Source organism: Neovison vison, chromosome 13 (genome assembly GCF_020171115.1).
Source record: "Neovison vison isolate M4711 chromosome 13, ASM_NN_V1, whole genome shotgun sequence".
Taxonomy (NCBI): domain Eukaryota; kingdom Metazoa; phylum Chordata; class Mammalia; order Carnivora; family Mustelidae; genus Neogale; species Neogale vison.
Window position 1 is genome coordinate 42,260,005 of NC_058103.1, and position 72,089 is coordinate 42,332,093.

Below are 72,089 nucleotides of genomic sequence, written 5' to 3' on the forward strand. Positions count from 1 at the left end.
TTGCCTAGAGATGTCTAAGGCCTAGTGGAGCATCCCATGCCAATGGGTTTGAAAAGACCATGGCATGAGGTACCTGGGGAAAAGAAGAAAGCAATCCCAACCCATATTTACCTTCTCAGCCCTCAGAGGATAAATGAATACTTCTAGAGCATCCTTGGTTCCTTCTAAAGGCTTATGGAAGTTGGAAGAGAGTCAAGAAGCATGGGGTGCCCAGTGCCACTGGGGCAAGAGTTGGAGAAACCCAACCTGAAGGAGGACATGGCCGCTCCAGTAGTTGTGTGTCCTCAATGATCGCGGGAGCTTGGGTGCAGTTGAACACTGACCAAAGAAGATCGCATATACCACCTTGCAGAGACCATGTCTTCATTAGGGGCCACCATTATTCATCAGAAATATTCCAGATCCTGAGACCACAGGCACATGTAGCTCTGTGATGCAAGCAGAATCTCTTTCCTCTCCTGTCCTGTCCTCAGTGCTAAAGCAGAGCCCCTGAGGGCCCCAAAGTCTGAAGAGAGGAGTTAGGACTTTGAACTTGGCAGTGTACAAGTGCTCTTTCTAGAGCTACTTTCTAGGGATTGCACTGAATGCCATCAGAGAAATGGAAATGATGGGAGGGGAGAAATGAACTGTTCTAGGAGCATGGAGTAGGAAGGCCTAGGTAGCAATCTTACTTTCTCTACCCAAGTATCTGGGAAAAAATAATGGATTGCCTGGTTGTGAGGAAAACAAAATACACACACACAAACACACAAACACAATTTTTTTAAGGGCTTATTTTTAGAATCTCAGTGTTTGGATTCAGTGTTCCATATTGAGTTATTAAAAATTTAATGAAGGCCAAATTATATGCCTCAAACAACTGCCAATGTCCACATAAATGCTATGTGATATTTTCATTGTAAGCTTAGAATTTTTAATATATCTACCATCGTGTTTGAGAACTAACATCATTCTATTTTTATCCTATTCCTTGTAATGTTGTTCAGTTTTCTTCTTTGTATACAACCTCATTTTGCCTTCACCTACAAGGAGGCTAAATTAAATATTAACCAAAATAAAAACACAGTCCAAAACCTCTGGGCATTTATAACTTTAAGTGAAATGATTTTTTTGCTATTGACTTCTCTGAGATATTCAGCTCAGGTAAGTCTCCATTTATACAGTACAAGTAATGATTTTTAAAATAGCAGAGTGGGACATTTGTGGGTGGCAGTAACAAAAGGAAAAACACAATCTCTCAGAGAGTACTAGTCTGAAGTCCTCACTCTCACGAGAGCTTAATTGTCTTATTGCCAGGTGTCTGACTCTTAATGTACCTCAGTTTTTTCGTCTGAAAAATAGAGATATTTACTACTAACTACATGGAAATACTAATAATATTGAATATTTATTTGTCTAAAGTGGACAGAGGGTTTGAAGTCAGATCTTTGGCCTGCTTGTTATGAGCCATGTTACCCAGAGAGATAAACTTAGCCTTCTTAAGCCTTGGTTCCTTCTTATGAAAAATAGAGATCATTAAATGTGTTATGTAGTTTTTATGAGTTGGATGAGATAATTTGCATAAAGCCCTTCTGCCATGTCCGACACATGATTTTAGTCTATTACGGCCGTCTTACAGATGCTGCTGATGCTCTAAATCATGTATGTTAGGTAAAAAGAGACAGAGGAGAGCTGGCAGGTGAGGGATGCCAAATCCCAAATCGAGAGGTTCCTGGACTGATCACAAAAGCAGTGAATAGAGGAAGCAATAATAGCAACAGAAGAACCTACCCATAAATGATCATCACAGCTCCACTCCTGGTGCCACTGCAAGGCTTGGGCGAGGGGCCAGGGAGTGACTTCTGTACTCCGATTCCTCCTCTCCTCTTCTGAGTAAACACGTTGAGCACGGACACTCTGTGAAAAACATGTTTGTGTAGCTGGTGGGGTTACAGTGATGGCGGGCTGAGGAGACTGATAGTGTGTTACCAGGGGAGACAGGGTGGGCCCGAGGGGGCTCAGGCTACCTCAGAGGGGACGGGGACATCAGCTTATGGCCACCCTGCACAATGGGCAAACAGGAAGCAAGGCCCATCTCTTACATCTTTAACATTTTCAAATGCAAAACCCAGACTTTTCAAACATCCTGTAGGGAAGGACAACTTCTTTGTTCTCCATCATCACAAAGAAGTACGTGGTCCTGCCATATAGGACCAGCCTGGGCCTTGAGCCATACAGGATGCACCTTGCAAGTCTGGCATCCTGTCCTGGCCTATATTGCCTGCAAGGAGGTAAATCCACTGATCATTCAGTTGATGTCACAGCAACGTCAAATTGCTGTGAACATTTCTAAATGCTTACTCTCAGTTTCTGTACTCTGTCACAATCTGATAACAGATACTTTGAGTGGTGCTGCCTAGTCCTAGCATAATCTTACTTCCAAACAAAAATGGTAACAACAACAGCAGAAAATTTAGTGAAGATAACATGTCAAGCAAAAAATAGGAAATTTAGAGATTGTTCATATAAATATAACTCAGCGGCCTCTGTTTCATATCTAAATCCTTCTGGCATTGTGGAAAGGGTATGGATATTGATTGCAGACTTACCTGTATTTTAATCACTATGGAGCTGCTTACTATCTGTATATCTGACGGACAGCTTATTTCTCTGAGCCTCTGCTTGTTCCTCTGTAATACATGGACGCTTAGACCCCCAAAATAGAATTACAGTGAGCACAGAGTATCTTGTATTGGTAAAGTACCTGACCCAGTGCCCAGGGACTAGCAAAGAGGATTGTTTTATATCATACATTTGGGGATTTACAGTCTACACTTTGCAATTTCAGTTGACTTGAGATGTGGCCACGTAAACTATACACATTGCATTTCTCTCCAAAGTCCAAAATAGCCTTTCCATTTAAGCTTGGACTAGATTCATTATATTTAGATGCAACAATTCTATTTGCACCTTAATTTAAAAGTTCTGAATCTCCTCAGTCCTAGTTTTTGGTTAAATAGATACTAAGGCCAGAATACTGAAATATGACAAAGGCTCTCAAAACCTAGTACAAATAAACATTCCTTGGACAGCTCCTTAAGATGGAAATTCCTAGACCCAGCCTGCAACACCTCCAACTCAGCTGTTCCTAGTGAAGCCCTGGAATTTATTAGCAACAGCAGCCCTGTTCCCTCCTCTCCCACCCCCCACTGATTTTATGCAGGTGGTTTGTGAATCATACCTTTAAAAAAAGGGGTTAGGGGGTGCCTGGGTGGCTCAAAGGGTTAAAGCCTCTGCCTTCCGCTCAGGTCATGATCCCAGGGTCCTGGGATAGAGCCCCTTATCGGGCTCTCTGCTCAGCGGGGAGCCTGCTTCCTTCTCTCTCTGCCTGCCTCTCTGCCTAGTTGTGATTTCTCTCTGTCAAATAAATAAAATATTAAAAAAAAGGGGGGGGTTAGTATGAGAGATCATTGTAGTGGAATCGTCATGTAGCTTGACTGTGATGGTAGTCACACAAACCTGTACCTGGGATATAATTGCATAAAACTCTCTCTCTGTCTCTCTGTCTCTCTCTCTCTCTCTCTCTCTCTCTCACACACACACACACACACACACACACACACGTGATACAGGCTGCTCATGTACTGTAGAAGCAATCCCAATTTCATATTTGGGGTTTTAAGAGTTTATAGTCCTGTTTTCTTAACTTAGCAGTGAAAAACCCCATGTAGTTTTTCCTTAATAAACCAACAAGTTAGCCAACTGCTGGCTTGGTCAAGCCGGCTTCATTAGCTTTCTGTGATGTTTTCTTGATACAGAATTCTACAACTTGAGCCTAAAAATAACACACTTTCAATTTTCCATGTGCAGACACTCCATCACTTTGCGTTAAGTGGATGGATTAAATGCACTGTTGAAGTTTACTGGGGAAAGCAAATGCTCCTAAAAGTGGATCACTTTCTTCACTGAAGCAGACTTTTGTTCTTCAAGTTTATGCTAGACGCTCTTTGTCATCAATAATTGAAATCTAACGAAGGCTGTTCAGAGAGGCTGGGTCTCTATCTGCAGCAGCTGTCATTTTCATGTGAATGCGTCGACTTGTGGGTGATTATACAAAAGGTAGTTGGACATTTCAGGTCATCAAGGAATCACTGTAAATGTTTTTCAATAGTACAGCAGTATTGTGGTTAGGTATAAAAGTAGAATTCTACTCTTTTGATGACATATGCTGAAATATTTACAGACAAAGTGATATAATGAAGTAAGATTTGCTTGGGAATCATCCAGGGATAGGGGACCTAGCTAGGGGTACACATGGTGCAAGGTCAGCCATGGGTGGCTAATTGTTGAAGCTGAGTGATGGTCCTTGAAGTTTCATTATGCCATTTGCTTTGCTTTTGTATCCTATTTGAAATATTTCATATGAAATTGTTAAAGAAAAAGATAGTCGAAATAAAAGCATCCTTAGTATTGTATGCAAGACAAAGCCCAATCTTTTGGGCTGTTTATATTGTAAATGTGGGCTAAACCTGTAGGAAGCTCATATTTTCTTCCATGGTTGTAAAACACTCCTCAGAGTCTCACTGAGGAAGAATGCCCCAACTTTCTTTAGGGACATCTCTGATGCCATGGTGTCCCACATTTACGACAGCAGCGAGCATTTGCTTCTAATACTCTGGGCATGATGTCTTAAGATTTTGTATTTGAGTGTATCTTAACAGCAACTTTAGCTCTTAGATAACCTTCAAAAGAGCAAGATATTTTAGGGGGTGTTCCTGCTCACATGTTTATTTCCTTTTTGTTATATTATATTCCCTGGGACTTTGAATATCCTTATAGAATGGTTAATATCATAAAAAAAAAACTCAGCTATTTAGAAAAATGGATTATCTCAAAAGTTTACACACTTAGGATTTCTTTCAGGCCTCTTTCCCTGTGTGGGGCAGGAGATATAGCAAGTGGGCCACCAGACCACCCCGTCCTGAGCTATTATAGAGCCCTTGGAAACCACCTTGAACTCAGACATGGCCTACACACTCCAGACTGTACTTTTCACCCCCTTGTAATAACCCTCCTGTATTTTTAAAGCACATTTTCTCTCTTCTTGCATTTCAAGATGATAAATGGAGCTTGCATAATACCTATCCCTTGAGTCATTTTGGAATGCCACAGAGCTGTGGAAGACAAAAACACCCCCCCACACACAACCCACAAAACAAACAAAACACTAGAATCAGTAAACCTTATCATTCTTCCAGCAAGCATCCCTTGCGGACCTCCTGTGGATTGAGTTTAGGCAGCTTAAGGGTATCAGCATATTTGGAGACAAAATATGCATGCTATTGGAAAAACTAGAAAAACAACAATTAAGTAACTCATCCACAGTCCTGAAATAAATGGCCCAAATTCTGTCAGTAAGTACTTGGAAAATGCAATGTATGACTAGTAATCAAAATTTTTCTTAATCTCTTAAAAATAGAGCTCTGTGGCTTTTAATAAATTATCCCAAATAGCTATGGTAGTCTCACAGGAGTTGGGTGATCATTATCTTACATTTTAAATGAAAAATACTGACCGTTCCCATTTACTGGGAACGTGCCCTGTTCTAGCTGCCCTGCATCAATTACTTTCTTGTCAGGCCTAACTTGTCAGGTAGGAATTATGACCTCTGATTATAGATGAGGAAATTCAGTGAAGTTGAGGAATGTGTAACATATGGCATAGGCAGCTTCTGGCCAAGGCCTAGGCTGAGACCCCCACACTGCTGTCACTGAATCTCTCACCCATTCTGCAGCATACCCCACAGGGGGCAGTGTGAACCAGGAAGGGTCCCAGGATCTTTGGATTCTGACTTTTCACTTCCGGCATTGCAGAAACCATGGGCTTCCCAGTTAGACCTAGGAATCGTGTGGCTAACAACAAATAATTCCCCAAATCAGAGCTGCACTGTTTTACTCTCACTACACAAAGAAACCTTCAACAGTCAAAGGAAGGGAGAGAGAAAAGTCAGTAGCAAAATGCTAAGTCTTGTGCTGGGAGGGGTGGGAGGAGTGGCCTTCTGCTCCCTGGGTCCCCAAGAGCCCCGTTACGGAGATTCTCAAATGTAAGGTCTTCTGCTGGATGGTGGTGGGGTATCTCATGAAGATGTAGAACTCTAAATGACTGTGTTCCTCCTGGAGGCACCCAGAGAACTCTCTGTCCCAGGAAGTCTGTTTCCCAGTCCTATTCGCAGAAGCCCCATCTCCCAGCAGAGCTTATAAGCCCTGAGCCTTCTCAGGACAGTTTTTGTATAGGAAGTGATAGGCTGTCACATACACAAAGCCTGGCCACCATCAGTGACACGATTACCAAGAAACTTGAGCCGTTTTATTTTTACAAAGTGCGAAGTAAGAGTGAAAGTTGTTTCTTTGTTTCCACCCTGTTGAAAAGCTGTCCAAGACACAACTAGGTCTCTCCTCCATTCCAGCATCGACAGCAGCTTAAAAAACAAAAAAACAAAAACAAAAACAAAAAGCAAACCAAAAAAACCAAAAAAACACGAACATTGAAACATTTATGGAAGAAAGCCTGTAATGAATTTGGAACGGTAAATCTAGTGGAATTGGGTAGACTTCCAATGATTTTGAGAAATAAATAAAACAAAAGTGGATTGGTTGAAAAGCAGGTTAATTAGTATGTGGCAGGGCCCAGTTAGGGAGGCAACAAGGCCTGGGGCTGACCAAAGCCCACATATGATAGGGAGGTAGAATCAGATGGAGGCAGAAGTGGTTGGAGGCCAAGGTCATGGTACAGGAAGTCCATGAAATGGAGAGCCGGGTGGACTTGTTTGGAGGAAAGTCTGTCTTAGTGATGGTAGAACTGACAACATCTCTTCCCAGGACAGAGCCCTTTTGCTCCCTGAGATACTGAGATGGGTGTGGGCCATATAAATAGGAGGTCAACAAAATTTATGAAATCAATAAGTGAGTGCAGGTGAGGTGGTTCCTAGCCCTCAAGAGTCAAATAGGTGCTCAGATGCTCCAAGGTAGGGATGTACCAGCATTGCTGGAGTGGGAAATTAACTTCATAGATTACTGAGCCCTCCTTTGTAGACATAATTAGGGCACTTCTCAGAATGTTTTAAATGGAAATTACTTATATATTTTTTTCTCAAAATTTCAGCATGTGTAAATCTTTGCTCTAATATGCTTTCTTTTTTTTCCCCAGCTATGCTGAGTACTTGCTGATCCTTCCTCACTTATGAGTATTGTAATCTAATAAGCCTTATCTCTATTGACTTTGGAATTGAAGATCCAATTAGTTGCATTTGGAAAAGATTAATTCAACTGCTCTGCCCTCAGAGGCACCGGGTGCCAAGCTTCTACTCATCTGTGGCTTTGTTCTCATTGTTCTGCTACATTCTGTTAGCTGTTGGTATTTCATCATTCTTTGAGAAAGCCCAGTGTAGCATGGCTCACAGTCATAAAACGTGCATTATGATTCTAGAGGAGAGTCTAGAGGGAGCATAATGTATGTCAGAATCCGAGGCTCAAACTTGAGTATTTTAAAACTGGAAGCCTTCGGCAAGTATTGCTGTCCACAGTGGGTGCATTTAACCTCCGACAGCTACGTGGGTCATTTCACCCTTGCTACAACCTCACTGGTAACTCCTTTCCAGTTACGTGGCCACCGTTCTGGACATTGTACGTTCTTTAGATGACATAATTCACAGTCTAGAGTCAAAAGATGATAGCGGAGCTTGTATTCTTTCAAAGTAATAAAGTATCTGTGGCCAGTTAACTTTAGAAAGGGAGGAAGAAAATAAACTGAGGAATCTGAGGAGGTGCCGAATAAGTGAGTCAGTTGAAGGAAACAAGATCTCTAGCTGTGATATACCATCCCAGGTTTTCTTGTCACGGACACTAACTGATCTGGAAGACTGGCAGGCAGACAGTTAATAGAAACACATTCTGCTTTGGACGTTAGACGGAATTGTTTCTTTAGGGACACCTGATGTAGCAGAAATGAATGAGATCTCTGTGTGTGTCTCTCTGTTTGTGTGTCTCTCTCTCACACACATATACACACAGATGTCATTTTCCTGTATCTTCTATTAGAACAAACTGTGAATCAAATTCACAGACTAGCAAAAACACTAATCATTGATTCATAGGAAAGAAGGGCTCGCTCTAGTTTATTGCGATGACTATGGAGCTAAGTTTTGGCTCTCAAAGCCCAGTAATAACTTGATGATTATATTTTTTTTTGCATGAAATATTTTAAAACTTAGAACAAGTTCCTGTTTTCACTCTAGTCTCTTTAAATGTTCCACTGATTAGCAGTAGCCAGAATTAGGGGGAAAATCATACTCCGATAGTTTTTTCTTTTATATCCTCAGAGACATCTAAATTGCTTTCTGTGTATCCCGTGGGCAATTGCAATAATGCTATGCAGAGAGAGAGATACAGACATGAGAGTCAGGTTCATAGTCAAATAAAAACTAGCAATCAGAGAGGTTAGAGCTCCGGGTTTCTGAGTACTAGTCCAGGCATGATCCACAGCCATTCATTGCTGTTCAGTCACTTCTTGGGTTTTGTTGGGGCATGTTGAACACAGAGAGGCTGCTCTGTGCCCGCAGCCCCATGAGTGTCCTCATGGCCACTGTGCCATCCCAATTAAGTTCTCTGCCTGAGCATCTCAAAGATTTTGCTGCATGGCCTCTCCAAGCACGGCGTTTGCTTGTGTTCTAAGTGGCTGAACGGTTTTTTTTTTCCCCTACATTATTCTTCCCACTGGGAACAAAACATTGTGATCGTGAAAACACAAAAAGTCCAAAAAACTTTAATTTTCTTCCTCAGACTTCTACTTGCAGGTGGGGATGAGAAGACTATGAATGCAGCCAAAACACTGAGAGATGTGTTACAATTTTAAGCGAAAGTTTAGATTCTGATTCTTAGGAAATCACAGCAAGAGGCATTGTGCTATACTTGAGTTTTAGAGAGGACAAGCTTAGTTGTGAGAAAAGCAGTACACTTAATTTGATACCGTTGCTTAGAACCCTCTGTAGCTAATTACTTTCAGAGATGGCTGTAACATTTCCTCCCCAACTTTTCTGCAGTGTGACTTTGCCACATCTGCCATTGAGAACAGGAGTCTCTTCCTTCCTCCCTTTCTATTGATCTACTTACTGATCAATAGAATGCAAAGACAATAATGTCATACTGCACTTTCTGCTTTAGACTCTTTAGGACAAAGACACTGCCCTGAGATAGCCATGCAGAAAAGCCTGTCCAGCCTCCTGGAGGACGAGGGGCTAAGTGGGGAGGAGAACTGAGGCTGCCTGGACCGTGGCCAGCATCAGCTGTTGGACATAAGTGAGCCCATCTTGAACCTTCTGGCCCAACTCTCCAGCTGAATGCAGCTGCGTGGAATGAGCTCAGGCAAAACCAACAGAGGGACTGCTCAGTGAAACTGCAGTATCACGAGACAGAATAAAGCACCGTTGTTGTGAGCCGACAAGTTTTGGGTTGATTTGTTATGCATCATAGGCTAACTGAAACACTCTCAATAAATAATTGTAATATTTAGGCTTTAAAAATAGAGTCATCTTTACTTTGATGGCTGTGGGATATCTGTGAAAAGGACAGCAGAGCACAGTATTCAAGAAGAAAAATATCTGCAAAGAAATCACCAGAGCCCTACTCACCACAGAAGTCAAGTCCAGAAAGCTTCTTGGCTGGCCCAGCGTGTTATAGTGCATATGTCACAAATGCCAGTACTTGTCACATGGCAGATATTTCTAGAAAAGAGTCTTTTTTTTTTTTAAATTGGTTCCATATGGAATAATAATGATGTCTTATTACAGCTGACAGAAAATTTTCCACATTGGGAGTGAGTACTGGAAGGCAGAGAGAGCCAGTCACTCCTCAGAGAGATGCTGATTTTGGGCACAAGGCTACATGGGGACTGATTTTATACTGAAGGTTCGTAGGCAATGAAACCCCACCTGGGAGTCATTAATTTGAAATATTATACCACGGGAGCTGGGTCTTAAGATAGCGAGAAACAGGGTAATTAAGAATTTATCTGCTTTGAGTTTTTTTTTTTCCATTTCCTCTTAATATGGTTCTTTTCCTTTCTATGAAAGCTTTTCTTTTTCCAAATCAGATATTTTTGCTATAGCATAAGAATGTGACTGAAGGAAAAAAAAACTAATTTAGCTTTTATTGCTATAAATCTCTGGAGTGATTTGCTCTGTGTTGTTCCAGCTTAATATACTGATATGAAAGCACTCTATTCTCCATATATTTTTTACATGTGGACTGTCTCAGGAAGTCTAGCCCTGAGAAAAACTCTATCACTTTAATATTTCAGTTACTATTACCCCATAATAAAACAGTGACTGAAAAATTATACATGTATGTGACTTCATTTAGTAAAAGTCTTTTTAATATTTGCATGTTTTCTCTGTCATTAGGTGTAACTGATTTTGGAAGTAAAGGGAGATGAAAGAAAGGGATGTCTATTAAGTATCTCCCGTGTGCTAGACATTTTATTTCTGTTACCTCTTTGGATTCTAATAGCAACCCTGGGATGGAAGGATTGAGGTTCAGATGGGGAGACACAACTGCCAACTGGCAAAGTCAAGATTCAAACTCAGATGTGTTTTTCAAGCACACACTCTTACTGAATAGCATATTAGGTCTTTGCTTAGGGTTGTATCTCAACCTTTTCAGGGATAGGGTATCCGCAGCTTCGTAAGGCAGCTTTCCTGGATCTTTAATGATTCTTACTATTTCTGGACTTTCCTTACACTGTATGATAATCTTGGGTCAGGGGGTCTTCAACTGAGTGGGAAAATGGTTGATTAGATAATGATCTTTAAGTTTCCTTCAGCTTGGTTTTTGATTCTGCAAATAGCTATCTAGTTAAAAATACAGGTGATAGGCAGACAATCTCTCTTTTGCTGTCCTGCCTGGCCTCCCTTGTGGTGTATTCAGTAAACTTCTATCTCCTTTGTTCTGTCTTGGGTGAATCCTTTCACTACCCAGGCCACTGCTTCCACCCAGTTGGTATCCCACATGCATAGGCCCCAATCCTGTTCAGAGAGATACCACATTTGGTGGCCCCACATGGGGAAATTTTGTAGCCTTCACACTTAGGTGAACCTCACATGAGGAGCCTTTGCCTGTCCAGGCCTCTCCTCAGACTCTTCAGGAGTTTCTTGGCACTTTCCCTCAGTAGACCAGCTCTAGTAGTCCTTGGGGAACTGATGATCTCTGGCCAGTGGCACTTACTCCTCAGTGAGGATCCGAAGCCCCAAGAAGAACCAGTCCAACCACCATTGTCCAGAAGGATGAGGGATTTTTCTCTTTTTCCCTTCAGAGGGATCCTTTCCTCCCTCTCCTTTCTCTTTTTAACCCTTGTGTAGCCTAATCCTAGTACTTCCCAGACAACTGAAGGTTTCTGGCCAGGGAAGCTCCCTGGTGTGTTCTGGGGGTCTGGGGGCAAGGTCAGATTGCCCATTTCTGTAAGGATGAAGGCTCACTTTCCTCTGCTTTCTCACTCCATCCCCAAGGTCTCTTCCCAGTGTGTGAGGCAGTTGGCAATAGAAGCTCACCCAGGGGGAATCTGTCCACATTTTGGACTCTGTAGGACTGGGACCTTTTCCTGATACTGGTTGACTCTCAGCCTCCTCCTGCTTTTTGTCCTCCACCCCTTTACCTTTGTTCTTGGGGGTCCAACTGCCATCTTGATCTGCAGGAAAACATGCTCCTACACGTCTGAGTAAGTCTAACAATTCCCTGTAGGAGTGATGGTTCAACAGGGATTCCAGCCCATCCCATTGGAGGATTCCCTGCCCCAAATCCCATGGACCTGATCACCTAGGAATTTTACTCAAATCACCTGTCAGCAGGTTAATATAATACCATACTCTGGTCTCTAAGTACACAGAACCCCTCTGATGGACTGAGAAATTTAGGTAAAGACATCTCTACACCCCTCATTCAGCAAGAAGAAGCTATTGAAGATGAGACCTTCGCCCAAATGCAAAAGATTTGACATTGCTGATCTGTCGGGGTTGGGGGGGGTTGGATCATAGAGGGTGCTTTTATTTTTTTTAAAGATTTTATTTATTTATTTGACAGACAGAGATCACAAGTAGGCAGAGAGGCAGGCAGAGAAAGGGGGGAAGCAGGCTCCCTGCTGAGCAGAGAACCCAATGCAGGGCTTGATCCCAGGACCCTGAAATCATGACCTGAGCCGAAGGCAGAGGCTTAACCTCCTGAGCCACCCAGGTACCCCATAGAGGGTGCTTTTAGGCAGTAACCTTGAGCAATGGAATGTAGAAAGGCCCCACGGTGATCCCCTGGCTGAATACAGACAGACCCATCAGATGATCCACCTGGAAATATCCATAGGCTCTAACTAATCAATGGGATACTAACAATCAGGCATAGTTACTAAAAAAAAGAGAGAATTTTGTATGTCTTCATACCTCCTCACCTTTCCATTTTAAATACAGCCCCACCCACGGTCTCATTGCAGTCTTTCCTTTGCTGTCCCGCCTGCCACTCCCTTGTGGTATATTCAGTAAATTTCTATCTCCCTTTAAAAAATTAAATAAATAAATATTTTTTAAAGTACAGATGATAGCCATGGAAAAGAGTGAAGCAAACTGTTCTTTCTGAAAATAAATTAAGAGTATGTCTTTTATAACATACTGAGATTGTTTTCCATAGCCCGAGTTGTATCATGCCTAGGCCACCAATTGATAATCACTGAAACTGGCTGAAAGGTACTTGAAAGTAGATTATACTATCCTCTCTACTTTTGTATACATTTGAACTTTCCCATAATTACAAAGCTAAAAATGTTTAAAATTCACTGTTTACATTATAATATGAAAATTTCCCCCTTAATGTTATTATACATCAATGGGAAAAGTGTTCCAGGATTTTATACACATCACTCTTGTTTTTTCAACATATGTCTCTTAGTTCAGTCTCATTTTCTTTATGACTGCTGGACTGCTAAAAAAAAAAGTTTTCCTAGAGCTTTCTAAATTTATTTATTTGTTACTCTTATCTCTACTTATCTCTGGATAGATGAGCTGATATTAGTGATTATGACCAATTTTTTTTAAATGACACTCTCTTGTAGCAGAAATGTATTTTAAAAATCCATAGTCAGATTTCTGTCTTGACTTATAAATCTAAAACTTTCGTTTTCTGAGTGTATACTTCCCAAATCCCTGGGCCGAAGAGCTAGGGTTTCTGACATCACCCACACAAACCTGTAATATGGCAGTTGGACTGAGGCCCAAGCCAAACAGTAGCAAAGCCAAAGCCTTGCAGCTCTTAATGTTAGCAATTTCTGGTGATAAATTATCTATGTTCTAGGAATCTAGAGGCTGGGATTTTTTCCTTTATATTTGCATATTTAAACATGAATCAGTGCCCTTCCTGTCACCTTTGGTTCTGAAACTCACTTCGTATCCTTTTCTTAAAAATTTAGCACCTTTCCTACAAACAACAGATGGCTTGTTTTCAAAAGGCAATGTGAATTTTGAAATAAGTTTTTTTATTTTCCATGCAGTCTGTGAAAATGGTTTTTATGTGTTAGAAATTCATGTTGGCTTTTCTCTGCTTGCATGAATGTTCTGATGTATGATATTCTGGGTGATTCTTTTTGTGGATAGATTTTCCTTACAACTAAGATAAAAGGGTTCCTTATTGCATTCCCATAACCCAAATTAGCTCAGTTTGGGTTTTCTTCATTCCAACTTGTAAAACCTGTTTCTCTGACAGAAGCTCTTTAGCTCTATTTGTAGTGCCATCTGCCTGGTTACTACAACTGGAGGGCTCAAGTTCTAGTTTCCCAAGAGTTGTTGGCTCAACATATTGATTTATAAGTCTTAGGATGAAGAACATGACACACAGAGGAATATGATTGAATACTTAGCTTATCTTAATTACCATCAACCAGAACTTTTCACTCCCACAACACTTTGGAACTGAAAAGCTTTCCTATCCTATGCAATAAAATGTTTCTAATTTACATATAAATCATGACTTTACTGCCTTTGTTTTTATATGTTAGGTCATAAAGCCAGTCTTTCATGGGGTTAATCTTCAGAGAAATGGAGCCTACAATTAAAGTATATCACCACAAGGAGGCGATCATGCTTCAGTCATGGCCATAGTAAGGTCCAAGCATAGAGTGGTGATTTTTTTTTTTTTTTTTCTCCTGAGATAGATTTTTTTTTCTTCCTAATTTTACCATTTTGTCCACTCTAGGTTATTTTTCAAAAATTAAAGCTCAAGACATGAAAGTTTAATATTACAAAACTTCTAAAATCTGAGTTTAAATAAATATAAAGATTTAAAAATAAACATTTAGCTACAGATAATGTTTTCCACACTGATCTTCCTGTTATCTCTTAAATTTTAATTTAGTTCTTTTCTCAGTCTTAGATTTGTGTGTATTGGTTCTTTAGAACTCATTTAAGTTTTACCTTGGAGGGATGCCTGTGTGGCTCAGTTGGTTAAGTGTCTGCCTTTGGCTCAGGTCATGATCACAGGGTCCTGGGATTGAATCCCACATCGGCCTTCTTCCTCAGCAGAAAGTCTGCTTCTCCCTCTGCCTACCACTCTCCCTGCTTGTGTCCGTGTCTCTCTCTCTCTCTGACAAATAAGTAAATAAAATCTTTCAAAAAATTTTTTTTTACCTTGGAATCAAAACTTTATTCTTCCAAAAGGCTCTAGGTTCAATGGTTTTAACACTGAGATCATGCCAGCATGATATCCAAACTTCATCAGCTATGAATACCCAAATCTCAGCAGACTTGTGGCTTTTCTCTATTTAGCCACAAGTAGGAATCTTTAATTAAAGGAATGCCTTCCATGTATGTATCTAGTCTCAGAATTAGTTAGGGTGTCTCTATCCTCAGCCTTTTGCATTCTTTTCCTCCCAGAAGCTTTGGGTTGTAAGTAACGGAAATCAACTCTGACTCTAACTTAGAATCAATGAGATTTTGTTGCAGAAATGGAGGAAAATCCCTGGACTGAAGGAAATGCTCGAAACACAGACTTGGGAAATGCAGGTATGAAGTCTCAGGAACAGGAACTGACTGCTTCCCCTCTTGGCTGGGTCAGTTGCTAGAGTTGCTGAACCCATCAGTATGTTTGCCCTGGCTGCTGGAGGGTAGGAGAAAGACACTGGCAAAAGAGATTCCAGAGTCTGTTTTAGCTTGCACAGTGGAGGGGCAGGTACCTGATGGACCCTCCCTTCAGGACCTCTCCCAGGAGGAGACAGGTCATTCCAGAAAAGGAATCCTAAAGACAGTACTTTAGGAAATAGTGCTTGGTGGTCAAAAAATGACAGTTGTTCATGATGGCCATATGGTGTTTAGCGGAAACCCCTGCTGTGTTTTCTCCAAATGTGGAGTCATTAAATTAAAGAAGATTGATTTAATTCTGATTGATTTAACACTGATTAAAGAAGACGCCGTGCAGGGTAGAGCACTGACCCTTCCCCTGGCAGTTCTGATTTCAGGTTCTCACCTAGGCTCTATTGTGGCTCTTTGAATAGATCTAACATCCCGGGTTGTCATTCTTTCCTCAGTAAAATGAAGAGGTTGCTCTAAATGACCCCTTCCCTTCTTTGCATCTGCACCTTTACTTTCGGTATAATGCTCTCCCTTAGCAACTCCACTTGTGACTGTCACTGCCCCTCCCACACACTGCCTCCTGAAAAGCTTTGTATCTGTCTCCATGTGATATGATGCTTTGATCTGAAATTTGAAGTCCTTTTAAAAGGATGCTGCTCTCTTATTTGTATCTGTTGGATAAACTCACAGTTGCAGCTACAGTGTTTTCTGACAGACTTAGGAGATAAATATAGATGCCTACCGTAGCAGAAGTGGATCTAAATAATGAAACAGGGAGAAACAAAATAATGCATACCTATATTGCTACCATTTTTCAGAGATGTCCCTGGCTAAGACAGTGATATTTTTATTAAGTTTAGATTATTCACAACGAAGAGTTCCTTGTAAGAACAGACAAAAAAAAAGTCACCTCTCATACCGCTATACAGTTGGTGACCTCAGGTACAATCTTTCCATTATCTTGTTTGCTATTTAGACTGGGGTTGACCCAAAGAGAAATCAAGAAGGCATAGTAGACAGCAAGTGAGATGAGCTCTGGACTCCTTGGCCTGAGAACCACCATCCCAACTGGCACTTGAAAAGATGGAAGTACCTAGGTTACTACTGGATGGGCAGGACATTTTTAGTCAAGAGGCTTTTACCCTGTGCTCAAGGACATGGGTCTCAGGGCTCCCAGTAGCTGGGACAAGATGCCATGTCAGGGAGACACATAGGTCAAGAATTCTCTTATTGTTCGCTCTCTACCCCACCCCAAACTATGACTTACAGACAGCGGAACCCAGACATTATCAAATTGTTCTAAAAAGTTGAATTTGATGAAATCTTTTTAGTTGAATTAAAGCATTTTTGAGTTATGGCTTCTCTGTTGATAATAATTTAATTTGAAGTTTTAGAAGAGAATATTAGGGAATATTTTGTATGTCGTGTATTTTCAGGGACTCCAGAATGACTTGTGCATAGTTCTTTATTGAGATCTGCCTCTCTGCTCCACATAGACAGGAAGAGAAATGTTGGGACAAGCTCTAGTTCTGTCTCCAGAGTCTGAAGAAAAGATACATATATGGGAAGAGGAAATGATTCATTTATGAGCATCAGTCACTTTTACTAGTAATTAGTAAATAGTAACAGAAAATAGCCTAACTAAGTAAAGCTTTAGCTCAAGAAAGTTTAAGCAATGAATTATCTTTGTTCCATTGTACCGGCCTCCAAAGTATAGGTTAGGTTTATACATGGCAAGAGAAATAATACATAAGAAATTACCCACTACCCTTAAACTTCCTGTGCAGGTTGGAATTTGGTTTCTGGACATATTTTTGACCTCAGGAGGATTCACTTACAATGAGACAGAACCCATGGCCTTTCCCCTAACAGGACCTTTGCTGCCCCTGCAGCCCGTGTGGGAACCTCACAGTGGTGCCCACCATTCTCCTGGGGAGAACGCCTCTGACTGCTGTCTAATCATTATCTTTTCTCCCTCTTTGAAAGAGTTACCATTTATTTGAGAGAGAGAGTGTGTGTGTGTGTGTGTGTGTGTGTGCATGTGTGTGCTGGTAGGAGGTGAGGCAGAGGGAGAGAATCTTCAAGCAGAATCTCCACTGAGCAGGGAGCCCAATGCGGGGCTCGATTCCATAAGATCATGATCTGAGCTGAAATCAAGAGTAGGACGCTCAACTAACTGAGCCACCCAGGTGCCCCTCTTCCCTTCATCTTTCAAAGTACATTTTTTATATTGCATCTCAGGCAGGTATCTGTGCTGTCTTGCACCCTTCTTCACTTCTGTCTCCCTTCTTCTGACCAGCCCCCTATTGTCTGTCACATGGGGACCTGATTCATAGTCTCCCTTTCCCCTTCACTTCTTGCCATATCCTCAAACATGTATTGAATATCTGCTAAGTGCCTGAAGCTGATCTCAATGGCTGTGAGAACGACCCATCCAACCGGTTAATGTCATATTTCTGGGGCTACCTTAACCCTCAAGACTGCCATCTCTGTGTCATCTCAGCCACTCCCTCTCAGGATCACACAATTTATCTTCTTACTTTCAGGAAGTCCTCCTTATATCATAGCTCCTTCATTCCACTCTTTGACCACACTCTCCCTTTAACCTCCAAAGAACCCATTCTCTTATTATTTCTCCATATAATATAGGGGACCGTGTAATATATGGCCCAACAGAGATTCTTCGGCAAGCTGGTCCTGGGCAAATAGGAACATATGATCACACACACCAGTCAGCAGACCTTGCTGAGCCATCTTTTTATCCTATGCTGCCTGTGGGCTAACCATTTGAACGTGCTGCTTACCAGCACCCTCTCACTATTCTTCTTGTAATTTTCTGCCATATGGGTCTACAGAAGCCCAACCTGACCAGTGTTGCTCTTTGCCCTTTCTGGCTTATCTACAGATTCAGTCCCCCTAACTGAGCCTTCTGAGCCACCCATCAGTTGCTTTCTTATCTGCAGTACCTGTTCTCCTAGTCCTCTCAGAAATGATTCCACACTTCTACTACTCTTAGAAGAGCCCGCACCTCTACTACTCAATGCTCAACTACTCTTTCCCAGGACAGGAGCTAGAAAACTCCACTCTTCAGAGGACTGAGGTTAGTACCTGTAAACTCCCTCATCTGCCCATTCCTCACTTCTCACCTTGAACTTTCTTCTAACATGCTTTTTCTTGGTCCCTGAAGTCTCAAAGGTACATGTCTGTTCTTCTGTTCAGCCATCTGTGGCTTAGATATCCTCTTCTGGGCTTACACCAAACCTTGTGCATGTCTCTATCACTAACCTCCCACGTGGTTTTACAATTACTTCATTAGGTTTCATATTCCTAGTAGGCTGGGAGCCTCTTGAAGGAGAGTGCTGTGAATTATTCATCTCAGTAGCCCCAGGGCCTAGCAAGGGCTCCTCATAGATGTTTGCTGAAGGAGTGAATGCATGCAGGCAGGCAGTATCTTTTGTATTTTTTCTTGGTCGTCTTATTTATAAAGAGCAAGAAAAACAAACACTGCAGGGCAATTTATATCCTTGGTTAATTGAACTAAACAGAGGCTGTACGTTTTCTCTTGTAGGCAAAGCAGCACATAAAATGGCTTCATTCGGTAAAGAGCCTGGATTCACAGAGTTCCTAAGTTTAAAGTTTATTTTTAAGACTCTCAATGGGGAAACACATTTTAGCTACTCTGGCTGAACATCTTAAAAGAGTTAATAATAAAATTAAAGCATTACTCAGCCCCTGGGATTTTTATTTTTTTATTATTGCTTTTTGATGCAAAACCTTTTAAATTTCTTTAACTTGCAGGTGCATTATTGTCAGGTTTATGACATGAACAATTTGGGGGGAACTCCTTCTTTCAGGATAGTCAAAGGATAATAATATTTTTAAATAATCATGTAGTTTTAGCACAAATAAAGATAGTTAAATTTCTTCTAGACTGAGTAGACATTTCTCTTCTTGGAGGTGAAGTTAATATGTAAAAGTGTCATGTCTTACTTATAAAGATGCTGCTACCATCCATTTGTTAGATGTTTTGTGTGAAATTTTTTTTCTCCAGGTGATATGTTGTGCCTAGTCATCATTTGCAGAAATATGGGTATGATTAGGAGTCAGAGATTATCTGTAGCTCTTGAGCAGAGAGAAGCAGATCCCCTGGGGTAGGAGAAGTGGGGCTATCACAATTCAATGAAGACTGAACAAGAGTCTACAATTTATGTATTTGAAGGGATTTTCTATATAACCTTATAGCAAAATAATGTTCATTAATTTATTTTTTAAGACACTAAGCAGATGCCACATAACACCTCCTCCATCCATTCATAGAGCTTATGCCACAGGTCAGACACCATGCTAGGTAGAATGAATAAGAAAACTCCTTGACTTTCTTGTGGTCTACAAAGGAAGGCAGCCACAGAAATAGAATTATTGTATAGTGTGATAAATGCAAAAATAGGGATATCTGGCAGTTTTGTTCTGACACAAAAGAGGAAAATCTTAATTCGGCAGGGGAGATTCCTAAGTGAAGAGAATAAATATATGATGTATAAAGGTGTGAACCCATAATGCATCTTTAAAGAGCCTTCAAGTAGTTGGTCATGGCTGGTGCCTTGAGGGGGTGTAAGATGGGGAAAAGAGGATAAAACTGGAAAGTGGGAAAAGAGCCATGAGACAAGTGGCTTTGTGTATCATACTAAGGGCAATGAACTTTATTCTGTATGCAAGGGAAAGCCATTGAAGGGCTGTCATGAAGTGGCCAGATCTGTGTGTTCAGAAAGGTCATGCTGTATATGCTGTGGATTGTTGGAATGGGGAAAATAATTAAAAGCACGGAAAAGAGTGGGGAGCTCTGGTGGTTGTCCAGGTGACAGATGATAAGGCTTAACCCAAGTTGTAGCTTTGAAGATGGAGCAGAGCAGAGAGATTAGAAAGATACTTTCCAGGGAGAATAAACAGAGTTTGGTGACTTGACCAAATCTGGGAAGAAGATTGGATGAAAGAATGCAGGATAGTTTTTGGGTTTCTGGCTTAATTTATTCAAAGGTGGATCTGTGTCATCCCTGAGAAGGTGGAAGTGGTAGGAGACAGAAAGTCAAACACAGAACAGCACAGTTTTGAAAATCTCCAAAGGTGGAGAAGTACTGCCTCACCAGTTGCAACCAACTAGCCACAGACATGTCTGTAAAGGTTTTTAAATCATCCAATAGGTGGATTAAAATAACATCCTCTCTTTGATAGGCATTTAGAAACTCTTTAAAAATTATGACATATAAGTATGTAATGCTTTCTTAAGAAACTAATACGTGTCATAGAAATTAAAAATATTCCTTTTCTGGGGCACCTGGGTGGCTCAGTGGGTTAAAGCCTCTGCCTTCCGCTCGGGTTGTGGTCCCAGGGTCCTGGGATTGAGCCCCACATTGGGCACTCTGCTCGGCAGGGAGCCTGCTTCCTCCTCTCTCTCTCTGCCTGCCTTTCTGCCTACTTGTGATCTCTGTCTGTCAAACAAATAAATACAATCTTTAAAAAAAATACTCCTTTTCTACTTAAAAAAAAGAAAAACAAACACCCTTGTATTTGTTACAGCAGTTCAGAAATAACAAAAGCAAAGAAGATAATTAAATATGGGACAAACATCCTCTTTCCCTTCTTTCTCCCAGGGCTGGGGGAGGGGAAAATGAGGAAAGCAGCCAGGTGCCACTACAAGCCTGATAATGAGAAATCACATGGAACATACTGAGTGTAAGAGATCAACTTGTTAATATTAATACCTCGAAAAACTCTAAGCTAATATTAACTGGAGCTAGCAGCTAATACATTAGATTTGAGTCTTTTAATTGTGCAGTTTTACCTCTAACTAGCAGCATATTTCTCTGGACCTTACTTAATGATGAATAATGTACTAACACCAGACAGAAGCAAAGGAATGTGAATCCCTAATTTGAAGTGTGACCTTCAGGATAAAGCTGTGCTCAGTGAAAGCAATCTAATATTGTGTGGACAACTGATGCTGTCCCCTGTTAGAGCGGTGATTTTGCTTTAAGATAAATAGGCTCAGAACCTTGGAACTCAGTGGCAGAGGACACCACCTGAGAAGGAGGCAGATTCCTCTTAGAAAGTGCAAGGAGAAATGGTAGACCCTGATTGCTACCACTTACTGTGCTTTGTGGGGTTTTTGCATTCGAGATGAGAAGGAAGGGGGGCAGCCTTCCGCTCTGCAACAGGAGCCATCCAAGATCTGGGACAGGACCTCCGTATGCCGCGTTGTTACCTGTTTCTTTAAGTGAATTCCACAGTGAGAAACCAGGATTCTTGTTTAAAATTAGAAACAAACACGGTACCTTTCTGGCCTGCCTTCCCTGATATTATGGCAAATAAGTGCGAACCAGTTTTTAAACTCTGACTCCTCTGCAGGCTGTAAGTTAATTGGATAAGTGTTTTCCAATAGTCCCAGAATAGCTCTGGGGTACATTGGATTTATTTGATCTTATGGTAGTGATGCATACAGCTTGATTTTCTTCACTTGGGTTTGATGAATCTGTGCCTTTTCATGCCTTAATTTAGCCTGCTGGTGTATGTGTGCGCATGTATCCCTATGCCCCCTTTCTGTGGTTTCTTCTTGTTATTATGATTAGAATCAGAGTCCATAGTCCTGACCTAGTCTTGCCAAAAATAGTGTACCATAATCAAACAGTGCTTCCTTAAACATTGTGTGAATCCTAGAACAGAGGCTTTTGTACTGGTACCAAATTAAATTTCTGTTTTTGTACATCAAAATAGTGCAATATTGACAATTTCATGTGAATCAACCCTTAGTTAATTCAGCGGTTCTTACCCATTTTTTCTTTGTCTTGGCCAATACATGATGTTCTCATGTCCCAGGCCTGTCTCTGTTTTGTGCTCCCCTGTCTCAGAAATTGGTATCATCATCCATCCAACTACCCAAGCCTGATAACTGGGAGTTTTCAGAACTCTACCTTCTCCTTCGTTCTCCTATCCCACCAATTTCCAAGCCTTATGATTATTTTTCTCAATACCTTTGAATCCAACTACACATCCCCATCATCTCCTCTCTCTTGCTTCAAACGGGTGTCATCCTTGGCCTGGACTAAATGTACCAACCTCCAAACCAGTCTCGTCACATCTGTTCCTGTCCTCACTGATCCAGATAGATCTTTTCAAAGTCTGGGAGTGACTCTCCCCTTCTTAGAGCCCTTCAAAATCTTCCCATTAGCATTAAGATAAAATCCACTAGAAAAGACTAGAATTTAAGCTAGGATAGTGATATTTTTGACAAAGCTTGAATCCTTCTTTAATTTTTTATGTAGGTAGCCATAGAGGAGTTCCTGGGTGACTCAGTCCGCTAAGCGTCTGACTCTTGATCTCAGCTCAGGTCTCAATCTTGTAGTTGTGAGTTCCAGGCCTGCATTGGGCTCCATACTCGGGGTGAGGCCTACCTAAGGAAAAAAAAAATCTGTATCTATATCTAGATATAGACAGATAAATAGCCATAGACATACTGTCTATAACATATACATGTAGTTTTTATCAGTAACCAGTTACCAGTTATTGTGGTAGAGCTCACAGTAGATTCACCACTATGCTGATGATGACTTCGCAGCTGAAAACAGTTGGTGTAATCTTTCTAGAACAGCTCAGCTGTGAAGCATAAAGACTCATTGCAACAGGCACATCAAGTTTTAGAGATGATTTCCTTGGTTAAAGGTGATGCCACTGAGGGACACATAGAACTGAGTGGAACACTAGGCATGTCAGCCATATTTTTGTGGCCCCAGCACATTGCTCTTTGAGCCTGAGGTAGGAGATGGGGAGTGAGATGGAAGAGATGAAGCATGAAGAAGTTGGAGGCAACCCTGCTAATTTCTAGTTGGGAAGAAAAGACTAACTTCAAGGAAACATCTAGATAAGAACATAAGACAGTGTTTTAGTTAGTGTTACAGTAAGAAACAGATGCCACGGTCAAAAGGATTTAACTAAAGTTAAAGGATTTAAGTAAGTTAAGTATAACAGACTACTTTCAAAGGTGTTGGACGTTGTAAGGGGGACTGAAATATCCAGAGTCTAGTCTGTTGGCTTGAGGAAGCAAAAGGAGGGATGGCATTACCCAAACCCTGAGAGAGCTGGGGCCATGGGAGTGGCCCACTCAAGCAGGAGTAGTAGCCACAGAAGAGCATGGGTCTTTCCATCTCTTGCTGGAGCCTCTCATTGTCCAGACCAGTCAGGATTCAGGGAGGGAGGGATCAACAGGATAGAGTTCAGCTTTCTGGGATCCTTAGTTGAGTGGAGTAAGACAGAGAATGGATCTGGATGGGGCGGGGTCAAATAGAGAAACAGCACAGGTAGTATATAAGTGGTGCTAGACTTCATAATAACTGTATAAGCATTACAATTAGTATTTATTTTGGGGCCAAATAAATGAATTAAAGCTTTACCATATTTTCTATTTCCTGGTCTTTTTATCCAATGACTGAGTAAAAGAAAAATTGTTTTATCCCCTATGTATTCCCTATGTGCTGCTGGGTTGAATTCCAGTAGTGTTTTTTTCTTTGTAAATTAGTTTTTGGTACTAATAGCTGACATTCATCCATCCTATCTTACTGCCAGGCACTGCTCAAAGTCCTTTATGTACATCAATTCATTTAATTCTCAAAACAATTTTATGAGCTAACTATAATAGTCCCTAATTAGTAGACAATGCAGAACTATAACCTATTCTTTATTCTTATTCTTGTTGCTGATGACGTACTGCTAGGACCTTCTACTGTTGCTGCAGAGGCTGCTGCTGTTGCCCACCCTTATTGGAGGTACTGGCTGGCTCAGGAGTAATATCACATCCCCTCTGCAGCAAGAAGCCTTGCTGAGCAATTTGTATGCGGAGTGAGCTTCTGCTGGAGTATTTCTGGGTAGGGAATGACTGCAGGGCAGGCTCTCTCTCTCTCATGCATATAGCATCAGTAGTAAAGGACATTTTGGCTGACTTCCTATGTACATGCACACAAAGCCACAGAGTGAGCCCTCATCTTGCACAGAGGCTGAAGTTTTATGTAAGGGAGTCTATCTAGCTACTGATCTAGTCATCACATTTCACCTTGGCCCTTCCATGCTTCTTTCTCCTTCATTCTTTCTTCCTTGTCCCCTGCAACGAGAGCAACGAGACCCAGTGGAGATACTCCTTCTTGTCTGGGGAGTGAATCATATTGCATCTTGTCAGAGTAGCCATAGGGTCCTCGAGGAGGGAGGCCAGCTTTGTGGGCCGGGGCACCTCCTGATATTCTGTGCCAATCTTTGTAACTTTGATCCTTTTTCTGGAGTGAGAGTCCCCAGCTTTTGGGAGAATCACTGATCTTGCCATTGATTCTTATTATATAAATGGGAGAGGCTGAAGCCATAGAAATCGAGGTCACACGTAAATGTTATCAGAACTAGAATGACAACCAGGCCTCCCAACTCCTTGTTCAGAGGTTTGCATGCACTGGCCTGTCTTTCCACATAGGAAACCACAGAATGCTTGTTGAAATGCCAAACTTGCTACCAACCCCTCTGTAGTCCTAAGAAGTTAGAACACGTGTTCAAGGTCGTACAGTGACATTTTAGATTCCTGTATTTCTTCACATCAAAAAAGAAGAATTGTTTTGAACTCTGCTGTTCTAAGTCCTATGTGCTAGAGAAAAGGTGAGGAGAAATATTTCAGGATCAGGGCCCTATTGTTTAGGCCTTGGATGGTAGCAATGGAAAGTTCCAGCAGGGAACCCCAAGAATCTTTGGGAGTCTGTGGTTCATGCATCACACTCGTGGTCCATTTTCCACAGAAAAAGACACAGCCTGTCTTTTTGAAGAAAGACATGAGCCCTTTGAGGCACTTGTTTAAAAAAAAAAGAAAGAATATAAAAGTGATTTGAAAAGGTATCTTGATATTTTCAGCTTCTTAAAGCAGTTCTCTTCAAAATAGATAGCAAAGAGTTTCCTGAGTAGTTTTGGTTCTAATGCTTATAAGCAAAAAGGAGTATGAGAGTAGCTTGCCTATGCTAAGTTTAACATCTGTGGTAGAGTTTAAGGAAGAGAAGTGTTTAAGGAAGGCATTGTGCACTGATTCAATTCCCAATATTATGGGGAGTAATCATCTGGCATTGGGATCACCCTATCCGTGAAGGCTTACCTCTTCCACTGCACACCTTGGCAATGCCATCACCATTAGTTTTGGGAGAGAGTAGGTAATGAGAGGGACAAGGGGGATTACTCATACCTGTCTGGCCACTCGTGACTCATTTATCTGAGGATTGCTCTCCATGGACTTAGTTGTGCCCTGTGCTGCTTGCTGTTTGTACTGGCCAACTTACAAATTGTCCCTTGTTGAGTTAAGCAGTCAAGGACACTACACTGATTTAACTTAATTTGCCACCTACAGTCTTTGCGAATGAGATGAGGAAGGAGGAAGGGAGGGAACAGATAGTCCAGCATCTACTATGCACTAATGACTATGCTTGCATTTGCTGTTACTACTTCTCTGTGAAGATGATGCTATTAGCCCCATTTTACAGATGAAGAGAATGGCACTCCGTGAGGGTTAGGTAGCAAGTTGGTGGAAAGGCAAGGTTAGAACTGGTCTACTTCATTCCAAAGTTCTAGTTTCCTTTTCCTGCTGTGCCATCTGCCTCCGCAGAGTAGCTCATGGTTTGTTTTAGATCTATGTGTGCAAGCTCAATACGAACTGTAGCTTGTTATAGAGAATGTGTGTGTACGTGTGAATGTATTTCTTAAAAAAATAAAGGCAGTGTATCCTAACAATTTATAGAACAGCTAGGACTAGAACTCAGAAAATCATTGTCCTCATGAGTTGTGATCCCTGTCCACGGCCTTCAGTTTAGAGCCCACAGCAGCTTACTGTTGTCTCACGCCCAGGGTACTCATCCATAAAATGGGGACATTTTATGGAACATTGTGCAGATAAAGCGATTAATAATAGAGAAGCATTTTGAAAAGAGAGTGTTCTACTGGTGATATGTTTTGCTGGTCTAGAACAAATTAGTTTTGATATCTCTTTTAGTCTTAAGATGTTTAAGTTGGGTGAAGTGTTGATATTGTGGTTTTGAGTGTTTCTGCTCATGCGCACTGTTATGGAAGAGACACAGAGCAAACATTTTGATAAACTGTCATTACTAACTTGTAGACTGAGACCTTTTATTCAACTAAACTCAAGATGCCAAAAGTTATATGATTTTTTCACATGAAGACCTGGCATATGGGAGGACATGTCTAGCCATAACTGATAACAGAATATTATTTAAAGTAGAAGGAAGTAAAGTGAATAGAACAGGCGCAGGCTGGATACCAGTTATCTTTTAAGCATCTTGCTTTCCAGATGGACCCGCCTTCTAATTAATCCCATGAACACAAGATTTGTTTCTCCTGAGGTGGCTATTGCCTATTTGGTGTCCTTCACATTCTGGAATATTGAAGATATAGCAAATTATTCTGTGCAATAGAAACCTTAATTTTATATAAAAATCCCACAGAACCTGAACTCAAGAAAAAGTTAACCTTGGGGTATAGATTATATTTTAGAAGAATTTGTAATTCTTTTTAAAGAGAACATTCTTAGTGAATAAAACTCAGTGAACCTCATTTTTCTGGTTCTCTGGGTCTATTTGTCCTTAAAGTAGATCAGCTTGTTCTCCATCAGTCAGTTTGCTTACTGTAAGAAAATAGAATTTCTTCAATTCTTTCCCACAAATGGGGCTGCCTTTATGTTCTGCTGTAGACTTCTTGAGGGAAGATGGCTTCCCTGGAGTGATCTCTCTCTTAGTACAATGAAGTTTATCATATGGTAAGTCTTGATTTGTAAGGAGAATGGCTCACGCTGTTTACCTTTAAGTCTTGGTAAAATATGTGAGAATGTCTGCACTGGGTTCCACCAGCCACACTTTTCAAGCTGAGACTAAAAGATCCTTGGGTTTGGTTGTATTTACTTCCAGATCAGAATTTTCTCGAAAGTTTGCTATTCATGTTGGGAAATGAGATTTAATGTGGAAAAGTGGATAAAATTTTGAAGGCTTCTTCCTGCACGTTCTGTGCATCCCTAAACACTGTCATTTAGGATTTCAGTGCTAAAACAAGAAAGAAATTCTCACATCTTCCATTTTTTGTTCTTTGAGTCAATGGAACTTTTTCATCAGGAAGCAAAGCATTAATGGCCAGAAACAACATCCCTATTTTTACAGATTTATATATGTACAGAAGAGAAGGGAGTACTTTCCAATTCATTATAGATATAAAATAGAGAGGGGAACCGAGAAACTTACATTTCTAGGCACTCTATATGCCATTAAACATTTTCCTTTGAAAAAGGCCTGTGTGATCTATATCCACAGAAAATGGAGTTGTATCTTACTTAAGGCAATAAATGCCTGAAGGACAATTTTCCTTAATCAGTTCATTGATTTTCTAGCTTTAATTAATACAATTTTAAAACCTGTTCAGTGGAGCAGCACAATCTCCTTTGTATTTTTGGTTGGCATCTGTTGTCCTCATTCTGGGATTCATTTGTAGATATAACATGTTCATGCTCTGAGGTCCTGGAAAGAAATCCTGTCTCTAAGTGGCTCTGTGAAACTCAACCTGCAAAGTTGTCTTCTAATACTATTATCTCCTCAAATCTCAAAAAAATTGTCCTGAAAGATTTTGGAATAGTTTCTGACCCATTTGTGCACTTCGTTACATAATGGTGGGTTGTTAAATGAATTAAAAGCAAAACCCAAAACCTTCTCTGGGACTTGTGCAAAAGCATCAGGAACTTTTTAAAAATATGCCCGTTCTTCAAAATAGCAATTGCACTTCTGTGAATTCATCCTAAGGAAGGAAATAATCATCCAAATGCCTGTTACCAGGGTATGAGCTAAATAAACTGTGGTGCCTTCTTCCACTGGAACCATGGCAGGGGAAAGTAATAAGAGAAAATAGCAAGCACTTACATAATGTTAACGAGGTGCCAGGTGCTGTTCTAAGTAGTCTGTTTATATTAATTCAAATAATTCTTTTCATTCCTGTGAGGTAAATGTTATTATCATCACCCCCATTTTACATGTAAAGAACCGGGGCACAGAGAATTTAAGGACCTTGTCAAAGGTCACATAGCAAGTAAATGGTGAAACCTAGGTTTGGACCTAACCAGGGTGGCTTAAGAGCTCACGTCTCAGCCACCAATATATGCCGCTTTATATAGATAAAGTAGATTACAAAATCTGTATCTGTATGGCATGATTCTACATTTTTAGTGTGTGTGTTTATATATATATACACATGTATATGTGTATGTGTGTGTGTACATGTGAGAGTATAACGAAAGAAATTGGAAAAATACATATCAAACTGTTAACTTTCTCTGAGCAATGGATTTTTTTTCAGTGTTGTTTTTGCTTATAGAAATTTTCTAAATGTTCTATAATGACCATATTCAGGACATTGAACAAAACTTAATGAAGTTTTAAAAAACTGAAATCATGCTAAGTATATTACTTAGCATGGAAGAGTGATAGACACCATCCTTCATTCCTGACTTTAATGGAAATATTTTGAAAGTTTCATGATTAAGCTGGTAGTTGGTAGTTTTCCATATATACCCTTATAGAGTTAAGGAAGTTCCTTTTGTTTGATTCATTTAATTAATCATAAATGAATTAAACTTGAAATTAATAACAGAGATGTATTTGAAAATTCCTAAATATTTGGAATCAACACACTTCTAAATGGTAGATGGGTCAAAGAGAAAGTCACAGGGGAAATTAGAAATATTGAATTAAATGGAAGTAAAAAGAATGTAAAAAACTTGTGGGATGGGGGTTCCTGGGTGGCTCAGTCCTTTAAGCACCTGACTTCGACTCAGGTCATGATCCCAGGGTCCTGGGATTGGATCAGAGCCCCATGTGGGCCTCCTTGCTCATCAGGGAGGCTGGTTCTCCCTCTGTCCCTCCCCCCCATTCATGCTCTCTTTGTTTCTCTCACATGTGCATGTGATTTCTCTCTCAAATAGATAAAGTCTTTTTAAAAATCATGGATGAATCTATAGCCACACTTAGAGGGGAATTTATGTTATTACTTGTATTAGAAAATATTAAAGGTCTCAAATCAATGTTCTAAATTTCCACCTTAAGAAACCTAAAACAAACAAACAAAAAAGACAGAGAGCAAATTAAATCCAAAGCAAATATTAAAAGACAATAATAAAAATAAGAAATGAAACTGAAAACAGTAAAACAGTAGAGGAAATCAGTGAAACCCAAGGTTGGTTCTCTGAAAACATCAATAAAACTGATAAACCTCTGGCCAGATTGACCAAGAAAAAAGAAGACACAGGTTTTCAATATCAGCAACAGAAAAAGAAACATTGTTCTAGATCCTTGAGACATTAAACAAATAATAAGAGAATATCACAAACTTGTTTGTGTCCATAAACTTGATTCGAGAAATGGGCAAATTCCTTGGAAAGACATAAACCATCAGAGCTCACAGAGGAAGAAATAGAAAATGTGAATTGTTTTATATATATTTATTAAAGGAATTGAATTCATAGTTGAAAACTTTCTAGGCCCAGATGGCTTTATTTGTGAATTCTACCTATTATTTAAGGAATTAAATACCAGTTCTACACACTTTTTTCCAGAAAATAAAAGAGGAAGGAATACTTTCCAATTCATTCTGTTAAGCTGGCATTATTCTGACATTAAAAGAAAATTTACAAACCAACATCACTTGCCATTATGGAAATATAAATTAAAATGACATTGAGATGCCACTATATACCTATTTACAATAGCTAAAATAAGAAGAAAAAAAACACCCACACATAATAATACCAATTGTTGATGAGGATGTGGAGCAACTGGAATTCTCATATGTTGCTGATAAGAATACAAAATGATGCAGTTTGAAAATAGTTTGTCAGCTGTCTCACCTCTCTGAATTTACAGAAATGTGAATACTTATGTTCACTCCAAATCTTGTACATGAATGTTTATGGCAGCTTTATTCAGAATTGGAAAAAACTGGAAACATCCCGTGTCCTTTAACTGGTAAATGGAAAAACAAATGATAGTACATTTTACAGTGAAACTCTACTTAGCAATAAAAATAAATGAACTACTAACTCATGCAACAACATGCATGAGTTTCATATGCTTTATGCTAAATGAAAGAAGAAGATTCAAATGGCTAAATACTGTATGAGTTCATTTTTATGACCTTTGAAAAAGATAAAAAATTATAGAGACAGAAAGCAAATCAGTGGTTTCCAGGAGCTGAGGGTCAGAGGTGGGGTTTACTACAAAATGGGCACAAAAAATTTTAGAGGGTTACGAAATTGCTCTATATTTATATTGTGTCAGACTGGTGTTGAGTTTTGTACTTTAACCTTGTAGCCAGAAACTTTGCTGAATTCTCATTAATTTTAATTGTTTGTAGATTCTTTGGGATATTCTATGACACTCACAAAAAAGGACATTTTGTTTCTTCCTTTCCAATTCTTCTTCTTCTCATTAATTTTCCTTATTTGATTTCTTTAAATGGGACTAACACTATAGTTTTAAAGAGTAAGAGTGATAGACACCATCCTTCATTCCTGACTTTAATGGAAATATTTTGAAAGTTTCATGATTAAGCTGGTAGTTGGTAGTTTTCCATATATACCCTTATAGAGTTAAGGAAGTTCCTTTTGTTTCTTGTTGCCTAAGAATTTTCAAAAATTAATACAAATGAGCAGTTAATTTTAATGAATAATTTTGTGTCTATTGAGATCATTGTTATTACATATAATAAGTATATATTAAATCCTTTGATTAAAGTTTCTAGATAAATTTAAAACTCTTGCATGCATGTTTTAAAATAATAATTGGGTGGAAAAAAATAAAGTGATAATTGGGTGAGATAAAGAGGAAAGAACCAAAGCAAATCACTACAGGAAATCATCAAATGAGAAAAGAAGATAGCTAGGGAGGAAGGGAGGAACAAAATACCTGCAAAACAGAAAACAATAAAGTGGCAATAGGTAAGTCTTCACCTATCAATAATTACTTTACATGTAAATGGGTTAAATTCCCCAATCAAAAGGCATAAAATGGCTGAAGGGATAAGTAAACAAGGTTCAGTGATATATTGTCTATAAATGACTTATTTTAAATATATTTTAAATTTTCACACACACAGACTGAAAGTGAAGGGATAGAAAAAGATACTCCATGAAAATGATAACCAGAAGAAATCAAGGGTTGCTATACTTACATCAGACAAAATAGACTTTAAGTGAAAAAAAAAATCATTATATAATGATAAAAGAGTCAATTCAACAGGGAGATACAAGAATTACAAATAGATACATACCAAATATCAGAATACATAAATACATAAAATAAATAATTAAAAGATCTAAATGAAGAAATAGATAACAGTACAATAATGGTAGGAGACTTCAGTTCAGTACCCCACTTTTAATAATGGCTAGACCATCCACACAGAAAATCAATGAAGAAACATCAGATCTGAACAACTCTATAGAATAAATGGGCCTAACAGACATATACATAACTTTGAACCCAACAGGAGAGTACACATTCTTCTTAAGTGTACATGAGACATTCTCTGAGATAGACCACATATTAGTTCACAAAACAAATGTTAACCAATTTAATAAGACAGAAACAATTCTAAGTATCTTTTCTGACAACAGTGGAATCAAACTAGAAATCAATAGCAGTGGGAAAATGGGAAAATTCACAAATATGTAGGAATTAAACAGCACACTCTTGAACCACCATTGAATGAAAGAGGATATCAAAAAGGAATTTAAAAACTTTTTCAAAACAAATGGAAACAAAAATAGGTCATACCAAAACTTACGGGATGCAGCAAAAGAGGGAAGTTTATAGCAATAAATGTCTACATTAAAAAATAAGAAATATCTTTAAGAAATAGAAAAGATCTGAAATCTATTTTACACCTCAAGGAATGAGAAAAATAAAACAAACTAAGCCCAAAGTTAGAAGAAGGAGGGAAATAATAAAAATTAGAGCAGAAGTAAACTGAATTAAAATTTAGGGTGCCTGGGTGGCTCAGTCAGTTAAGTGCCCAACTCTTGATTTGGGCTCAGGTCATGATATCAGAATTGTGGGGTGGAACCCTGTTTCAGGTTCCATGCTGGGCATGGAGTCTGCTTGAGATTCTTCTCTCCCTCCCCACCTTAAGAAAAAAGAAAAGAAAACAAAGAGTTGGATTTTTTACAAAGATAAACAAAATCAACAAATTCTTCACCAGATGAAGAAAAAAATTGAGAAGACTCAAATAAATAAAACCAGAATTGAAAGAAGAGATGTTACAATGAATGCCTTAAAAGTAAAAAAAAATATATACGAGACTATTGTGGACTATTATGTGCAAACAAATTATGTATCAACAATTTGGATAACCTAGAAGAAATGCATAAATTCCTAGGAACACACAACTTAACACGTGGAATCAAGAAGAAATAGAAAGTCTGAATAGACTAATAATGAACAAAGAGATAAACCAGTAATCAAAAACCTATCAACAAAGAAAGCCCAGGACCAGATGGCTTCATGGGTGAACTCTACCAAACATTTAAGGAATAATACAAATTCTTAGATTTTTTCAAAAAATATAAGAAAGAACACTTTCAAACTTATTTCATGAGGCCAGCCTCACCTTGATACCAAAGTCAGACAAAGACATCACAAGAAAAGAAAACTGTAGTTCAATATCCCTAATATACTAATAAAACTTAATTCAACAGCAGTATAGTTAACAATACCATACTGTATACTGAAAGCTGCTAAGAAGGTGTCTACAATGGTCTCACCACACAAAACAAGATAATTGTGTGAAGTGATGGATATGTTAATTAGCTTGATTTTAGTGATCATTTCACAATATATACATTTATCAAAATATCAGGTTGTATACTTTAAATATATATAGTTTTGATTCATCAATTATACTTCAATAAAGCTGGAAAAAGTAAAGAAAAGTGCTATTGGGATATACTGTTCTCACATTCTTGATTAGTTTACAAAAGTTATCCTTGATTGGGGTACCTGGGTGGCTCAGTTGGGTAAGCATCTGCCTTCAGCTCAGATCAATAGGAGAGAATGACGGGATATTTAAAAAATAGTTATTCTTGATTACTTGGACAAGTCTCATAAAATATGTAGCTATCTTCCCCTTTATTCTAGTTTCCTAAACAACTTGTATAAGACACATATTATCTATTTTAGAGATTCATTTATTTATCTGAGAGAGAGAGAGAGAGATCATTAGCAGGGGGAGGGTCAAAGGAAGAGGGAGAGAATTTCTCAAGTAGACTCCCCACTGAGCACAGAACCAAGTGGTTGGGGCTTGATCCCAGGAACTAAAGGATCCTTTTATTTATTTATTTATTTGAAAGATAGAGAGAGAGAGAGTTCCTACACTTGCACCTGAGGGGGTGGGGCAAAAGGAGAGGGAGAGAGAATCCTAAGCAGGCTCCACACTCAGTACAGAGCCCATGCCAGGCATGATTTCATGACCCTGAGATCATGACCTGAATGGAAATTAGGAGCCAGATGGTTAACTGAGCCAATTTTGAAGGTTTGGCAAAGCTCACCAATAAAATTGTTAAGGTCTTATATTTTTTGCAAGTACAGAAGTACTTAGAGAAGTCTTTTGACTAACAATTTAGTTTATTTGATAAAATTCAACATCCACTCATGATTTTATTTTAAAAAATTTTTTTAAAGATTTTAAAAAATTTATTAGAAAGAGCACAAGCAGGGGGAACAGCACGCAGAGGGAGAGGGAGAAGCAGACTTCCTGTTGAGCAGAGAGCCTAATGTGGGGCTTGATTCCAGGACCCTGGGATGACCTGAGCTGAAGGCAGACGCTTAACTAACTGAGCCACCCAGGTTCCCCTCCATTCATGATTTAAAAACAAAACAAACAAACAAATAAAACCCCTACTTATCAAAATAGGAAAATAAAGTTTTATAATCTGTTAAATATTGTACATAAAAAACCTACAACAGATATCATGAAATAATAAAATGTTTAAAGGTGTCTCTCTACCCTGATAATTGAGAACCCGAAAGCATGTCTCTATTACCACTTCTATCCTGCTTCTTACTGGAGGTCCTGGTCAGTGCAATGAGAAAAGAAAAAGCAATAAAGATATAAAGATTGAAAAGGAAGAAATAAAATCTTTATTATGATTTCCACATGATAAATTAACATGAGGGTTTATCACTGTCACCATATTACAAATATACAATTAGGTAATTGCAATTCTATGTTAGCAATTACCAGAAAATTTAAAAACCCACACACAATAGTTTAAAAAATTAAATATCTAAGAATAAATTTATCAAATCATATGCAAAACTTCTCTATAGAAAACTATAAAATATGGTTGAGTGAAACATAGAAATTAAATGAGACTTTAATAAATAAAAAGATATACTATGTTTATAGATCGGAAAACTCCTAGCATAAAGATGTCAACTTTTCCCAAAATGATTGATAGATTCTATGCAATTCTTATCAAACTCCCAACATTATTTTTAATAGTTCCAAATGAGAAAAAAATAAATGTTATTAACACTAAAATGGATAATTGCTTTGGTAAATTCATATAATGGACTACTATGATGAAAATGAATACACTACGGCTTTATGAAATGTATGAATCTCACAAACATTACACAGAATCAAAGAAGCAAGGAACACAAAAACGTTATATTATCCCATTTTTATAAAGTTCAAAAAACAATGAGGCAAAACTAAACAATAGAAGAATTAGAGATGGACACCAAGTCAACCAAACTATGCAGAAAACCAAGAATGTGGTTCTGTCTGGAGGGAGAACATAAGCCTTAGGAGAGGATGTGAGGAGGCTGCTCTGGTACCCCTGGTGTTCTATTTCTTGACCTGGGAAGTGATTATATGGTATTTACTTTGTATTACATTATTGAGTTTTGCATCCTTAGTTTGTTGTGCTTTTCTAAATCTATGTTACAGTCTACAATTTTAAAAAAGTTTTTAAAAATGAAGCAATTGTGCTGGATGAAATTCTTTTATTTCTGAAGTTTAACTCTGGGTCAAAGTATTATAAATACATCAGATTTAAAGATCTTGGGAAAAGACTTTTACTTGGTTGATGCTCAGATCCTGATTGGGATCCTAACCAACTCTCCAGAGCAGGCATAGAGCCTTCTTACATTGAGAAAAAAATGTTTCAGAACAAACAATACTGTATTGTTGAAAAACATTTCCCTTACGTAAATCTGATCTAAATGCCCAACTCATTGGGTAACTTCAGCTCTTTGCAGAGAAGTATATGTATTTTCAAATAGAATTGAAAAAAAAAAAAAAAAAGGCACTGTGGAACTTCCTCCCTTTATTATTTTCTCTCTGACTGATCTGCTCTTTAAGAATAAAAACCGGCAGGGCACCTGGGTGGCTGGCTCAGTCTTCTGAGCATCTGCCTCACCTTTGGCTTGAGTCCTGGGATTGGGCTCCGCATTGGTCTAAGCTTTTCTGTCTCCCTCTGCCTCTCCCTCGCTTGTGCTCTCTGTCCCTCACTCTTTCTCTCTCTGAAATAAATAAATAAATAAATAAATAAATAAATAAATAAAATCTTTAGGGGGGGAAACTGGTTCCCACACTGATAGCTAAAAAAAAATTTAAATTAATAAAATAGCCTTTGGCCTAAGGGGAGATACAGTATTTTCTTATTTTTGTCATGTTTGGAGTACTCCAATAGGTAGCTACCAAAAAGTGTGTGTGCATAGGCGATAGGTCTTCCTGGAAGCATTTATCTCAGTGGAGAGCTATCTGCATTTCCCAAGACTTCCTAGAACACTGGCTCCACCTGGAGGTGGAGATATGCACATAGATAATGTGGAAAAAGCGACTGCTGTCTACAACAGGCGGGTTACTCAGCCTTTCAGGTTGTAAGTGAAGGTTTTACAGTTAGATTGTGTCTCCTTGCTGGTGTTCAGGTATGAACAAAGAGAAACTGTGATCCTTCTGTACAGGGAGAGTCCAGAGAATGTCTTAAATAGGAAGTGAATGTAATTGAACACCTCAGAGCAGGGAAATTGTCAGAGTAAGTGGAAAACCAAAATGGATTACTGACAGACAGACCCTATTTTCTAAACATAAGTGAGAAGCTGTCTCAAAATCTTTTTTGGAAGGCAATGTGGTTATAAATTAAAAATCAGTAAGCAACCAAATACAAGCAATTAATATATGAGAATTTTAAAGTGGTTCTACCATCCATATGTAGGACAAATCTACAATTCGATGTTGAGTCTAAATGGCTAGATGGCAGTTTCTTAGTGAAAATAAATGGATTTATTCTATATGAGCTTCCCCTTAGGAATCCTTCCATGTTGGAACTTTCTTATCTTAGGGCCTTTCACTGACAATAAGAAAACCTATTGAACACAATACGGAGAATTCCAGTTGGACCTTTTCTGGAAATTGATAAAGAAGTGGACAAAATCTGAACTTTTTCACTATAGAATATCCTTCTTTCCAACCATCTTCTTTTTATTTGAATTTTTAAAAATTTTTTTCCAGCTTTATTGAGATATAATTGACATGTAATACTGTAATTGTATAAGGTATACATATGGTGATTTGATACATGTATATATTGCAAAATAATTAACACAATAAGGTTCATTAACACATCCATTGCCTCACATAGTTACATTTTGTGTGTGATGAGAACATTTAAAATCACCTCTCTTAGCAAAGTCCATGCTGTATGTTAGATCCCCAGAACTTACTCATCTTGCATAAATGAAATTTTATACATTTTGACCAATATCTGCCCACTTCTCCTACCCCCCAATCCCTGGAAACTGTGATTTTACTCTGTGCCTCTATAGTTCAACTATTTTAGATTCTACATATAGGTGAGATCACAAAGGATTTGTGTTTCTGTGTCTGTCTCAGGGAAATTTAAAAATTCTCACAAATGCCTACAATTGATACTACTTTTACATAGCCAACATCAGCTCCCGCTTCTTTGTTGATTATTGATATTCCAGTATTATAGCATGTCAATAGCATGTGCCCCATACCAGTTCTGGATCTGACTCTATGACATTCATAAGATCCTTTACTATCCTTGAACTCCCAACCTGGCTGTGGACTGCAGTTCTCTTTGACCTTCAACAAGTAAAAAAAAGTCAGGTATTGGTCTAACATATTTAAAGTATATGATCGGCTACCTTTTGCATTTAGTCTTTTTGCTTTCTGTACGGTATGCTACCCAAAAGCTGTTGTGGCAGAAACTGAATATGAGGTTTCATCTCTTTATTCTCCTTCTTTGCTTTCTTCTTTTGTTCTTCTTTTAAAATCCAGCATTTATTGATTGCTTACTATAAGCCAGACTTTGTGCTGTGCCCTTATTTACATCAATAAATAAAATGTCATTGCTCTTTTGTGGGTCACTGTCTAGAGGACAAGGAAGACATGAAAACAAATAAAAATTCCAAAATGTGCTAAGGTGACTTCACTTTCTCATTTCCTATTCTCTCCTCAGTCTGTCCTGGTTGGATTTCTGTCTCTACATCACTCTTGATACAACTCTTTTTGTTTATTTATGATCTGCCTTTCCCCACTAGAATATTAGTTACATGAGAATTAGAGACCTTACCTTTCTTATTTGCTACTGCCCTAGCATCTAACATAGTAAGTGCTCAATAGTTATTACCCAAGGACCAACTTACATTGAGGGTTTGTACAGTGTTGGGGCTGATGGCAGGAAAGAGCAACTGACTCATTCCAAAAGACGCTGGCTTGGCCAGGTTTTAACATTTGATTTCAAATCAAACTTAAAAGGTGAGGTAGAAAGGAAGTTTAGGACTATAGAGAGGGAGGTCTAAAGGATGCTCTAGAAGAGGGAGTATACAAAGATCTATGAGTGAAGGGGAACTTGGCTTGTTTGAGAAGTAAATGAAATCACCCAGTGTGGGCAGGAATGAGCAGTTAGAATGCGAAGAAATGTGAGACATCCCTCTAAAGCACTGAAAGGTCTTATGTGATGAAATAATATATACAACTTTTATTTTCAGAAAGATACCTCTGGAAATGTTATGGAAATATTTTAGGGGATGGGGGCAGGGAAGTGAGACCAGGCACAGGGAGTTTTGTTGTTGTTATTATATTCCTAAATGTTTTAAGGTGGTTTAGCATTCCATTAGAAGACATTTTCAGTTCTCCAGGACAGTAGCGATCTAGACCTGAAATAAGCTAGTGGCACTGGCCTAAAGAGTGATGTGATGGACTCCAGAAAAAATCAGAAAGTAGAACTGGCTGGATGGGGAAGTGAATTGGGGGATGAAAGAGAAAGAGAGAGAGAGTGACAACAAGCAGATGATCATGATATGGAGGCTTCTAATTTGATTGGAGGATGATGTTGTTAATTGGCATCAAGAATTTGGAAGTGTGAAGAATTTAGAGTGGAAATTAGTTCATCTTGAAGCATGGTGAATTTGAAACACTTAGAAGATATTCAGGTGAAGAAAGAGGAGACACAGAAAAACAATCTTATACTGTGTTTTCACTTACTATCTTTATGAGGATATTCTTTATTGCAGTTGACTAACAAATAATGTGTATAGTAATGTTGCTATTATCTCAGCAGACTTCCCTATGTTTGGTTACTTTCCCTGGTACTAAACATCATATTGTCACTGCACTATTTTAACCAGATTTTTCTGGTTGTCTCTTTGATTAAAAAATGAATAAAATTGAATTAGCTTATAATGGTAAATAGTGAAGAATCCTTTGTCATAACTCATCATCCTGCTTGAATTTTCAAGCATTTGTTACTCGAGGACCTCAACAAGATCAATGAATGACAACTACCCAGGAGGAAGAACAAGGTAACAAGATTGCAGGTACATAGCAGACCGTTGGTTACAACTAGATGGGATCTTCCTCACCTTCACAACTAAATATGTTTGCTCAGTTTATGGAGTGGTTCTAACCTCATTTTAAAGAAAACACACCTCGGAGATGGCAATCATCAATAATTCTATCCTGGTCGTCTTTACGGGCTTTTTCAATAGAAACTATAAGCATACATGGTTGTATTCTGTTATTATCCCTGTCTGAGTAAGCAATATAAGGAACCCATAATCTCATCAAAATAACCCAATGTACCCTGTAATTTATAAAGCTGTCTCAGGGTGATGCCACAGTTAAAGATAACATCCATTCTGCATGGCAACAATTTGAGTTGTTTTTCTAAGGTCTTAATATGATGCTCTTAGCTGCAATCAAACCTAATTTATTCCAGATTTTGCTTGCAAAGGAAACACTGAGTCTTGCATAGTAGTTAGGAACAAAAAAATAAGGGAATGCCTCTCCCCCCCTTCAAAAGTCTTTCATATCTCTGTCTCTCAGTTTTTCTCTCTGTCTCTCTCTTTCCTTCATTAATAACCTCTCTTTCAAATTCCTGATGTATTTTTGAATTACCAATCAATAGGCCCAATTTACCCAGGATCTCTGTTAATGAGATCTATCAGAATGTTTTAAACATTCTTCAGGAAACTTCCCTGGACTTGAGAACCACCCCTATGTAGGAGCAGGTTCATGTGGATATTCCACAGACTTGTGGTATGACGATTAATCTCTGTCTCTATGATTTTAATCTGAATGCACAGCTGCTTCAGCCTAAATATATTGCTGGAAATATTTTTTTTTCTCAAATGAGTGTTCTCTTGTTTATGTTCTTCAGAAATTACATTTTAGCATGTCGATGAATTTTTTTCTCTTTGCAAGTAAAGAAGGACTCTAGCACTAATAGCTGATTGACTCCTGGTGACTGAGTGAAGGCTAGGAAAGGAGATAACACACAGGGTACTGAAGGGCAGCCCTGCCCCTGTGTGTGTCTTACAGGACAGTCTCCTCTTTTGGCTGGAGAAGAGGGGGATCTGAGGCAATGGTGGGAGAGAGCGGCTAGTTAGCTGAGAGTGGGAAGGGAGAAGGTTAGCTTAGCTGACACACAGACCCTAAAGGAGGAGTGAAGGACATGGAACCTGGAATTCAGAAGAGTTCATTGGGCTCTAGAAAACAGGAAAAATGTTCAGAATAAGGAAGATGTTTCATGTTGGGACTGGAATAAAGAACAGATGTTCTTGTTCAAAGAGTATTTTGTGGGAATAGACCATGGGTGGCTCCAACTTCTGCATATAACTGATAACTAAAAAGGGCCAGTTATAATAACAAAAACAATCCAATTAAAAAGTGGGCAGAACAGAATAGACATTTTTCCAAAGAAGACATACAGATGACCAATAAATAAATGAAAAAAATGCTCAACATCACTAATAGGGAAACGCAAATGAAAACCACAATGAGATATCAACCTACACCTGTTAGAATGGCTATTATTAAAAAAAGACAAGATATAACAAGTGTTGCTGAGTGTGCGGAGAAAAGGGAATCTTGAGCACTATTGGTGAAAATGTAAATTGGTGCAGTTACTACGGAAAACAGTATGGAGGTTTCTCAAAAAATTAAAAATAGAACTCCATTATGATCCAGCAATTCTACTTCTGGGTTTTTATTGGGAAAAAGCAAAAAACATTCATTCAAAGAGATATCTGGACCCCCATGTTCATTGCAGCATTATTTACAAAAGCCAAAATATGTAAACAATCTAAATGTGGAAGTATGAATAGATAAGAAGATTACACACACACACACACACACACACACACATACACACACACCCTGTAATGTTATTCAGCCATAAGAAAAATGAAATCCTGCCATTTGTGACAACATGGATGGACCTTGAGGGCATTATGCTAAGTGAAATAAGTCAGACAGAGAAAGACAAATACCATATGATTTCACTTGTATGTAGAATCTAAAAAACTCCCAAATACACAAAAAACCGGAAACCAAACTCATAGATACAGAGAACAGATGGTGGTTGCCAGAGGTGGGGATTGGGGAGGTGCATGAAATGAGTGAGGGTAGTCAAAAAGCATAAACTTCCAGCTTTAAAATAAATAAGTCCTGGGGATATAATATACAGTAGCTGACAATAGTTAATAATACTGTATTACATATTTGAAAATTGCTAACAAAGTAGATCTTAAAATGTCTCAACGCAGATGAGCCCTGGGTGTTATATATATGTGGTGAATCATTGACTTCTACTTCAGAAACCAATATTACACTAATGTTAACCAACTAAAATTTTAAAAAAGGATGGACTGTAACAAGTTTGATGGGGATGTGGATAAATTGGAACCCTCATATACTACTGGTAGAGATGTCACATGATTTCATAAACAGCCTGGAAGCCCAGAAAACAGCCTCAAAACTATAAACATAGTTGCCTTATGACCTAACAACTCCATTCCTAGATCTATATCTAAGAGAAATGAAAAGGTATATTCACCAAAAAAAAAAAAAATCATATAACTTGTAGCAGCACTGTTCCTAACAGTAAAACAAATAAACAAAAACAATGCAAATCTCCATCGACTCATGGATAATAAAAATGTAATCGATCTACACAAGGAAATATTCAGCTATAAAAAAGGAATGAAGTACTGTTATATACTACAACATGGGTAAAAAAACAGGTTCTCATCACAGAAACACAATATTTTTGTAGCTGTGTGGTGATAGATGATAACTAGACTTATTGTGGTAATCATTTCACTGTATTTACTCAAATACATATGTACATACACACACACACAAATATACAATCATTATGTCGTACATCTGAAGTGATATAATGTTATGTCAATTAAACCTAAAAAAAATATAAATACTGTCCTTGGTACCGTTGCTGCCACACATGGTTATGAACTTTCTTGTACCTCTTTTGTTTATGATGTAGAGTTTTAGCCACTGAAACCTTGAATTAGTTTGTTAGGACTGCCCTAACAAATACTGGGTGGCTTAACCAACAGAAATTTACTTTCTCAAAGTTCTGAAGGCTGAAAACCCAAGACTGACATATAAACAGAGCTGGTTCCTTCTAACATCTTCTTGACTTGTAAATGGAAGTCTTCTCCTTGTGTCTTCACACAGTCCTCCTTCTGTATCTGTCTTTCCTCATCTCTTCTTATAATAACACCAGTCATATTGGATTAAGACCTACCGTAATAACCTCATTTTAACTTCATTTCCCTTTTGAAGACCCTACCCTTAAATAGTCACATTCTGTGCTATTGGGGGTTAGGACTTCAACATATGAATTTTGGAGAGGGCATAATTCAATCTATAACAATGCTAGACAGAGAACAATTCTTAATAAATCTGAAAATATAATTGATAAAGACCTTAGTGATCATTTTTTATTATTATCTTGGGACCCACATTTTAACACTGATATGAGGTTATCAAAAGCCTTGAAGAATAAGTGAATATCCTTGACATGGGTCAGGGAAGAAGGACTCCTGCCAAGATGGATCTCTCCTTTTGACTTTCAGAGCCAAGATCAGCATTGTCGTGGAACTTTGATTCTGGATGAACTTCTGACTACATGCTTGCCTGCCTGCAGCCTGTGCCAAAAGCAATTCAGAAAAAAGGCTCACATGCTGAACGTCCCTGGTTCTGAGGCAGGAAGAGTGCAGGAGAGTAGGGAGCAGTTAAAAAGGCAACTGGAGTCTCCTAATGGCTTTTGGTAATCGGCCCAGCTGTACTAATTTGATTTTTTGAACTGAAAACCCCAGGATACTGCCCTGAACAACTGAGCTCATGCTGGAAATAGCATCCTTTAAAGTGTGGCTCCAGGGACAGCCTGCATAGTAAAAATAGCTTTAGGAATTAATTTCAAGATATGGGCCAGGTTAGTAAGTAACTGACTCCTTGGTAACATTAAAACATTTTCAAAAATGCAGTGACTATTTTCACTTCTTGATAGATTTTTTAAATTGAAATAATGACCCAGTGATATGAGAATTAATGCCTCCTGATAACGCCCAATTTAGAAATGATGCTTCAACATTACTTATTTGAAACTCAAGCTACCCGGTAACCTCACCCATCTGAGCATAGCCAAGAACAAAGAACTAATCACAAATGGTTCCTGAGCAGCAAACCTTGATGTCACATGCAGTGAAGATAATGTGCTTTGTTTCTTGGAGAGCTGCTCAGAACCATTCTTGAGACTAATTCCCTCTGGATTTTCATGCAGTTCAAATGAATGTGGTTATCTAGTTTTCAAACCCAAAGGCCAGGAGCATCAGATTATAAGAACTTTTAATAGACTGTATGCATCAGGGAGAAGGGCCATTTGAGTGATTGTAAGGAAAATTTCAGAAGAGTCTTTAACAAACAAATAATTTTAAAAGCAGTGAATTCGGGGATTGTTCAGCATATGGTGTAGAGAGCCAGCTCACATCATTGGCTTTTGAGTGTGTTACTGTATTATATCCTAGAACACCAACTGGGATTTGTAACCTGACCTTGAATAGTTAAGGAGAGTGTACTGTGTTTAGGAACATAAAGAAGTATGAATGCTTTGGACAGATATAGTCAAAGTAAAAGAAAAAATCAGAGGCCCTTGGCTGGTTCAGTCAGTAGAACATGTGACTCTTGATCTTGAAGTCATGAGTCTGAGTCCAAGTTGGGGGTAGAATTTTCTTTAAAAAAATTTTTTTTAAACCAAATGAGCTTCAGTACTGAAAAAAGTAGTTCTTAAGCAAGGAGCACTGGGTGTGGTACATAAACAATGAATCTTAGAACACTAAAAAAATAAAATAAAATTTTAAAAAAGTAGTATTTGAGAAAAATCACCCATTTCCCAATAATGTCCCAAGTGAAATATTCCTATAATTGTTTGTTTCTAACTAAAGGGCATTTTCTGCTCTTTCGTCAAATCTCCTTAGTTGCCAAAATCAATTTGGGTATAAATCTCTTGTGGTCAGGTCAAGTGAAGGCCCTAACCTTTCTCTAAGGCCATACATGCCTTTACTTGATTTCCCATGCAACGCTGACTTTCTAATCAGCAGGGTAGGGCAAATCCAGCAATGAATGCCACCGGAGACACCCTGGCGACCTCAAGGTCTGTCTAAATTTTTTATCTTTGCTCAGAGTTAATAATAATATTGCTTACCCTCACAGGCAATAAAGATAGAACTAGCCCACCTCTTTTACAGCATTTTGAAAATCTGCTTCTTCTTACATAGATAATATATACTGATTCCTTTATACTCTTTAATCCACATTTTTGGGAGAAATGCACATGCACATGTGTAGTGTAAGAAACTGGTCCAGAGAAAGATAAATACCATATAGTTTCACTCATATGTGGAATTTAAGAATCAAAAGAGATGAGCACAAGGGAAAGAGGAGAGAGAGAGAGAAAGGCTAACGAAGAAGTAGACTCTCGACTCTAGAAAACTGATGGTGACCAGAGGGAAGAGGGGTGGGGGATTGGGTAAATAGGCAATGGGGATTAAGGAGGGCACTTGTGATAAGCCATGGTGATGTATGTAAGTGTTGAATCACTAAACTGTATCCCTGAAACTAATATTACACTGTATGTTACCTAACTAGAACTTAAATAAAACTTAAATAGAGAAGAAATATACATGCACATGTAATATCAAGTGGGAATTTTCACATTGTCCTGATTTACAGTTGAGTCCTAAAGCTCACACTGAAATTTGTTCAGTATCCCATGAGCCACCCACTACCAGGGCTGGACATCTCCTCCTCCTCTAACACTCTCCCTTATGGCTAACTAAGGAGCTACAGAATCTGCCCACAAACCCTCTAAACCTGAAGAGCCCCCCATGAGAGAGGACAGAGCAAATGTTCTCTTTTCCATGTGGTTTTATACTCAACCCACAGACCCATCTTAGTGTCTCCATAGGAGAGAGGCTAGGAAGAATTGTCCAGGTGCCACTGGAGGACCAGGAGGGCTGGGGGGTGTGAGCATGAGCCTGGGGGCCCACGGCTGCTCTAGAAAGGCACACAGAACAGCCTGGCCACACAGCAGTGTGGGGTATAGTAAGAAGACAGGGTCAAACACCCCCCATCCCTGAAGCTCTCCAAGGCTCTGGAAGCTGTGGAAGAGAGATGCTGTGATTCCTATGGCTCCCACAGGAGTACCAGAAATAATGGAGAGAAGGAGCTATAGGGAGACATGGGTGCCTCTCGAATGGAACGGCCTAAAGGGAAAATGAAAATACCCTCTCCCTGAGGAAATCACCCACATCCAAACCCAGCTCCAGCTGGGGTTGGGATAGGAGGTGAACAGACCAGGTAAAAATTTCACAGAGAGGGGGTGCCTGGGTGGCTCGGTCAGTTGAACAGCCAACTCTTGATGTTCTTGACGTTTGGCTCAAGTCATGATCTCGGGTTTGTGAGATCAAGCCCCACCTCTCTAAAAAAAAAAAAAAAAAAAAAACAAACCAAAAACTTCACAGAGAGGTGACTGGTGATGGTGGGAATTGGCTCTGGTCTCTGTTCTTGTTCACTTGGGTACCATCAGTGCTGGTGAGTGGGAGAGGAGGACTCTCCGAGGCAGGTATGCTCCCCTAGCCTCAACCTGAAGGCCTGTGTAGTCCAATCTCTGATGAGGGAGGGGGCTGGAGGTATTAGGATGACATTTTTAAACTGGAGTGGACTAGTTTAAAAATCAAGTGACAGAAAACTAGGTCACTAAGGTGTAGAAAAAATGGAAAGTGTAGTTGAATGCAGCCCAGACATTTGTTGGGGAAGAGAGATGTCTATGCTTCTAACTGGGAGCTACTGCTTGGGTTCCCCAGGCAGGTCTGTATCCAGCCCTGAGACAGGTGGGCAGAAGTGGTCTCCCAGACCTGGGCACTGACAATGCCCAGAGTCTCTGTGGTGACAGGAGAGGAGGTGATTCTGGGAATGGTCCCATAGTTGCTCCAGGTCTGAGATGTTGTTAACATTTAAAAAACCAAAACTTTAGGGGCGCCTGGGTGGCTCAGTGGGTTAAAGCCTCTGCCTTCGGCTTGGCTCGTGATCCCAGAGTCCTGGGATCGAGCTCTGCATCAGGCTCTCTGCTCAGTGGGGAGCCTGCTTCCTCTTCTCTCTCTGCCTGCCTCTCTGCCTACTTGTGATCTGTCTGTCAAATAAATAAATTTTTAAAAAACCCGAAACTTTAAAAGTGTCTTTTCCTTCTATTTTATTGTATTGTTTAACTTGCCACAATGATGGCAAAGTCCTCTGCAGAAATAATTTTGACGATTTTTGTTCTGTAAATTCTTGTTTGTAAAAGGAAAAAATTCAAATGTGACTTTGTGAAGGTTTCTTAGAGATGTACATGACCTTCTACTATCTTAAGTATATGTTTTACCTGTGGGAAAAACATTAATGCAATAATTTTATATTTAAATTCCTCAAAAACGAGGTAGCCATATATTTATTTGAAACGTAGTTGAGGTGTGTTTTTTCATCGTTGAGCAATGTGCCTCTCACAGTGATTGAGTTAATGACTTGGATCCTGTGGATTCCATGCTCTGACCATCCCAAAAATCTACCTACTGAGTTTTGTTTTGTTTTGGGTTGGTCTTTCATTTGGACTATTGTCATATTCTTGTGTCCAGATACACTGTTGAAATGTAGTATTCTAACTTAATAGATAATATTATTTTTCCCATATTATAGATTAGGACATGGGGACGGAAAGTTTAGGTACCCGGGCCAGGGACATTCAACTTGTTAAGTGAAGGAATTGAGAGTCAAGCTGGCCACTTAATCAGCCTCATATCCACATATGACATAGGGTATGATCATTTAAAAATTCTTTGCCAATCAAATAGACAAAAAATGTCATCTTACTGATGTTTTAGTTTGCATCTCTGATTACTAATAATGTTGCACATTTTGTTTGTTAACTTTGCATTCATTTTTTTCTGAGTTGCCTGTTCATGACCCTTGATTATTTTTCCATTGGTGTTAATCTTTTCTTTTTCCACTTGTGAGAACTCTTCGTTTTCACCACTTGATTATATATGTGTGTAGGTGGTGGAAGGGCATTTAGCTTATGTGTGAATTTAAGAAATAATAGTGCAGTCTCTCTATCAGTTTTCCTGTTATGGTTTTTCTTTGTTGTTTAATTTAGAAAGGCCATCTCCTCATGTTTATCCATATTTTCTATTTATTCTTTTACTAGACTTTCATTTTTTTCTTCAGCATTTTAATTTCAAATGTTTTCAAACAAACAGTACAGTTGAAAGCATTTTACAGCAAACATCTGTAAAAGCACCAGCTGGGTTTCACCATTAACATTGTACTGTACTTGCTTTATGCATAGCTTTCCATCTACTCATCTCTTCATCGATCTGTTCATCCAGCTTACTTTCAGTGTCTTACAGAGAAAATTGCAGGTAGTATGTATCCCCTCCAAGCACTATGGCATGTATATCATGAATTAAAGTTCAGTATTTGCTTGCAGTTCTTTCTTTTAATATAAAATTTACCTCCAATGAAACAGACAAATCTTAAGAGTGCTTTCACTGAGTTTTGACAAACGTATACACCTATATGACCAAAACCCTATCAAGATCCAGGGCATAACCACTATCCAGAAAGTTCCCTGTGTGACCCACCCCACCTCCACACCACCAGAGAAAAACAGTTTTAGGTTTTCTGCAATAACTGACTTGTCTCCTGTAGGATTTCATGTAAGTGGAATTATACAGTGTTGGGATACTGCTCTATTCACAGATGACCCACATGTCTGTACACCTTGCTATCAGAAGCATTGATGGCCTTTGTCCTGGACTTTTTCAAGGATATTTGTTTAGTAGGTGGCTTCAGAATGCAAAAATCATGATTTCCTCATGAGCAAAGAGCAGTCATATTCACTGCCCACTATAAAGAATCCAGCTTTGCCAAGTTCAGGGTCCCCACTGTGTGTGCAACTGTCCCCTGGTTCCTCATGTCATCTTGAGGGAATGGGGTTTGGGAACCTATGCCGGAAAATGCTGATGCTCTGGCTTTTGCTATAGCTGTGAGTACTGTAGTCATTTGTCACTAACCCAGGAGCTCTGTGTCTCCTACCGGCATCCATGAAAAAGTGGCAGGCTAACAGGTTGGCTTCCGAATAGGGTAAAGTCTCCAACCCTTCACAGTTCTTAACAAACAGTGAGTGTGTGGTCGAGCTTCTTTGTCGCGGCATGTTTTTGATCTTCACCTACATTGTTGCCTTTATCAATAATTCTTTTGCCTTTTATTGCTCAGTAGTATTCGTTGGTCCGTGGTTTATTTCTCCATTCTCCTGGACTATGCCCAGGTTTTTCAGCTATAATGAGCAAAAGTGCTATGAAAATTTTTGTACAAGTCTTTTTAGGAATATATGTTTCCATTTTGGTACATACCATAAAGTAAAATTGCTAGGTCATAAGGCAGGCATCTGTTTAGTTTTATTTTGAAAACTGTCGAAACTTTTTCCAAAAGGATTCTCATTTTATATCATCCCAATATGTATGAGGTCCAATGTCTGTATTATTGTCAACATTTTGGGTTGCCAGTCTTTTCGGTTATTCTGGTGGTTGCTGAGGGGTGTGTTACTGTGTTTTAATTTGCATTTCTCTGATTACTGGTGATGTTGACTACATGTATGTGGGTTAGTTGGTCATGTATAGATCTTCTTTTATAAAGCATCCAAATTTTTTACTCATTTTGGGGGGTTGTTTACTGAGCCATTTATTGCTTCACTGATATCAGTCATTTGTGGGATATGTTTCTCTCAATCTATGGCTTGCCTACTAATGTTCTTAAGAGTATCCTTTAATGAGCGGGAGTTCTTACTTTTGATGAGGTCTAATAGCTAATTTTTTATTTATGGCTATTGTTTTCTGTGACCTCTCTAAGAAACCTTGACTACTCTAAGCCATGGAAATATTTTCCTATGTTTTCCTCAAAAAGTGTTTCTCATGCTCCCCCCAACCATGCCCAGCCTTCATTCTTTACTTTGGGCCCTCCTCATAGTAGACATTTCTTTGAGAAGTACCTAGCCCTTCAACTATTCCTCTTGAAAATGAGGATGGAGTAGGGTGACAGACTTACCAGACCAGTCTGCCTTTCTCGGATGTCTTGGAATCCTGATCAATAAATATTTCTCTGTCTTGTTACATACACACGTCACCTTTAATTCCCACCCTGACCCCATGAAAAGTATTATTAGCCCTGTGTTACAGATCCAGAAAATGAGGCTCACTGAGGTGAGGTAACCCACTCAAAGTCACTCAGCTCCATAACTGGAAGAAAAACTTACAACTTCCCCGTTCCATAAACTGTGCTCATCACCACTCCTCACACTGGGAGTACGCTATGCTTTGTTTCATTACGGACACATTGAACTTCACTCCTCTTTTATTTGGCTGTCACTATTATCCTCTAACTCTCCCCAGTGCTCTTGTTCATGTTTCTGAAGCAGTTTGTCTTACTAAACAAAATGAAATATTTAAAGTAGTATATGAGGATGAAACAGTGTTCATGCAATAGATTGCTGACTCAAATTTAAAATACTTTGTTGCCTTTCCTTAAAGGATTGTTTTAGGGAAATTTTAATTTCTGTTTTCCTTAAAGACAATTTTAAAATAGCTCTGTGAAATTGTGAAAACTACTTGGTGGGAGGGGAGGTGTGGTTAAAAGTCTCCGTTTCATATGAAGGGATCCAGCCTTTGCTGGTGGCCTACTTTTCTGTCCTAACACAACTATGTTGTTTCAAATTTAAGTGAGAAGAGTAAAACTTACCTTCTAGATATTCCTTACCATGCTGGATAAGGATCCAAGTAAGAACATATGTTATTCATTTATTTTTTTCTCCTTGGTTTCCAACTCTAAAAAACCATATGGCAAAGTTCTCTTAAGTAGATTTTAAGCATAAATGAAAGTGATATATGATACAGGGAAGGGTGTCACTTTTTAGAAGAGTTATCTTACTATTATATATTCACAGTGTTAACATTGTCCTGATTTCACGTATTTCACAGGGGCCAATAGAATATCTTTGTGTACTTAGTAGGAGAGATTTCCAGAGACCTGAATTTTTCCTCCATAATAAACCATTTGAGAGAGTATGGCTCATAATGTATGTTGTCATGGCACAAATTTTGGGTTACAGAGAGCTAAGGTCACTGTTCCTGTTATAGTTTTTTTTCTTGAGATCACTTAAAATTCTTGATTTTTTGCCTTATTAAATTTTATTCCCACTTTTAAAGGTGGGTGTCAGATTTGGCCGCATTGTCCCCTGTCCAGGTCAGGTAGATCATTTGCAGGATCTTTGTCCATGGTGGCTTGGGTGAGCTTGGCAGCAGTTGCAAGGTGGTGAAAAGAAGTGTTGGACCTTAGGAGAGGGCATCAGATAATGGAGCACTTAGGAAGAAGTGCGTGACCTTGGGGGATGGGCATAATGTTGTGACTCACCTCACTTTAGACAATGTTCTAGATATATTCTCTGTGCAATGTAGATCAATGAGCTCCAAAATGCAGCCAAACACCACATGTCTAGAGTCATAAGATGTTTCTATTTCTCTTTTCTCTTAATTTGGGTTCTCCTTAAGGCAGGTCCTGAGCTAAGGATTTGAGTATAAGAGATTTATTAAGGAAATGCTCCCAGGAGGAACATCCCCAGCAAGGGGAGCAGATTAGGGAATGGAGAAGAAACCAAGAAAGGATGTGGTTTTAAGTGATGTCTGATTCTCTTGGGAGGTCTGGAGTATTAACTATTCTAGGGTTTGTTCTGCTTCGTGGAAAAGAAGCTGGGCTGTTATACTTGCACACTGGTCCATCATGTCATTGGCTGCTGGCTGGGAGCACTAGGGTAGAAGTGGCTGTAGGCCTCCCAGGCACTCGTAGCTCTCTGCATGGGTGAGGTAGTTCCAATGCTCAAGGGCAAACCTCAGAAGTCACAGGTGCTGCAGGATGGAAACACAGAGCCAATAAGAGGAATGAGTGGGTCGCCAACAGTAGCCAACGTCTACTACATCTTCTGTAGCTTTTTGATCTTTCTGGCATTAGAAGATATTAAATATGAATCAACAGAAGTCAAAGAAGGCTTCATAGAGTTTCCCTACATCTGCTTGTTCTTCTTACCAAGGAAAAGTAGAACTAGGCCTATTTACTTCCCCAGCATAACAGTAAACTGTTTTGTAAAGTGCTGTCAATCCTCTTCCTGGAAGATCTAAATCAGAAGTTACCCCTACCTGATGCTCTTGCCCAGCCTTCCTCCTGCCTTCTTCCCATAGCTCAGGTTCTAGCCCCAGAGCTTTCCAAGGACCCTGCTCTTCTAGAAAGTTATGTATCACAATTCCTAGTTTGGAGTCTCTGTCTCCCTGGGGGCAGGGTTGGGGACACCGGTGAATCCTCTGGGAAGCCCCACCTCCACTAAGCTGAGTGCCACACACATACTAGATCCCCCTGAATGAAACACTTAAAAATTGCTTTGATCGCTTTCTTGCCTGCTTCTGGTTTCTCCAAGTGATTGTTCTCCGTTGGAAAAAAAAAAATTAGGCATGCATTTTTTTGGGGGGGGAGCCATCATCCCTGTTTCATTGTTTATCAGGTATTTTTATTGCTGTGTAATAAATTACTACAAATTCCATTGCTACAAATAAGATACATTTACCATCTCACAGTTTGTGTGGGTCAGGAGTGTGGTCGTGACTTAACTAGGTCCTCTGCTCAGTGCCTGCCAATGCTGCAATCAAGGTGTCAACCAAGTGGCATTCCCAGCTCATTCAGGTTGCTGGCAGAATTCCTTCCCTTGTTGGCTGTGGGACTGAGGCCCCCGGTTCTTTGTTGGCAAGAGTCTGAAGACTGCCCTCATGCCCTGCAAGCCCAAAGGTCATTGATTTGTAATCTTACCTAAAGTGATGTTTGCATGATATTGTGCTGAATGAGGAAAACAAAACTGGGCAGAATTTGCTTATTTAGAACCCTGGGAATACTCCAGTGCAAGTTCTGGGTCTCTGTTCACACTTACTCATGTAGAGACTGTGATGTTGAGGAAACTGTTAACCTCTTTGTGCCTTCCTTTTGGTCTGTACATACAATAAAGGACTTTTCCATGACAATATCCAAGGAAACCAGTTTAGTATATTCCCTGTAATATATTTACTCAGATTCTGGGATCAGAGAAATTCATTTTGAATCCTGGCTGTGCCACTTACTACTGGGATGACCTTGAGCATTCCTGAGCTTCAGTTTCCTCAACCTTAAAATTGAGATAGAATGGTGCTTGCCTCACGGGTTTGTCAAGAGAATGAAAAGAAGAGGTCTAACAGACACATGCAAAGGTGCTCAACATCACTCATCTTCATGGAAATAAAAATCAAAACTACAATGAGATATCACCTCATACCTGTCAGAATGGCTAAAATTAACAACACAGGAAACAACAGATGTTGGTGAGGATGCAGAGAACTGGAACCTTCTTACACTGTTGGTGGGAATGCAAACTGGTACAACCACTCTGGAAAACAGCATGGAGGTTCCTCACAGAGTTAAAAATTGAACTACTGTATGATCCAACCATCACACTACTAGGCATTTACCTAAAGGATTCAAAAACACTGATTCAAAGGGACGCATGCACCTCCATGTTTAAAGCAGCTTTATCTACACTAGCCAAACTATGGAGAGAGCCCAAATGTCCATTGACTGATGAATGGGTAAAGAAGATGTGATATATATACACAATGGAATATTGCTCAGCTATCAAAAAGAATGAACTCTTGCCATTTGTAGGGATAGAGATGGAGCTACAGAAGTATAATGCCAAGCAAAATAAGTCAGAGAAAAACAAATACCATATGATTTCACTCATATGTAGAATTTAAGAAACAAAACAGATGAACCTAGGGGAAAAGAAAGAGGCATACTAAGAATGAGACTCTTAACTATAGGGAACAAACTGAGGGTTGCTGCAGGGGAGGTGGGCAGGGGGATGGTTAAAGAGGTGATGGAGATTAGAGGGTGCTTGTTAGGATGAGCACCAGGTATTACATGTAAGTGGTGAATCACCATACTGTACACCTGCAATGAATATTACTCTGTAAGTTAACTAACTAGCATTTAAATGAAAACTCAAAAGGAAAAGAAGCAGGGGGAGGAAGAGGAAGAAGATGAGTTCTAAATAAAATGATATACATCTACCTGGCCCCTAGTTACATGCTTAGTGCAGTAAATGTTAGCTATTGTTATTACTATTTAAAATTTGAATTGTGGTGCATGTTAGCCAGACTTTGGGAAGAGTCTGGGTGGACTGATTGGAAGACCTGAGTTGAGGAATGGAGTGTTTTCCATTCTGGCAGTTGTTTTTTTCCCTGTAAACCCTTTTGTTCTCCATCCGTAAGGTGGGCTGTGTGTGTGTGTGTGTGTGCGCGTGTGTGTCTATTTGAAAGTGTGAGGATGACTAAGAGGAGAGAAGCAGAAAATGAAAGAAAATCTCTAGAATGGTTTGGCCCCACACGAAGTGGAAACATGTCATTAAATCAGCCCTTGGCAGAAAGGGAGGCCCATGGTCCCTGTCTGCTCACCTTCTTTTTTTTTTTTAAAGATTTTATTTATTTATTTGACAGACAGAGATCACAAGTAGGCAGAGAGGCAGGCAGAGAGAGACAGAGAAGCAGGCTCCCTGCCGAGCAGAGAGCCCGATGTGGGGCTCTATCCCAGGACCCTGGGATCACGACCTGAGCAGAAGGCAGAGGCTTTAACCCACTGAGCCACCCAGGTGCCCCTGTCTGCTCACCTTCTTGGCAAGCCCAGGGAAGACAATGTCACTTTTTACTCTCACTACAGGTTAGGCTCTGTTTTCAAACCTGAAGCCTTATCTGCCACTATGGCCTAGTGTCTTCTAGTCAATGGGACAGGCCTGAAACTCAAAAAGCCTGGTTTTCATAGAAGAATCTTCCTAGTGGCTATATATATTTTTTGCCACACATGGGGGGAAGGCTTGGTTTTCATTCTGAGTCTGGTATGACCAAACTGTGACAAGAGCTGGGCTGACCACCTTCCCACCCCCCATGCTACCTGTTAAATGGATGTCTCCCACCATTCCTGTGACAAAAGAGAAGATAATGCCCTTGGATACAGTCATTCCTTAGCAATTATGAACTCAGGAGCAATGTGCTTGATGAGCCGTAGGTGACCTAAATGTGTGTTCTCTGTACATCTCTCTCTAGTGACTGCCTTGACATCCACAGATACTTGATTATTAGTGCCTTTCTAGGTGTTAGGCCATATGGAAACTTTCTCATCCTCTTATTAATTTATAGCCATTAGTATTTCCATCAAGGTTTATCAAGTGGCATCAAACTGCTACGAGAACATTTTTTTTCAATAACAACTAATTACCCTATTCCCCTCCCACCTCCCCACCCCCAACCCCCCATCTACCATCCTCCCTTCTGTAACCCTCAGTTTGGTTCCCAGAGTCTGGAGTCTCTCATGATTTGTCTCCCTCTCTGAAAGCCAAATATTTATATGCAATCCTCCAAATATTACCTGGTGGCAAACAGATGAAGAAAATGAAAACACGAGGTACCATGCCTATGGACTGGGCCATGCTGTGAGCTGCCACTCCACCACATCTCACTTGTGGCTTTGTCTCATGGCCCAGGGTGGTTTGGGAAGTGATCTGATCTGTCACTCTTAACAAGACTCTGGCAGCCTGATTTCACCAGCTGACCAATTTATGGAGATCATCAAGCTCTGTTTTTAGGTATCTGTGATGTTTTCCATTGCCCAAGTCCCACAGAACTAAACAGTTGATGCTTGTCCCAAATGTGTTGCAGACTGAAGAAATGTGAATAGTGGTGTCGTGATGTCAGATGTGTGCAAGGGTGCCCTGGTTCTCGTGTCCCCACATGGTAACTGACAGTCTGTTTGTCCAGGGCTCCCAACACTCCTTTCAGAGGCTGATGAGCCTCGAGGCCCATGATAACGACAAAAATCCTGAAGCTTTGGCAGCAGGCTCCCTCTGTGTAAAGCCGATTTTGTGCTTATCTGGTCTTCCCGGGAACAACCTGAACTTGGGCTCCAGGAGTAGAATGCTGATTGGTACTTGAAAAAAATGTGAGTTCCATAATTGGGCAGCATTTAGTGGTTGGTTTTACCAAAGAACAAGTGATCCCTGTTCTGCTGTTTGCTTTGTGGCTGCTAAATTGTCTTATGTAATTTTGATACTGATGAGGAATAATCCACATTTTTTTCCAGTAAAACTAAATCAGGGTCTAGGTGGGGAACCTATGACACTCACAAGGGGTGAGTGAATGGAATACAATGAAGGGACTAGTTACAAGGGTTTTGTTAGGGCTGAGGGAGACCAGCAAAGACTGGGGAAGCAGGGAGCTGTTTGCATCCTTAGACATGAAGCGACCAGGGAAAGGAGAGGCTTCATAGAGGAAATATCTGGAACTCTAGGAGAGGGCAATCTAATGGGAGTTGTGATCTTAGAGGAGCAGCACCACCGACAAAGCGTGGGTGACCTTCCCCCTTCCTGCCTCCAGTCTCTTTCTCTTGTGAGTGCTTCACATTGGCCATTCCAGCCAAGAACTGGAAAGCAAGGAAGTCCAGTTCCATCAGTCCCCAGTCATTAGCCTCTGTGAGCACTGCCTCTGTGAGCACATCCTAAGGGAGGATGGAGAGTAAGTCTGGAGGGGAAAATGCACAATGTGTAGCCTGCCTTGCTGACTCATAGGAGATGCTTTAATCCCAACATGTCCCAGGGGGCAACATCCACTCATTTCCAGTGGGCCTGATGTCGTATGGTGCCATGATTATGAATGATCTGTAACTTCTCTGACAAAGGACTAGGGAAAGAAGAAGCACAATCCAAGTTATAGAACTATGATTATGGTATTAATTCCTATGACTTTTTTAAGAATATAATTTTATTTTTTCAGTGTTCCAAGATTCATTGTTTATACAACACACGCAGTGCCCTCCTTAATCCCCACCACCAGGCTCACCTAACCCTCCACCCTCCTCCCCTCCCAAACCCTCAGTTTGTTTCTCAGAATCCAGTCTCTCATGTTCATCTCCCCCTCCAATTTCCCCCAATTCACTTTTCCTTTCCCTCTCCTAATGTCCTCCTTGTTATTCCTTGTGCTCCACAAGTAAGTGAAACCATATGATAATAATTGACTCTCTCTGCTTGTCTTATTTTACTCAGCAAGCATAGGTTTCGAGGTGTTGGAGGGCCAGGCTCTCAGATGTCTGCCTTTCTCACTGTGATTATAGTAATGCTTTGGGTCTGAGTGGCTGTTCTATCCTGAATAATCTTTGCAGCCTACCACAGGCCTCACCACTCCTTGATGTTACACTCAGTTTTCATGTTCCTGTCTGGCTGTTGAACACCCCTGAGTTTGTAATCTCCAACCTAAACTGCAGGGAAGTGGTTCTCAAAGGGTGGCCAGTATTCCCTGGGAATTTGTTAAAATGCAGATTTTACAGACTATTCCAGACATCCTAAGTCAGGAGCTTTGAGAACTGGGCCAAGCAAATTGTTTTAATGAGGCTCCCTGGGCATTCTGATGCTCAGTGAAGTTGGAGACCCTCTGCCTTAGAGTTTAGGGCACTTCTTAGCTTCCATCGAGAGCACACTCACCTCTCGATCTATAGCCCTCATTCTCCTTCACAGAGTGGCTACCACTTTGAGTCCTAATTCAAGTCTTTCAGGAAGCTGACCTCTATTATCAATAGTATCAGATTGTCCTTCTTCATTTATCATCACTGTAGTTATTACTGGCTTAAAATCATTGCATTGCCAAGATCATATTAAGAGGCCCATAAGAGGTGGGGGTAGAACCAAAAAGTCAGTTTTGAAGTAGATCGGGAAAACTCTAGAGCTTGACAGCATGACCCAGTAGGCACAAGGAATACACAAGAATGATGCCTGGTGAGCCTGTGAAGGTGAGAAAGTACTCTTCCTCATGGGCCCGGGAGATCGCTCTCTCCCACACCATGGGACTGCTTTCTTGCTCATGAACACAAGCCCTGGAAGTGTAGAAATCAGCTTATTTATTTAGTAGAAATGTATATTGAGTGCTTCCTGTGTGCCAGTCTCTCTTTTAGGGTTTGTTTTCCTGTCTGCTTCACATCTGGGGCTGGGGTAGCAGGGCAGGTGGCATCCATATTTACGAGCTTTGCCTATTCATGACCCTTAGCGTTTCTCTGAACCTTGACGGCCAGAACAATATCTGGCTTTGAACTGCATCTCAGTTTAGGGAATGGCATGCAAATTAAGAATCAGTGATTTTAGGGAAAGATAATTATCATATGGTTTCAGTTATCTGTGTAACATAAGGAATAGCATAGAAGATATTAGGAGAAGGAAGGGAAAAATGAAAGAGGGGGAATCAGAGGAAGAGATGAACCATGAGAGGCTATGAACTCCCAGAAAAAACTGGGGGTTTTAGAGGAGGGGGATAAGAGGATGGGTGAGCCCAGTGATGAGTATTGAGGAGACCACGTATTGCATGAAGCACGTGTTATACACAAACAATGAATCACGGAGCACTACATCAAAAACTAATGATGTACTGTATGGTGACTAACATAATATAATAAAAATTAAAAAAAAAAAGAATCAGTGATTTGCCCTTAAACTAAAAAAGAAATAGAAAGAACAAAAATGTCAGAAAGTCCCTTGGAACCTGACAAATAACGGTTCCTCTTTCCCTATCTGCTATTTTATTTTTACAAAAGGAACTTCTTCCCTCTCTAATTAATTGTTGAACATCTCAAATATAAGCAAACATGTAAAGAAATTTATTGTAGCCCTGACAAATGCCACTGTCACTGGGAGAAGCACAGAATCAAAGTTGTTTCAACACAGATGTTTCCATTTGATAAAGAGGCACTTTAAGTAATGAATTGGAACAGTTAGAAAGCTTACATATGTGGCGTCAGTTTTATTAATAAAGTATTAGGAGAACAAATATTTCATATTAAAATCACAGCTAACTGCTTCTCTGAAAAATAGTATAAATTTCTCCCTTCATAGAGAGGCTTTCATCCGAGACCCTCAGTGCATTTAGTGAGTATTAATTTATAAAACACTCTTATCAGATGACACTAAAAGATAACTATGATCTCTGTCTTGAAGAGGGAAGAATAGAGTCACTAAGCAGAAAAGCAACTTGCCCGAGTTTTTACTTCTCGAAAGAAATCAATCAGAGAAAGACAATTATCATACGATCTCTCTGATATGAGGAATTTGAGAGGCAGGGTGGGGGGTTGTGGGGGTTAGGGAAGGAAAAAATGGAACAAGATGGGATTGGGAGGGAGACAAACCATAAAAGACTCTTAATCTCAAAAAACAAACTAAGGGTTGCTGGGGGTGGGGTAGGGATAGGGTGGCTGGGTGATGGACACTGGGGAGGGTATGGGCTATGGCGAGTGCTGTGAAATGTATAAGCCTGATGATTCACAGACCTGTACCCCTGGGGAAAATAATACCTTATATGTTAATAAAAATAATTGAAAAGAGAAATACAGGGGTGCCTGGGTGGCTCAGTGGATTGAAGCCTCTGCCTTCGGCTCAGGTCATGATCCCAGGGTCCTGGGATCGAGCCCCGCATAGGGCCCTCTGCTCAGCAGGGAGCCTGCTTCCCCCCTCCTCTTTCTCTGCCTGCCTCTCTGCCTACTTGTGATCCCTGTCTGTCAGGTAAACAAATAAAATCTTTAAAAAAAAAAAAAAGAGAAAAATACAAAGAATAGAAAATGTTTTTTAGTAATAAAATTTTCTTGGCAAGCAGCAAAAAATAATAATAATAATAATAATAATGGCTACTTCTCCTTGAGCACTCACTATGTGTCAGGCACACTACTGACAAGTTTTATATGTGTTCTTGTTTGATTCTCAAAAAAGCTTTGTGAATAGGTATAGTGATTGAAACACACAGAGGTTAAGTAACATCCTCAGGGACATGGTAACTTACCTGGGCTCATACTTATGTGCTGTGTATAGTCAAATTAGTGGCAAACACACCTGAAACCTTTCTTTTTTGGTACTGCTCTCCCCTTACGTTTCTTTATTGAATTATGTTAGGATGCTTAAAAACCTTGAATTCCCCCAGAATAATGAATTATCCACCAATATTATTATGCTAACAGTCACCGTCAGGGCCTGATTTCTGAGTCGGGGCAGTGGGTGTAGAGAACTATCCAGCCCCCACTGGTCATGGGAACTTTCTGCAGCCGCACAGAATCTCACGTGAAATGCTGTTTGTGGTACAGTGGAGAAAAGCAAGGACCAGCACAAATCCTGTCGTTTTGGGGAAATGATGCATGCATGATATTGGGATGGCCTTTCTAGCAACCATTAACCTCAGGCGGTAAGGTAAAATGTCACACCAACCCCCCACCCCAAAATCACCAATGGCAGTGTGTTATTAATATAGAAAGTTCATGAAAGTACAAACAGACTCATAGCACGAGAGCTCCTCAGTTCGTTCTTAAAGCCTACACTGTTGTGTCGGAAGGGTCGGTGGTAGAAAGTCATGCTCAGTGCTTTCTAACAAAGACAATATCCTAACCTGATCAAATCCCAGGAAAGGACAAAGAAGCTGTGGTGGGAACCTCTTGCCCCATCCTCCTCCATCCTCCCAAAAGGAGGAAAGATGAAGGGGGAAATACACACTTGTAAATGAATTCCTATGGAAAGGACTTGGACAAAGAGAATCAAGGAAAGAAAAAAAAAAAAAAAAAGCCATTTGAGTCAAAGACCCAGAGGATGCACAAACAAGTGATTCCTGATTCATTGGCAGCTTTGGTGTCTAGTGGAGATTGAATCTTGACTAAGCACCTGCCATGTGTAAGTCTCTGTGCTCGCTGCTCTGAGGAAACAGGCATGCGTGTCCCTTACAAGAGCATAGTATCTCATAGCTAAGACAAGATGCACAATTATGAGTGAACTCACAACGGAATGTGATAATTGTGCTCTATCATTCATACTAACGACGTCATGGAAGCACAGAGTGGGAGAAGGATAGATTCTAATTGGGGAAACTGGGTAGGATTTGGCATATATGACTAGGACAGGCAATATCAAGGAGAACAGTCAAAATGAAGGCACAGCAATGGGAAGTAAAATAGAATGTTGAAATGAAATGAGCAGTCCAGTTTAGCTAGAATTCAGGATGTGAAAGGAGAGTAGTAGAAGATGAGGCTGGGAATGCGGGTTGGGAAAAGATGGGGCAAATTGTGGGACCGCCTATGCTAACACATGCAGCATTCATTCTGGACACAAGGGAAACCCTTGAAGACTCTCAAATGAGAGAATGACAGGATCAGCCCTGCACCTTAGGAATATGATCCTGGCAGCAGTGAGGAGTGTCCCCTCTTCCTTTCTTCCTCAGGGATTATGGGATTAGGTGATCACAAGCGTTAGGATATAAATGAATGGGAGGAGTGACACTAAGGGCTAACCACACTAATCTAAGAAATGATTGTTTCCAAACATTGGCAGTTTAGAACGGGTGACAAATGAGGCATGACGCTGTTGAGAAGTGGTTGTGTGTGACACTCAAGCATGAGGTGGAAGTTGGTGTAGAGTGCCAGTCTATGGGTGTTGGCAGCAAAAACCAAGAAAGTGTCATGGAAGCCAGTGATGTGGGCACTGGCAGGAATACAGCTGTCCTCGTCCATTCAGGCTTCCATTACAAAACACCAGAGACTGGGATGCTTATAACCAGAAATTTATTTCTCACAGGTTTGGAGACTGGGGAGTCCAAGATCAAGGCATTAGCAGATTTGGTGTCTGGTGAGAGCCCACATCCAAGTACACAGATGGCTGCATTCTCCATGTGTTCTCACATGGTGGAAGGGGCAAGGGAGCAGTCTGGGATCTTTTTCATAAGGGCACTAATCTCATTCATGAGGGCTCCACCCTCATGACCTAATCACCTACCAAAGGCCCTGTCTTCAAGCACTATCACACTGGGGATTAGGTTTCAGCACATGGAATTTAGGGTAAATATTCAGTCTCTAGCAATGTCTGTAGCATTCAGTCCACAGCAAAGCTTTGGATGGGGTGGTAGCACAAAGCTGAGAAAGGGAAGAAAAGATGGTAAGCGTAAAGCCATAGAGCATGACTGTGCTTGATGCAAGCTATTTGTGGGCACCATGTGTGAATTGCAACCTCTAGAGTGATATCACACACACTCTGCTGTAGCCCTAAATACCCACCCCTCCTCACTACTGGGGGTTTCAAAATAGTCCTGGATTCTGAAGCCCTAATTTAGGTCCTTAGATCACCTGGCTATAAAAATACACTGATGTGTTGATGCTTTATTTTTCAGCAGTCTGGCCCGTAGTAGTCTTGATTGAGACAGACACCTGTCTGTCTTCTGTTTCTCCACAGCTCTTGGCAGAGTGCCCCCATCCCCAAAAAGAGCAGGTGTTCAACTACTGTTGAATAACATGCAATTATAGAGTGGTATTATTAATAATTTGTCATTTTTTTAAAGGAAGAGAGAATGGTGGTGGTTCAGTGTCAACTCTAGATACACACTAAGGAACATGCTGAATTGACAAGGTGACTCTATCCAGTGGAGAGAGACACGGCCTGAATGGCTCCAGCTAAGCTCTGATGAGTCATGGCTGCCATTGACTTAGCATAGGGGCCACCATGGAACATAGAATCAAGAGCTGTGACAAGAGCTTCAGATATCATCTGGTTTGGAAGCATTGTGGCATCATCCACAGACCTTAGAATAATCTGGAATGCTGAGAACTCAGAAGTCTTCCCTTCTTTCCAGCTTCTGTTATAGGTTGAATTTTATCTGCCAACTATTTTAATGTAGAAATCCGAATCCCCAGTTCCTCAGAACATGACCATATTTGGAAGTAGGGTTATTACAGACATAATTAGTTAAGATATCATTAGTTAAGATTACTGGAGTAGGGTGGGCTCCTAATCCATTATGGTGTCCTTATGAAAAGGGGTAATTTGGATACAGACACACACACACACACAGAACACTATGTGAAGATGAGGGCAGAGATAGGGTGGCATTTCTACAAGCCGAAGAATATCAAAGATTGCCAATGAAGCCCCAGAAGCTAAGGGAGAAGTAGGGAACAGATTCTTTCTCACTGTGCTCGGGAGGAACCAATTCTGTTGCCACCCTTGATTTCAGACTTCTGGCCTCCAGAAATATAAGATAATAAGTTTCTGTGGTTTAAAAAACTTAGTTTGTGTTGATTTGTCACAGTAGCGCTTGCTAACTACACCAGCACAGGGTGCCCTGGGACCAGGTAAGGTGGCTATCCCTTGAGGGCCTCTCTTCTGCACATGGCGGGAAGCACCACCTGCTTCTTGGCTTATACTACTCCAGGGCCACATTTTCAGAATATAATTATGGTCTTGATTAGGAAGCAGACAGGAAGCGAAATACCTTTGGGTTCCCAGAATTTTCTCTGATATCTGTATTTGTGGGGCTGGAAAGAGAATCAAAGGCCCAGAACTTACAGAGCACCTGGATAGCTCAGTCGATTAAGCATCTGACTCTTGACTTCAGCTCAGGTCATGATCTCAGGGTGAGATAGACCCCTATGTCAGGCTCTACGCTGAGCATGGACCCTGCTTATATATTCCCTCTCTCCCTCTCCCCTCCCTACTAGTGCCTGTGCGCATCCTCTCTCTTTTTCTCTCAAAAACAAACAACGACAACAACAAAAACCAAAGGCCCAGAGCTGAACTACTATCACTATAGAGTTGAACACTGAGCCAAGAGCTTGAGGGATGGTCCCTGGGAAACTCCCTTCCTGCCCACCACTGATTCTTTCTGCATTAACCTCCGATATAAGTGAGTGATAATGAAGCCCCAGCAGCCTTCCATTCGCTCTGTTCTTTAGCAGAGGGAATAGCCTTGGTTTCACTGTGTCCTCTCTTTGAAATTGTTTCCCTTGTGAATTTTCCGCCCAGTGAGACCTGACTCTTCTCGTCACACTGAAGTCCTCTTTCATGCCTTATTTTATTGGGCCTCACAGGGCATTGCAAGCACTCCAGGGCAGGGATTCTGCTTTTATCTCTTCTCTAAAGCTCCAGTACACTGAACATATAATTTATTTAATAGTAACCATGAAAGGCCTTTGAAAGTAATCCTTGTAAATGGCCTTGTGACTTGTGTGATATTGAACTTCCAAAGGAATATGTACTTGAGGTTTTTTAATATATTGAGGGAATATGCTTCTAACAGTCTGAAGGGGTTGCCTGCCATTTTAAGTGGTTACTCAATGGAGGGGGAAATGCTTGGAGAAAACACTCAGGCAGAATCTTCCATGAGGTGGCATCAGCACTAAATAAAAAAGGAAATTAGTGCTTGGTTAAACTGTCCTGGATTAGAATTGTTTGCAAGATGAACTGTCAGCTTTGGTTCAATATCACAAATCATTTCCCCTCTTCTCATAATTACTGAGCCACAGCAGAGAAGAAATTTGAGCACATTTTAGTGTAAATCAGGACTCTCACATTCAGAATGCACTAAAAAATTGACATTTTGTACAGGATAATTATTTGTTGTGGAGGGCTACTGTCCTGTGTGTTGTAGGATGCTTAGCAACACCCTGGCCTCTACCCACCAGGTGCCAGTAACAACCTGTTCCCCAAGTCATGACAACTGAAACATCTCGAAACTTGATGAAATGTCCTGACAGGCAAAATCATTCCTGTTAAGAACCATGGATCTAAATGAGAGAAAAAAATGTGCTCCAAACACGTTGATTTTTGGATTCCTCCTGGGAAGGAATGAGGACACATCATGCGTGGTTTTTAGTTACCAAGAGCAAGGTAACTTGCCAAAAGGTTTCTGAGGAACAAGGTCAGAGCACCCCAATGCCTGTCCATGGTTTTGCCATTATTTCTTATCTCTAGTGCACTGGTAGTTATTAAAATAAAAATTCCACAGAGCTCTGCGGACACTTGGAGACCCCATCCTGCTTGTGGCCTGAATGTCTGTCTTACGTCTTAGAGCTTCCTTCCTGAGGGTCCTCTAGGAACCTAGTATGCTTATGCAGCCTAGTGTGTTAATCTGGTTTATTATTTCTTCCAGGAAATAAGAAATAAATAAGAAACCTGTTCTCTGGCTGTTTTTGTTCAGTTCTTGCCTCCTGCTCTGCCCAGCTAGGGTCCCACTTGACAGCACTTTTTCTTGACCAGAGGAGGAGAATAAACCTCTCTCTGGTCCCTCTAGCCCCCCTGAGCCTGGTATCTCAGAACGACAAAACTTTAGGTAAATAGGGCTCTCGGCTCATACTCGTGTACAGAGACATTTTCCCAAGCCACTGCCGTGGAGCTTAAATGGCTGGTCTGGCCACACCTGGTGCCTGTACCATGTCCCTTCCTTTGACCATGAGGAGGAGTGCTTCTTTCTTCATGCTCCAAGGGCCGTCCTGGTTCTTCTTGGGGCCTGCATGGTGCAGGTGGTACTCAGAGGTACTTCTTTGGAGACAGCTCTTAGTATCTGCAGTTGCTGCTGTCCCACATCTGTCACAGCACTGCAGAGAAAGGGGGTGCCCTCAGATACCAGTGCTGGCTGGGTACACTGGCTGGGTTTTATGGGGTTGCAGGTAGTTCAGCACCCCCAGGATGACTCATTCCTGTTCACCCCCAGGATGAATCATTTCTCAGAATGCCCCACTGGAGACTCTCCAATAAGCAATTGTAAAAGTATAAGTCTGATATTGATGTATTTGGCAAGCTCTAGTTTATTTAGTCTTATTAAACTATTTGTCATTTATTAAGTCAGTCAGCTGACATTTTTTGAGCACCTACTATATGTTAGGTCATGATTTAGTTGTAAATAGGAGTGACAAGAGTTTATACCCTAATGGGAGGGATAAGTAAATGCATAAATGAAGAAGATTATTTCAGATTGTGATATGTGCCTGAAGGAAATTGATAAGATAATGAATGGTGTGTGATGAAGAGGGTATCTACTTAGATACAAGCTTCAGGGAACCACCTTTAAGGAAGTTATATTTGGTTTGAGACCTAAGGGAAGGTGAGTTCCCAGCCATGCAAGTTGCTGGGGAAGAGTTCCAGATACAGGGAGCAGTGTAGGCTAAGACACTGACACATAAATAAGCTTGGCCAGTATGAGAACATACAGGGACCAGTGAGTGAAAGGAGTGCCATGAGATGGGGCTGGAGGGCAGGTAAAGGTCTAGTCCTGGAGGGCTTTGGAAGCCAAAAAAAACCAAGTCTGCCTTTAAGTGCAGGGAAGCTATAGAAGGATTTTAGAAAGTAATGGCATGATCTGACTGACATTTTTAGAAGACTGAACTCTAGCTACTTTGTAGAGAGCATAGTATAGGAGGAAGGAGGGCTGGAAGCAGAGAGATTGTTGGCAGATTACTACGGACCACGCTAGACATGCTGAATGTCTGGATTAGAGTGACAGGCACAGAAATGTAGGGAAGTGGACGTATGTGAGGTATATTTTGGACAGAATCAACAGAGCCTCCTAATGAATCAGATGTTGCAAGAAGGACGTTAAGTGGTTGGATGGTGATGCTCTTTGTTGTGAGGTGGACTCTGAGGGGAGAACTGTGTTTGGGAGCCACAGGAATAAAATGTTCTGTTTGGGACGCTCGAAGATGGGATAATATTAGACGTTCAGGTAAGGGTACCACGTAGAGAGCAGGATCTGTGATTTTGGAGCCATCCATGGTAGAAAAGTTAAAGCCACAGGCCTGGATGAGATCATGTAGGGGACCGAGCATGGTCAGAGATGAGAAGGAGCCTGCACTGAGGCCTCAGGTGCTCCATCATGAATGGTTGAGTGAAGAAGCCATTCCAGGAAAGCAAACTAGGAGGGATGCAGAAGAAGGAGGAAATCAAGACGACTATGGGGTCCTAGAAGCTAAGAGTTAATCGTTTAAAGATGGACAGAAAAGTCTCAATGCATCTGATGCTTCTGTGATGGAAGAAGAGATGAAGGAAGAAGAGATGAATCACTGGGTGCAGGGGCGCCTGTGTGACTTAGTCAGTTAAGTATCCAACTCTTGATCTCAGCTCAGATCTTGAGTTCAGGGTTGTGAGTTCAAGCCCTGTGTTGGGCTCCACTGTGGGTGTGGAGCTCACTTAAAAAAAATTGTGTGCATGAGAATAGAGCTACCCTATGACCCAGCAATTGCACTACTGGATATTTACCCTAAAGATACAAATGTAGTGATCCAAAGGGGCACGTGCACCCAATTGTTTACTGCAGCAATGTCCACAATAGCCAAACTATGGAAAAGAGACTAGATGTCCATCAACTGATGAATGGATAAAGAAGATGTGTTATATATAATATATATACAATGAAATATTATGAAGCCATCAAGAAACCCCAAATCTAGCCATTTGCAATGACGTGGATGGAACTAGAGGCTATTATGCTAATGAAATAAGTCAATCAGAGAAAACAATTATCATACAATCTCACTGATATGAGGAATTTGAGAAACAAGACAGAGGATCATAGGGGAAGGGAGGGAAAAATGAAATAAGATGAAACCAGAGAGGGAGACAAACCATAAGAGACTCAATCTCAGGAAACAAACTGAGGGTTGCTGGAGGGGAGGGGAGTGAAAGGGATGGGGTGACTGCGTAATGGACATTGGGGAGGGTATGTGCTATGGTGATTGCTGTGAATTGTATAAGACTGATGAATCACATAGCTGTGCCCGTGAAACAAATACTACATTACATGTTAATTAAAAAATAATAAATTTAAAAAATAAAAAAAAAATTGGGTGCACATCTGAGGCTGCCATAACACAAGCAGGATTCCTTAACTGTCTGCCTCCCTTTCGAAATAGCATACCCCTGAATTAAGTATTCAGATTAGTCAGTTCTAGTTGGTGAACTGTGTAGGGATTTTGCTATTTGCTTCAAAGTAGGGAAACATAAAAGGTATATTCATTTATTTCACTGACATTCATCTGGTGCCCATTATATGCCAGCCCCCAGAGATATGGTGGGAAAAGATAGACATGGTCCATTTTCACAGTCTCTGTGCGATGTTGTGGGAGGAAGGATAATGACTACTCAAAGATGGTCACATTTTAATCCCTGAATCCGTGACTGTGTCATCTCACATGGAAAAAGGGACTTCGCAGATGTGCATAAATCAAAAGATCTTGGAGCAGAAAGAGTATCCTAGATTATCTGCATGAGCCCAATCTAGCCACAATGTTCCTTCTGAGAGGGAAGCAGGAAGGTCAGAGAAATGTCAGGCTGGAAGCAGGAGTGATATGGGGCCACAGGCCAGAGAATACAAGCAGCTTCTAGGAGCTAGGAAATACAAGGAAATGATTCTCACCTAGAGCCTCCAAGAGGAATGCAACCAACCAGTTTTAGACTTTCAGCCATCAGAAATGCACGATAATAAACTTGTGGTTTTTTAAGACCCTGAACTTTGGTAATTTGTTATTGCAGCAAGAAGAAACTAATACAGATAATAATCATAGTATCACAGAGATAAAGCAAGTAATTACAGATCATGCGAAGTGCTATGAAGGAGAGGAAGAGGTGTTGAAGAGAAGTTTCAACCGAGGACCCAATTCTCATTAAAGAATCAGAGTAGTCTCTGAGGTGTGACCCTTCAACTGAGAGTGGAAGGATGAGGAGGAGCTAGGCAGATTGTGAAGGGGCAGCATGTGTGGAAATCTGAGGAGCTTGGGCGTTGGGGCCGAGACAGGCAAGGTGATGAAGGTGGAGAGATGAGGGCAGTGAGTGATAGGCAGGGGTGCCAGGCTTCATAGATAAAATAACAGCACACCCAATTAAGTTTGAATTTCAGCTAAACAGTATATTATTTTTAGTATAAGTATATCCTACCTATATTTTATTTGACAGCTGGTGTGAGAGAGAAGAGATTCAGAGGACAGATCATGCAGGGCATTACTGAAGAGCTTGAACAAAGCTCAAGTTTATTTTTCAGGGAAAAAAAAACCACTTTGTATGCACTTTTTTTTTTAAGATTTTATCTATTTATTTGACAAAGAAAGATCACAAGTAGGCAGAGAGGCAGGCAGAGAGAGAGAGGAGGAAGCAGGCTCCCCACTGAGCAGAGAGCCCGACTCAGGGCTCAATCCCAGGACCCTAGGATCATGACCTGAGCCAAAGGCAGAGGCTTTAACCCACTGAGCCACCTAGGCGCCCCTGCATGCACTTTTTGAAAGCTCAGTTTGCACCCACCTTTTAAAGAAAGGTGCATGAACCATCCATTACTTTTGTTTTCAAGTTGAAAAAATTAAGAAAGAGAGGACTATTGTTTTTGAGGAAAGGCTGAACTGGAAGAAAAATGGCAGGACCCCATCTTTCATTGCAGACATCTCTGATCACTCACCTCTTCACCAAGCCCAGCTTTGGTCTCAAGAGTCCCTCTCAGATTTGTTCCTGTGCTGCCACCACTCATTCAATAAGTGTGGCATCCAAGCTGAAACCCATGGTATATCATGGAACTTAAGATTTTTAAGATGCACCAATATTTGATATAGCTCTCAGAAAATAATGGCAATGAAATTGTGATACATTACTTTCTTACTGTCTTGAATTTTTATTTCGTATTTGTTGAAGGGTTCTTTTGGGCTAATTTAGACATAAAACATTAGCATCTACCTCTCTTTCAGATGTATGAAAAAGTTAGATGCCTGAATTGTCCAAATCACTCACCTTTCTGTCTTTGAAGTCCATATTTTCCATCTGTGCCATCAAGAGTGATGGGCATATATCATTTCTTCTCTCCATTATTGTCTCCAACGTTTTCTTCCAAGCTGTTGACACCCATAGTGTGAGATATGATGTTGGCATTTTTAAAATTTTGCCAGAAGGTACCAGTGGAAGGGTTTTTTTTTTTTTTTTTAAGATTTTATTCATTTAACAGAGAGAGATCACAAGTAGGCAGAGAGGCAGGCAGAGAGAGAGGGGGAAGCAGGCTCCCCGCCGAGCAGAGAGCCCGACGGGGGGGCTCAATCCCAGGACCCTGAGATCATGACCTGAGCCGAAGGCAGAGGCTTAACCCACTGAGCCACCCAGGCGCCCCCAGTGGAAGGTTTTTAAACAACAGGTAGGATTCCTTTTCCTCCTCAGGCTTTTTTTTCCAAAGATTTTTATTTTCTTGACAAAGGGAGAGAGAGAATACAAGCAAGGCAGAGTGGCAGGCAGAGGGAGAGAGAGAAGCAGGCTCTCTGCTGAGCAAGAAGCCCGATGTGGGACTCAATCCCAGGACCCTGTGATCATGATCTGACCTGAAGGCAGCAACTTAACTGACTGAGCCACCAGGCATCCCTTCCTCCTCAGTCTTTAAATGGTTATTGACTGAAACATGAAGAGGTTGGGGCTGTTCTTTCACGCACTAGGAATTACAATGAAGTTCATACATTCAAAGACAATGTCAGCTACACCACAGCCTCCACTGACTAACAGTGATTGTAATATGTCATTAGTTCTAAGACAGATCTGATTTCAGAGGTGTTAGACCTGAGAAATCTACATCTTACGAAATATGGTAATCATCATTATTAGGGTGATCTTTAATATCCTAAACACCTGTAACCTTCTGGAAAAATGAAATTATCAGCTAAGCATGAGTTAATTGGTTGTTAAATGGAATCATCCTTGAAGGAGATGTCTTTTTCCTTAGTACCCAGTCACTAATGCAAACACTTTTATCAACAATAGTGGTCATTGTGCATGGAAGAAATGCAACTGAGGTTAATTAGGAGTTCATCTAGATAAGGTCAGACATCACCTCCTCATTTCACCTTATAGTGGCTGCATTGCTGTTTCACTTACTAATGGGCAAGTGTGGGATAAACTAATCAAATGAAGGAAGGCAATTAAACTCTAATGTCGCTCTAAGGTCAAACATCCCAGATATGCAGACATTCCAGTAACTGAGACTGTATTTGTGTTAACACAATGATTATGTAATCCTCAATGTCATGTTCAAACAAAATAATCTATAATAATTTCCAAACAATGACTTTTGGTAAAACAGGGGCTCATTAGTCTAGACATTACATATACCCACTACTTTTAAGACTGCAGTATTCCTCAATTAATCTAGACAGATGAGAATTGCTTATCTCCATAAAGATGTTCATATTCTTCATAAAAAAATCCAGAGTTTCCACATTGCTGTGAATTAATATGTACTATCTTGCTCTATGTGATAGCTATGATATTAAAATTTTGTAGGTGATCTTTTTTAAAAATCAAAAATTTTTTTTCTTTTCTTTTTTCTTTTAGTTGTACTACAAAGTGTTGACATTTAAAAGAACAGTGGAGGGTGCCCAGGTGGCTCCGTGTGTTGAGCATCCAACTCGATTTCAGCTCAGGTCATGATCTCAGGATCCTGGCATCAAGCCACAAGCCAGAGATCCCTGCTCAGCGGGGAGTCTGCAGGATTCCCTCTCCCTCTGCTCCTTCCCAGCTCTCTCTCTCAAATAAGTAAATAAATCTTTAAAAAAATAAATAAAAGAACAGTGGGATGAATAATTTCCTCATAATTCCTAGTTCATTCATTTTGTGAGTTTTGAGGTTTAAGTATTGAATTTTCTTGAAATAGGTCACACTACAACTGGCTAATTACAGATCTTCCGCTAGAAAAATGTATCTACATTTCCTCCTATATTATTTTGGAGGATGTTTTTGTTTACTGTTGATATTTGCTCTCTGTGGCCATCCAGTCCAGAATCCTTATCCACAAGATGAACAAACTAAAGCCCAGAGAGATTAAGCTCACCTGGTGGTTCAGGTCCCTGGCATTTTTTAAAAAAGATTTTTATTTATTTATTTGACAGAGACGCAGAGAGAGCACAAGCAGACAGAGCAACAGGCAGAGGGAAAGGGAGAAGCAAGCTCTCCGATAAGCAGGGAGCCTGATGCTGGGCTCTATCCCAGGATCCTGGGATAGAGCTGAAGGCAGATGTTTAACTGACTGAGCCACCCAGACTCCCAGGGTCCCTGGCATCTTATTTCAGAGCCATTTATGTTGGCTTTGGTAAAATATTCACTGAAACTGAGAGACAGTATTATTCATTGCCACCTTATTTAAAAACCCATCTCTATTTTTAAACTTAGCATGCCCGTGATCATCTTTCTTCTGAGTAAATTACTAACATGCAACAGGTGCTTCTGATATTGAACAGAAAAAGGCTCAGATTGTATAACTAATTACCTCTGCTTCCTCTCTAAGCCTAGTTAGGATTTAGTTCACAAGACATCTGTTTCTTTATAACATTGTATTGATTTTCACTTTTGTAATAATGCCTTCGAGCAAGAAAAAAATGAATTTTTAAAAAGACTGGAAAGCCATTATATGGGTGTGCAGAGTCAGCCCCATTAACCAATTAATTCATGGCTCATGTAAACTTCTATTTTTTTCTTCATAAATCCCACAGGATATCAACTGTCTGGCTTTAGTCCAGTCTATGAGCTCTATTTTTATGTTAATATCATTTGTTAACCTTTACCTGACTCTTTTTGAGTCTCAAGTGGTTCTTTTTACAGATCAAACACAAAAACATTTATCTTTTCTAGGTAGTATTTTGATAGAGATAAGCTATGTGAACAAACTTATGGGAAACATATTATCCAAGACAATATATCAGGGTTCTGTGTGATTCTACTTGCTATATATAACCTTGGTCATTTTACTGAACTTCAATTTTTTTTACCCATAAAAGAGGAATAATGTTTCACTGAATAAGAAACAGATCAAATATTTTAATGCCATAGTATTTGGCTTGTGTCAAAAGAAGGTTCTACCGGAAATTGTTGCATGTGAGTGACTAGAACCCAAATAAAACAAGAGGGTTAACTCAGAGTTGTAATTTTAGAGGCAGAAAATGCTTAAGTCTGCAGCTGGCTCAAGCCCTGTGTGTTCATGTGTTCCCGAGGCTTGAAGCTTTCTGGCCTTTCCCCACTCCCCGCTTT